This window comes from Lycorma delicatula, chromosome 2 (genome assembly GCF_047948215.1).
Source record: "Lycorma delicatula isolate Av1 chromosome 2, ASM4794821v1, whole genome shotgun sequence".
In the NCBI taxonomy this organism is placed as follows: Eukaryota; Metazoa; Arthropoda; class Insecta; order Hemiptera; family Fulgoridae; genus Lycorma; species Lycorma delicatula.
Window position 1 is genome coordinate 36,490,987 of NC_134456.1, and position 60,052 is coordinate 36,551,038.

Here is a 60,052-nt window from a genome sequence, read left to right on the forward strand (position 1 = left end):
ATTGTAAATAAAAAGTTTTTCTGAACCAGCCTCATTACTTTATTTACAGACCTCATACTTTTATTAAACACAACTTTTAATAATAAACAAGTAGTCTGCTAATGAGGCACTACTAAATTAAAAAGTCAGTAATTACACTTTAGATTTTCTAACAGCTCATCTTTTACATTTAACTGAAAAATTATGGTGCCGTATTAAACCAAACAAATAGTAATATGAAAGATTAGTATGCATACTACTAATAAAAGAATATTTGAAATAATATTAAAAATGTAAGAAGTAACATAAAAAATTTAGGTATTAGATAAATTACCATGAAAACAGATGTTTCTGCAGTTGTCTGTCACTACACATTTTTATTAAAAAAATTATCATGTTAGCATTTTTTGGTTTCAGTCCTTCTACTCTCCAAAAGAATTTGGCCTGCTTTGAAGAAAACTCTTCTGGACGGTAAGAGGTCCCAGGAATATGTAAATATTTTGTAACTAATATCAGCAACTGTGGAACGTCACTTTATATTTCTTTCAAAATGCTGTACAACTTAAGTGCCTGTCCTTATTCAGTTTATCAAAATATTGTCTCAGAGTAATTAAAGAGTTGCTGGAAGATTTCACACTTTTTGTAATTTCTTGAACTTTACAAATATTCTGTAAAAACGATGTCTTTTGCTGTTCTTCATTTGGTTTTAATAACAAATACAATTCATTTGTACAAATCTATCATATTTTAAGTTGCTGTCATTCCCAAAAGCAGATTTTTTGAACCGTGGATCTTGAATTGTAGATAATTTTATTTTTTTCCACATTTCCACTAAATGTGGAAATGTGGAAAAACACATTTAGTGTTTGCTAATCCCAGAAACTAACCAACCATTTTTTAATTTTTCGCCGGAAGAAGTCAGTTTTCTGATTAACTGTATGCACAATTTCTCTAACAAGGGAAATAATTGTTGATAAGGTGTAATAATTTTTAGCAGATATCTCTGTTGTAATAAGGTCAAATGGTTTAAGTAAATTTACACATTCAATTAAAATATCCAATTCAACATTTTTTATAGATTGTAGACTTTTCAGGAATGCTGCACTGCAGCTGACAGGGGTTCCTTCAGTTCTATTAACCTTTCAAACATCAGAAGTGTTGAATTTTATCTTTTAATTTTAATTCTTTTTTCCCCCCATTTGTGACTGTACTAGTTTTAATTTTATCAGCTGCAACTACACTGTGCCTGAAATGCGATACAATATTTCTACACATTTTAATGTGGTAGCCTATCACACTGTGAAATTGCATCATTTACTACTATATTAAGCATATGAGCTACACATGGAATGTTAGGGAGACCTAAAAGTTTTACGGCACATTTCATATTAGCACCCCTGTCTGAAATTACTGCCACAATTTTATTTCTAATATTCCAATTGTGGAGACCCTCTTCATTTTTTGGCCAAATACTGTTCTGTATGATTTTCTTGTAATTGTGTTGTACATAAAACGAAGGACATTAACTCACCCCAATCTAATTCAAAAGAAACCATATTTCTTGATGTCTAAACGTCTGTTGTTATAGAGAAATAAGAAATGTTGTCTAATATGTTTTTAATCATTGAGCTTGCATTTTTATAAATGTTTGGCATAATAAAATTCATTAATTTTTTCCTGCTCAGCAAGGTATAGCACGGCTCGAGTTCTTGTAACAATTTTTTAAACCCCTCATCTTCTACAACAGACAGGAGCTGTAATTCTATGAAAATCATTTCTACCACTAAATTATCAATTTTATTAACTTTCTTTACAGATAAATCTTTAGATCTATATACTAGAAATGACTGGGTTAAATGTTTAGAAAATATGGAAGATGACATACAACATAAGTTTGTGTGGATGCCACGGACTGATTATCCTCACTGTTTGCAATCTTTGAGCATTCTTTTGAACAGCTCGGCTTTCCCATGGAATCGAAACAGTCAGTGATTTCAAAATCAGCTTGGATATGTGATGCTACAAGCCCAGTTTTATAAACTCCTGTGTTTTTGCTTCTTATGTTCTCTTAAATTTGAGGTGTTATTGGATCTTTTGAGTTCTTCTTTTACATACTTTATATATTGCTGTTGGAGAATTGTTCTAAAAAAAATTCTAAACACCGAATCGTTTATTCATCCTTAAAAAAAAAATGTAATGGGACAGCCAGCAACTCGTAAACAACTATAACGGGGCAGACCAACTAACTTATAATTACAAAAAAATTATTTTACTTATGTGCCAGACCTAGTAAACTACATCGAAAGATAATTATAAAATAAGAATGAATTCAGTTTTTTAAATAATTACAGACTGTTATTACCGTCCAGTAAATATAAAGATCATAAATTAGAATTAAACACACCATTTAGTATAAGATACGTTGCCCTAAATTTTTATGTGGATAAATTAGAAACTATGATGGAATATTAATAATGGGAGGGAATGATTTACTAGTAATTAATTGCACAATGACAAAAAAAGCCGACATCATCTGAGTGCGCCTTATTTAGTACTATTTACTTTTCCCAGTTAACAACTAATATTAGTCTAAGAACTAAGTCTTCAACTAACTCAACTCCATACGACTACTTCGACTAATATTAGTTGAAGCAGTCAATTATAGAAATTAGTTGATGGTCCCATGCCTACATGAAAGGGCCTACTAATTGGTTGTCAATCATACCACATCAAGTGTTCACCAAAAATCATCGTGCTGGAAATTTAATTCAACTACAGCATGTAGGTTTTCTTTAGACCACTGATGTGAATTCCTTGTGTTGTTTATGCCACTATGGGTGGCAAAAATAGCTTTGTCCAAAAAAGTATCAATGGAATTAAGTGATAATTATTGTTAACCCACTGATAAAACTGCTGCAATCATCTGGGATGGTCACAAAGCTGGAGGAATTGAACTTTTGAACATGAAAAGGATGCAGTTTGTGAGCATGTAATGTCTGTCCTTCATACTGTACTTTATGGAGTGTTGAATTGTGTAGAAATACTTCACATGCTCGTTGTAGGAATTAAGCTGTACTACCTGAAGAATGTTTTACCTTTCATAACCTTGTATCAGTTGATGTTAAATGAAACACGAGCACTGGGTATTGTACTACTATTCTCATGAAGATTATTAAAAATTCTACAAAATACTCTATAGTTTGGAACTACTTAACCAAGATACCTACGTCAGTATTCTTGCACTGCAGCTGAAGCACTTCCATCGCAAAAGTCATAAACAAAAATCATATCAGCTTAATCTGCATAATTGATGCAGCATTTTTCAAAAAAATGAATTCATCACAGAATTTCACTTTAAATTTAGATTCAATTGGAAAAATGTCGGTACAGTTTAGGGTAAACACATTCTCTTTTTTCTATTTAGTCTCTGGAACCACCGTAATGTATTACTTCAGAGGATTACATGTATGAATGTAAATGAAGTGGTCTAGTCTTGTACAGTCTAAGGTTGACCATTCCTGAGATGTGTGGTTAATTGAAACCCAATCACCAATGAACCATGGTATCCATGATCTAGTATTAAAATCCATATAAAAGTGACTGCCATTAATAGGATTTGAACCTTAGAACCCTCGTCTTCGAAATCAGCTTTTTTGCAATGATGAGTTCACCACTACACCAACTTGGTGGGTTATAACAAACTACATAATTTGATTCTCAAAAATAATTAAACAATCAAAATTATGTCAAAAACAACTAAACTGCTTAATGTTTATTATTAACATGTAACCACAATTTTACATTAGCGATGAGTAATACTCAAATTTACTTTGAAGTATGCAGTTAGTGTTGCCACACTAATTTTTTAAAGGTTTAAATTTCTTGTACTAAAAACAGCTGTTTTTCATTTTTACAAATTCATAACATTTTTCTGTTAAGTTTCGTTCTGTTTTGTTTAATAATTAGGTATTTACTTTATTTATTTTTCATAACTTTTATTAAATCAATTTTAAAGTTTTGTTATTAAAATTTATGCACTTATTACTAAAAAAAAAAAAAAACAAAAAAAAAAAAAAACATTTTTCATCACCAAATTGTTGTCACTGAATTTTTCATTTTCTGTTGGTTATCATGAAAACTACAGGAGATACAGTTCTGGATCTGTTTTATTAACTTTTCAATTCAAAAAACATAAGAAGTTTACCCCTTATATAAGCCTTAAAAATTTTAGCATGCTCTCATTTCACCAGGGGAACTGAAATCCAGGGGAACTGAAATCCAGGAGAAATTTTTCACCAGCCGTAAATTCTGGAAAATGTTTTTCCAGAACTACATGTGTATGAATGCTTTTTCTTATTTCACACTTTAGGATCAGTTCGCACATTATTTCCCTTTCCTCCTGAATCATCCTGTATGTATGTATGTATATGTAAAAATATACATATATATCATAAGCCAAAACACAGTAGTGATAATGTTTCTTTATTGATCACAGAAGTCAGTAAAGTTTTAGTAAAACTAATTATTAAATTTTGATTTAGTTTACACCTTTAATTGAAATAAAAATTGTTTACTTGTACAATTTGAATCAACTGTTTTTCCCCGAATTTCTTAGAATTTACAAATGTTATTTATAAGTAAGTATATTTCACTAGATTTATTCGACAAACATATTTTTAATTTAATAAAATAAACTGGAATGCTATAAATTAAGACTGGAATTGTTTTTTAAGCAATAAAAGCAAAATGTATTTATTTTTCACAAAAATTATACTGCTTCAAGGGGATAAAATTCAGTTAAATTCAGAAGAATGAAGCACAGGTGCAGGGGCCTTTATACAAAAATAAAGTATTCAAGAAATATGGTGACAAAGTAATTTGGCTGTAATCAGTTCCTTTCTGCTGTATACTTTATCTTGAATCACCACAAAAATATCTATACAACAAAATGAGCAAACTTCCAGCATACATTGTTGATCAATTACTGACCTACCTTGGTATTAGGAACAATACATATGTTTAAAATGTCTAAACTTGATTGTTTTTATAAAATCTCTTGATTTATCAAATAAACTACAAAATATATTTACTTAGATTGTGATTATGAGTAAGCACTCTTTTCTCTTAGTAATGACTATTGCTGGCATATTCCAACCATAGTTCTGTGGTATTATGTAACATTTTACATAACATCAAATACTAATACGTGCAGTTATGTTTTAGTTAAAAACAAACTAAACTATTTCTAATATGGGCTTGCAGTACATATAATTTTAATCAGACTGAATTAAAGATTGTTTAAAGTATTAAACAATACTTTATAAAGTGAGAGATAAAAACAATCACTGAAAAACACAGCCTACAGTAAAATACATTTATTTAGTTTAAACAACAGCTTCTTAAATGAATTTTTACAAAGTTTCCATTAACCCCATTCATAAAGTTCAACATTCACAACATCATAAAAATTCATAGGACGAAGTGAGGCAGGTAAATCAGCTGAATTAGGCGGATATAATGGTTGTACAATTGATACGTCAGATAAACACTTCTTATTATGTTTTTCAAGCCATGAATCTACTGTCGGCAACTCTGGTAACTTACTTTTACTTCTTCGCATTTCTTCTTCCACTATTAAACATACAATTAATTTTTTGTCAATATACATAACCACAGCCAATAAGATATGATAGAATAAAAAAATATGAAAATTGTTTAAGAAACTTTATGGCATTTACTTAATTCTACAGTACTAAATTAAAAGCATTATCACACCAAATAATCAATTTAAAAAAGAAATATTTTCTAATAAGCAAGTTCTTTTTATTATGAAATGTTCATTTTATCTAATCTAAAACCTACTATAATTACTAATATAAACAAAAATAGTCAATATACGTGTGTTAAATTCACAAGTGTTTTTTTTTTGTATAAATACAGTTTTAAAAATAAACATAGTAAAAAATTTTTTAAATAAATCAGTTTTTACATACTCAGCTTTATCCAATTTTAAGAATTAAAATCTAGTCACTTAATTAGATGAAAACTGTAATTTTCTTTAGCTTTTAATACAAAAAAATTACTTTCTGAATAGTTTTAACAAATTGCCATAATGTGTTCTTAATACAACACAAATGTAATTTTGCAACTTTGTAACAAAAATATATTTTATTTTCTGGTTTTTCTTAATATTAGAGTATATACAGTACCCTACAATCCTTTCCTTCAGTATTCTCATCTCTTTCATCTGAAAAATTTCTCTAATTCACAAATGTACTGTACTGGAACTGTAACATATCTATTCAAATGATCATTAAGTAGATTTAATAATAATTCTCTAAGAAAATGCTTTTTATCCCCTTTTTTTACTCACACTTGCTACTGATAAATAATATGATATGCTACAAGAGACTGCACAGACTTGTACGGGCCGAATTAGTACTGGCATTGGGAAAATTACTATCATTAAATTTCTGTTCCTGTGTTGATGTCCTTAGCTATCTTCAATCGGGTTAATCTCTTGTATAAAAGAGAATGTCCTGACTGATTCACTGACTCATAATCAACGTACAACCAAAACTATTATAGGTAGAGACTTGAAATTATCAGGGTACCTTCGTATCTTTAAGTAGGCATGCACTAAGAAAGGATTTTGTGAAATTTTGATTTTAAGGGGTTCAAATCGATAAAAAATTAAATTTTGTGTTAATAAGCTTATATCAGCGCTATCTGTTGGACGTAAAATCAACATACGCTATACTAAATATTTTACGATTCCATTGCAATGTTTCCAATATGTATGTCTGCTATAGACTAAAAAACTACTGCACTGATTTATGCACGGGGAAGAAGGGAGAAAAGGAAAATAGGGAAAAATCAAAAAAAGAAAAAAGGGGAAAAGGGAATTAAAAGAGGAAGAAGATTAAATAAATTTAATTAAAATTAAATAACATTAAATTAAATTTAAAATAAATAAATAATTAAATTAAAATGGAATTAAAAAATTAGAATATGTAAAACAAAGAATTGAAGATGTCAAATGCAAAAAAATTGGTTGAGATTAAAAGTGTAGGTAAAGCATGAAAATGAAGTAATTAATTACATCTGTCAAATAAGTAGTATTAATACATCATATGCGCCCGCAGAACGACAAAATAGTGTGTGAGTGATCCAGAAGAATGCCGTTAAATTTTACAGCTGTAATCTCTTGTTTAAAATAATGAAAACAGTTCATAATAAACATGTGTCCGGAAAAGGCTTTGTTTTTAAATTAAGAACAACAAAGAATTTTACCATGATTTCTGCTTAGCAGCAAAATAAACCTATACCAAAATTCATCGAAAACCAGGGAAGAAGAAGGGAGAAAGGGAAAATCAGAAAAGGTAAAAGGGAAAATGGAAAGAAAAAAGAGGAAGGGGAAAGGAAAAGAGAAACGGAAAGGGAAACTGGAGAAAACAGGAAGGGAGAGCGAAGCAAGCTATGACCCTCTGATTGTGACGGGAAGCGCAAGTAACCATAGAGCATGGACAAAGCCGCAATGGGGATGCTAGATTTAGGATTGTAATAAATTTTTTGTTAATTTTTACTGGACTTTTATATTGAACTATTTTAATTCATTCATAGAATAGATTGGTCTAACAAATATTATTCAATTTTCTTATCTTCCTTTTTTGTTTTCCTTTATTTAAGTTTTGGGCAACAATTCATTGTTTATCGTATATTCCTTCAGTATTTATCATAAAAATTTTTATTTAATGTTCTCTAAATATAATATTGTTGATTAAATATTTTTTATTTCTAAAAAAGTAAGTTGCTATTAAAATAGCATTTGCGAGTGAAGAAGCTACATCTATATTGTGGGTGAAGTCGTGACAGAGTACGCTAGTTATTGTATAAATATTTTATAAAACTGCAATACATTACTTTAACTTCAATGAGATTGTTCCTCTTAGAGAACATAATGTTATTTTACATGAGAAATGACAAGTAATATAATGAAAAGCGATTTTATGCACTGAGAAATGCAAACAGAGCTGCAGAAAGAGAATTCAGATAAAGAGAATCAAATAATTGCTGATTGTGCAAGGATGAATTATAAATTTTCAAGCTAATAATTTTTACTGAACTGAAGAAAGGAAAATCATTATAAAGTTTATGATTTCAATGATTATCAAGTTAACGAACACCTTTCATAGGTTATAACTGAAGTTTGATTCAAAGGACTACCCAGGAATAAAACAAATGATTCATCTGAAAACAGTGACAAATTGTGTAGTAAATATACTAGGCCTCTAATAAGTTGGTGGAATATTTTTGTGTTTATGGAAATGTCCCTTCGTTCTTAAACATTCTGTAGATCAAAAACCTTATTTTAAGAACAGTGACAAGACCAATGTTTGTTTTGATGCAACACATAATTGTACTTTTAAATCAAGAGATACTAATTAAATAAAAATCAAAAACCTGACCAGAAACTTATGCCTACTTAATCCTCACAAAGAAAATATCAAAAACTAAAAATCATCTGCTTTTTGGTATGAAAACAGATATGCGAAAGCATAAAAAAAAATTACGGATGACCGCTGAAATGATAAACAACTGGATCCTGGTTATTTGTGATATGTATACAAGAGCTCATAACATGCTAATCATCAGTGCATTCAAAATATTATTCATCTGAGCTGATAAAAATATCTATCAAAAATTGGCATGTGGTATAACCATTACAAAATTATTAAGAACAAAAATGTAAAGCTTGGTTGTTTTCTTTTACCTTTCCCAGACACAAACAGGTAATATTAATAGGTATATAAACAAAACTGATGATACACCACTAAATAAAATCTTAAACAATATTAATGTAGTTTATATTTTACATTATGTAATGAACATACTGTTCGAGGTGTTTTTTATTTTTAAAATTTAATTCATACTTTTTAAAAAAAACGATACATTTTTAATATGTACGTATAAAAGTATTATTATTAAAGTTAGCCATAACTAATATTAAACCAATAAAGGTTTATTTCACATCAATAATAAATTATTAAAAAATACATGGGGATTGATTTAAAATAATAAAATGTTATTCCTGTACTACAACAACTAAATAAATAATTGGAGAGAGATAAATTCTATTCCTATCCCTTAAAATTGTTTTACAAGAATTCCAAAGGCTTAGATTTATATTTAGAAGATTAGGTGGCCTACAGTTAACCCAATAGGCAGCTCACCTACTTCCTTTGTGAAATCCCTGTATAGGAAATTAAATCTCTCTAAATAAATTCATGGGAATAATGAGGTGTTATAGCTGTCCCAATTTCAATGAAATCTGTCCAGAAACCTATTTGTGATAAGATGAGGAAGGGATGAATTAAGTAAGGGACAATAGGATTTCTACCTGTAGGTGAAGAAATGGATCGATTTCTGAACAGGAACAATTATTTGATGTTAAAAAGGAAATGGAAGTTCTGGGTTCAATCCCCACTAGCCTTGATATTTTTTCACATATTAGAATAATTTCTATTGCATTTCCAAACAGAAACTGAGCTTTAGTAAATAAAACAATGGTCTATAAATAATGTTTTAACAATAATACCTTGTCTTCTAAATTCATTTAATTCTAACTGTGAGTAATGTGTATAATTGCAGTGGTCACCAAACTGGCATTGTCCTGTTTGTAAAAATCGTCTGCATTCTGTTTTAGCTGATTCGTCTTCAACAACAGTTTTTAAATCTGCAATAATAAAACAACACCATTATTAAATGTTTTCATCTATTTTTGGCAAAACATTTACCATAAATCTGTAATTTCACTAAAAATTTGGACTTTTTCAGAATTACCAACCCCCACACCAAAAAAAACGAGTTTTTTAAGCAATTGGTCAAAAATTGATGTATTTTTAATATCCAATTAAGAATTAGGTGGAAATATGCATGTTTCAGAATAGCAAGAAATATTGATATTAACAATAACCAGGTTAGAGAAATAACCCAATAACACACTAACATACTCTTTTACACTGATCATTTTAAACATTCTCCATATTAACATATTTTACATAGATATAAATTATAATTATAATCAACCAAACTTAATCTATGCTCACTTCGATTGCTAACCTTGGTTAACTTTAAACTCGACTGATTATTTAAATAATTACTGAATTTATTATTTAAATATTCAAAACGTTACTGTTAATTAGTAAAGTTAGTGAGCGCAGGTTAAGTTTCATTAGATTATATTTATAAAATAAATAAATAAGAATGGTAATATAAATGGTTATTGGGTTATTTTTCCAACCTGGTTATTGTTAATATTAATATTTCTTGCTACTTTGCTATCTTCAGGTGAAAAACTTGCAAACATTTGAGGGAGGAGAAACGAAAAAGTAACAATTTTTATTTTTTATTTTGAAACATGCATATTCCCACCTAATTCTTATTGAATATTAAAAATACATAAAATTTTGGCTGACTGATTAAAAAATTAAGTCCTTTTTTTAGGGAGAATTCCAAAAAAAAAAATTTAATACATTTCTTAACCAATTTTATACAATATTAAACAATTGATAAATTATTGAATACAAAGGCCAAAGTGAATTTTTACACCTGATTTTTCTACTGGTTAAATGTTAAATAAATCAATGTTTTACTCTGTTAGGTATGTAATAATACATTATACAGATCACATCACAGAAGTACAAATATAAAAAAATAAATTATAAGATAAAAACTGGATAGAAATACAAGTCCAAATTAATTACTTAAATAAAAGCATTAAGTAATATTAAAGGTAAATACAATAAATATAAAAAGTTATTATAAAATAACTCAATTCAGGAGGTGCCAAGGAAGATTATTTTGAGGACATGATGAATGTGATTTTTTTTTTTAATTTTTATGTAATTAGTATTAATTAAAAATAAAAACTCAACAAAGTAATATTGTTTCCATAAAATAAAATCCCTGACTGTATTTTAAATAAATTTGTTTTAAGATTTTTCAAATGATTCATTAATTTAATAAAAATGGTAAAAGAAACATAATCATCTTAAAATTTTCTAAGGGTGCTTCAAATCAAAACATTATGGTTTGGCTGTTACATATTAAAACAATTTGGTCATCTAAGGTGAACTTACCATTGAATAAAACGCCCAGGAATTTTGCTTTCTGGCCAACAGAAATATTAATGTTATCAATAATGGAATTTTATTCATTTGATCAGCAATGCTGTTCAACAATCTTACTGTTGCTTATGCAATAGATTATGAAACATTATATAGCTACTAAAGGAAATTATTCTGACAAAATAAATTATAAATAAATATACCTTCAAAATTAGGAACCTTTACGGTTCCCAAGAATCATAACATAGTCATACTACTTGTAGCAGTCTGACAACGAAACTCAGGACTTTTCAAGAAATGAAAAGTTATGATAATTTATTTACAACTAGATTACACAACTACAGTTGCATGGACTAATAAAATGTTGTTTATTCATCGCATTACTTTTGAGTAGTTAAGGAGAATAACAATTTTTGTGAAGTCATTCAAATGAACTAATTAATTTTATATATAATACTGGTCAATTAACTAATTGTAACAAACCCCTATATTGTCTGTAATGCAATTTCCTGTTTCTCGAATGAAGAGTTCCTTGAATGTGTTTCTTACGAGCTTCTAAATCATCGATGAACGAACGATCACAATAATCACAGTAGTATCGTCTACCCATAATTAATAAGAATTATACGAGTCCTAATTTAATTTAATGTTAGCATAAAAAAAAAAAATACATTTATTTATATTGCAACTGTAACTAACACAACTTAACCTTAAATTAAAAAAAAGACTTCTTTTCTTAATGCACATTTAACGTTAACAGTATACACACAAAACAAATTTCACATGGCGGCGTAACGTCAAAAGCTTCGCAGCTGATTGTATTAAATGCACATCGAAGTAAAAAGTGATACATTATTTATATTATAATTACTTCATTTAATCATTTATATTATATTAAAACTAAATAAAATCTTGTTATTCTTCTTTCCAGACTTTGTTAAATATTGACGACCTCTCTGATTTATTAATCTGAACGTTGGCAATTGTACTTTATAACCTCATCTACTGTTGAGTGTTTATGGTTGAACTTTAGTGATACAGCATAATTTTTTAAATAATTTGTAAAAAATGGCTGTGGAACCCGCTAGAGAAAAAGCCCTTCAGGATTATAGGAAAAAATTATTGGAACATAAAGAGGTTGAAGGTAGACTAAAAGAAAGTGAGTTCTGCGGTATAGTTCATAACTTTTATTTAACTTTATGGATTGTTGACAGTTGTACATGGAAATTCTGAAAAACTTATCTTTTTTGCGAGAAATATATAGCATCATTTAACTTTATATACTTGATTTACGTTTTGTTTGCCCTAAAATAGTGACACTAAATCTCTGTTAATCTTAAATGTTCATATGTGTGCTTTAATACATCTTTTTATAGTTCCTTATCAATTTTTGGTAGTTTATAATTTACTTTTACTTTCGATTTTGAGTAAATGAGAGATCCTTAAAATTTAGGTTTACGTGGTACTGTCTTTGTATGTTAATAAAATATAACAATTTACCTGCAAGCTATTTAAATATATAACCTATAACATATAAATATATATATATATATATAATATGTGACAAGTTATATAAATATATCTTATCATACTGTCAAGTTAACGAAATTCATATTTTACAAACCAATTTGTTAAAAGGTTAGGAACATTTTGATGAGTTGTATTTCAATTTATGGAGTAAACTTTAACTTTACTGTTCTGTTTATAATATGACAAATAATGCCCATCATATTGTAGGTTACCAAATAACCTACAAGTTAATGCTAAATAAAAATTAAATTATTAGCTAATATTAATTTAATTTTTTTCATACAATAACATTTTTTTTTTTTTTTTTTTTGTTTAGTGCGAGAACAACTTAAAGACCTAACAAAGAAGTATGACAAGTCAGAAAATGATCTAAAAGCTCTTCAAAGTGTTGGCCAGGTAAGAACTTAATAACTTTATTAAAATTAAACAAATGTTCTTTACATTTTGGGTTGGGTTTGTTTGTTGGCTAAAGGATTTTAATGGTTAACAGCAGATGTTCTGGAATATTGGGTCTGTATATCTCTATTAATGACATCAGTGAATCCAGATTGTGATGTAGAATTTGTTAAATCATTGTCAGTTCTAGAATGTTTTTGTGAATGTGTTCCAAAAGCTTACATTAAGATGTTCTTGTTAATGAATATCATATAATATAAGCATGTAACTAGTTTCAACAATCATTACCATAATTCAGTTTTATTTAAAAAGGTGTTTAATATTAGCTTTTGTAACATTTGTAACTTCTCTTAGCACAAGTGCAATCGGTTTAATAATGACCCTAAGCCAGAGAATAACATTCTCACAATAGATATAACACAATAACACAGTAGATATTTGTGTTGTACTCATTAATTTGCAGGAAAACGTTATGACAATGGGCAAATTGTTAATTACCCTGATGGGTTGATAGTCCTTTTCTTTGTTCCTTCTTCCTTATTATCCCGTGATTACAGAGATGACTACTAGTTTTCCACTAGGAATAGGAATAGGATTCCACTAGGAATAACAAGGATGCTGGGATCCCCTGTTATTTGGTAACAACTTCCTGTGTTCCAACTCAGAGTTTTTTCTGTCTGGTTTGTGGAGCACAAGACTAATACCTGAACTATCTTTCAGGTAAAGCTGGGTCTCTAATTTCCAAAAATGAAAGGACAAAAATCAACCATTCTGAATCTCAAGATTAAATATTGTAATCTTTGGTTCAGTATGTAAGCTCCTCTAATTAAGTTTGTGGCCTTCTATTACATCACTGTAAATTTAGTTGTTGAATAAAGTGTTTCTTAAATTGTATTTCTTGCATACACACGCACCTTCATGACAGTATTGTATTTGTGTGCATTAAAAATGAAAGAGGCTTTAATAAAGTATTTTTCATTTCTGGAATAGGATTGAAAATAGCTTTAAAAAATGCCAATTGTATATATTGGCAAATACATCTGAAGTACAAATCATTTAAACATAAACTTCTATTATAAGATAAGTGTATATATCTCCAATTTTTGACATCAACAAAAGTTATGCAGCTACTAGAAAATTAATTTTTTTCACGTAGTCTGTAGTAGCCTGCTTGATAGTATCTCCATCTTCTCACGGTGAAGGGGCTTTCAGGCCTGCAGGATCCTGAGAGCTATACCAGCAGAAGCTTATGCTCCTAGTAGGGCAACCCTTGCTGGGCAGATGAGAGTGGTAGGCCAGAAAAAGAGAGATACCCAGGTTCTACAGGTTGGGGTTTGAGCATTGGGCCACTTTTAAAAAAATAAGTATGTTATGTATCGCCATCAAATTATCTCAAAAGAGGATGGAAACTTACAAACAGTAAATCGGATATGACAGAAACATTTGAGATTGGGAACATGGAACACTTGAAGTCTAGCAATAGATGTCCTGTCAGATGAACTTGAAAAGCAAAACATGTATATAGTGGTTCTGCAGAAAAAAAGATGGCCTTGGGCTGGTAAGATAAATACCAAAGAGTATGTGATATATTATTGTGGATGTGAAGACAGTAAGTATGGAGGAGTAGGCTTTGCTGATAGGAAAAGGTGGGTTTCAGCAGTTATGACCTGAAAGGCACATAATAGAGATTGCCCAGGATTAAGAAATATTTTATTAATTGGCATATATGCCCTTATGGGGAAGTGAAATTCCTCCTCATAAGATTAGTTTGAAACCGAAAGATTAGTTTTATGAATATCTAGAACAATTAGTTGATAAGTTATCAAAATGTGATTTAAGAATTATCATAGGGGATTCAAATGTATAAGTAAGAAAAGAAGAGATATGGAAGTCAGTAGCAAGTAAAGAACACTTACATGTTACAACAATGACAGTGGATCAAGACTGCTAAATTTTTATGAGTCTGCAAAATTGAAAGTGATTAGTACAATAAGAAGATCTATAAAGAAATATGAGCAGCACCAAGTAGTGCATTAAAGAACTAAACCGACCACATGTTTGTAGACGACAGATACATAACAAGCATACTGGATGTACTCAGTTTAAGAGGAGCAGATTATGGATCAGACCACCACTTTGTGCTAGTAAAGTCAGGCAGAGGATAGCTGTAGTGAAGAAATGGGATATGGGATATGAAACCCCATGTAAGAAATGCAGTGAAAAAGTTGAAAACTGCATTGGTCGCAGACCAATTTAGAATGGAACTGAAAAATTGTTTTCAGATACTAAATGTTAGTGTGATAAACCAAGCAAAACTTGGCCATAAACAAAAAATGGAACTCGTTAAAAAATGATGCTGGTGTTGACAAGGAAGGTTTGTGGCAAAAGTAAAAAGATGCAGGGGAAACCAAGGTTTGTTGAAGAATTTGAAGAAAAGATAAAAGAAAGAAGACTGTCAAAAGAAGAGTGGTTGAAGGAATATTCTAAAGAAAGTAGAAAAGAATATAACCAGTTGAGCAGAGAGGTAACCAAAGTCCTCAGGAAGGAAAAGGCAATATATAGATTGTCTGCTAAAAAGAGCAGAAGCAGACCATGCGGAACCCCAAAAGTGTTCTAAAAAAGTGTGTTTTTTTAGAAAATTCACACCTAGCACATTTGGTAAAAGAAAATGGGCAGATTGTTACACAGAAATCTCATGTTCTGGAAGTATGGAGAAATTACTTTCAGCAGCTGTTGAATGGAGAATCTGATGCTGTAGCAGAACAAGATGCTCAGGTGTACCAGAATGTCCAACCAGAAGTGGAAGAATCAATTTTAGTAGCAGAAGAAGTAATCAAACACATGAAAAGTAACAGACTTCAGGAGAGGATGGCATCACTGCAGAAATTCTAAAGGCCAGATGGAAAGAGTTATCAACACAAATACATATGTCTGGGAAAAGGAGTAGACACCAAGAAATGGAAATAGACCATAGTTGTATCTCTGCTCAAAAAAAGGAGACAAGCAGAATTCTAACAACTATCAGGGGGATATCACTTCTGAACAAAACATATAAAAGTTTTTGTCAAGAATAATTCAAAGAAGACTTGTAATCTGTACAGCAAACATCATAGAAGATCATCAAGCTGGATTTCAAAAAGGCAAATCTACAACAGACCAATATTCATTCTGAAAGAAGCCGTAACTAAGTATTGGGAATCTAACAAAGGGTTGTAGGCTATGTTTGTCAATTTCTGTTAAGCTTATGACAGCCTCCAAGAGATAGACCAACTCCACCGGGTTGGTCTAGTGGTTAACGCGTCTTCCCAAATCAGCTGATTTGGAAGTCGAGAGTTACAGCGTTCAAGTCCTAGTAAAGCCAGTTATTTTTACACGGATTTGAATACTAGATCGTGGATACCGGTGTTCTTTGGTGGTTGGGTTTCAATTAACCACACATCTCAGGAACGGTCGAACTGAGAATGTACAAGAGTACACTTCATTTACACTCATACATATCATCCTCATTCATCCTCTGAAGAATTATCTAAACGGTAGTTACCGGAGGCTAAACAGGAAAAAGAAAGAAAGCCTCCAAGAGATAGGTGTGGGAAGAAATAGACAGTTTTGGAATACCAAGAAGGCTTATCAGAATAGCAGCTTTATTTAAGTGTGAGTGATGCCAAGTGTAAAGTAAAAGTGGAAAATGAATGTTCACCGTCGTTTGAAGTATTGAAGTAAGCAAGGGAGTAAGACTGCTTTTCAACATTGCACCGGAGGGAGCTCTTAAAGAAATTCAAAAGACTAATTTTGGAATAAAAATGAGTTCCAAAATAGTTGTATTGGCTTTTGCAGATGATGTATTGATATTTGCAGAAGTACTGATAAGAGAAACACAGTCATTGGGCTGAAAATTAATGATAAGACAGAATTGTCCTTTTTAGTTGTTTGAATAATGAATTTCAGTACCTCACAGTTGTAGACCACAAATTTGAGCTAGTGAGAATATTCAAATAATTGGGGATGGTAATCGGGTCACAGAAGTCTGACGAAAATGAAATCCAGAATCAACTAAAAGCAGCAAACAGAAGCCTGTATGCCACTAACAAAATGAGGTCATCAAGATTGCTTTCACATGAGGCAAAACCGAAAACATATAGAATACTTATCAGATGAGTTATATGGACTCAAAACATGGATTTTAAATAAAAGTGTGGAGAAAAAGCTCATAACATTGAGAACAAGATTCTGAAAATGAACCTGGAGAAGGAACTTGGAGGATTTTGTACAACCAAGAAATAAGAGAACTTTATGATGCATCAGACATAGTGACAGAGGCGAGGAGTAGAAGGTTAAGGTGGGCTGTTCACATAATAAGATGACAAGAGGATGTCCTGATAAAACAGATGTGGAAGGAAAACTAAAAAGGGAAGAAACACCAAGGAAGACCCAAAAAGCAATGGAGGGACTGGATAAAGCAGAACATGAACAGGGTGAGGGCAGCTGAAGAAGATGCTCAGGATCGGACAAAGTGGAAGTGGTTCATTGGTGAGGCCAAATACCATTTTGGATATAAATAGCCATGGAAATAGTAGTATTTCATAATTGTGTGCGCTAAAATATTAAACCATTTCCTATGGCCAAATCGTTATTTCTGCTGCCTTTCATCCATAATATTCTGGGTTAGACTTGGCATTTTTCAAGCTTGAAAAATTAGCTTTTATTCTTATCCAAAGAAAAAATGTAATCATAATTGGATTCAATGCGATTAATTAAACAGAACAAAAAATTTTTTGTAATTAGTTTTAAGAAAAATATGTGATTCTGATAGTATTTTTTCTCCTGAATTCAAATACGATATTGGTTTTCCCCATCGCAAGGTTTCTGAGAGACAGGCATTTATAATTTCAAACATTTTAATTCTTCCTGCATTCTTAACTGCACAATATTCAAATGTTTGACTTGCATAGAAAGTACGAAGTGACAATTATTTGCTATATTTCACCTGTGGAGCATTGCTCTTGATGGTCAAATAATAATTGACCACCATATTAGGGTTTCCATTTGTCTTGATATCTCTTTTCCTTAGCTGAAATCTCCTGACAAAAGTGTTCCCCATGCTCATCGCTCACTGTGCCAAGATTTTCTGGGAAGAAATCTAGGTGCGAGTGCGGGAAGTGTACTTTTAAGGACATATTACAACCCAAATTTTTATATGATATAAGATTGTTGAAAATGTCACAATAATTTTCTGCCTTTCAATTTCCCAAAAAACTCAGAGTAACATTTTTGAATGTTTGCGCCAGGCTGATTTCTCCAGTGGATTTAATAGTGTCTCAGACTTTTCATCATTCATTATGGATTGTATTTGTGGACCCACAAATATTCCTTCTTTAATTTTTCCATCACTAATTTTAGGAAACTTCTGTTTTAAGTACATGAAACCAGGAGTATTATCCATGGCCTTGACAAAATTCTTCATTAATCCTATTTTGATATGTAACAGAGGTAGATACACACTTTTAGGATTACACAATGGGTCATGTTTCACATTTTCCTGTTCAGAAATGAGTGATTCGCATTTAGGCCATTCTTTTCTAATGAAATGTTTTTTTCTGCCCCTAGTATCCCATTCACACAAAAAAGGACAGTACTTTTTGTAACAAAGCTGCAGACCAAGAATAAATACAATTAACTTCAAATCACCACAAATATTCCATTCATACACTGCATATTGAAGCTTATCCAATATAAATCTTTCATATATTGCTTTCATACTAGCAGAGTGAGCCACAGGTACTGATAGGAATTTATTGTCATTATGCAGAAACACCATGAACAAACACCATGTTCACCATGTTCATTACAGTGTCTCCATAAGAGAAGAAATGTCATTATAAAACACTAAACCATTTTCTTCAGAAAAATAGTCTATACATTCAGAATGATGATTACGATAAGTACATATCTTTGTATTCTTTTGAAGAAGATTTCCATCCTTTTAGCCAGGAAGCAAGTATTTCAGACTGTTTTTTGGATAACTTTAACTGAGATAACTTTGGATAACTTTCATAAGAGATTGATAAAATTTTCTTGAGTCAGTAAATGAAGCTTGGATAAACTGCTTTGTTCAAAAGTTGTATCACCAGAATCTGTTTTCTTTTTCTTCCTTACTTCCATCAAATTCTGAGCTCTCTTCATCTAATGTCATATGTTCTGGAGGCTTTGGTATGGGCAATTCTTCATAGTGCAGACTGATCTCATTGCAGATTGGAAGTTAGAGTACACCACTGTGTTTTGATTTTTTTGTAATCTCTTTAATGTTGTTAAGCAGAAATAACAGTCAAAAGAGTGATCTTTGGGTTCCCTCAAAATCATAGGGATAGCAAACGGAATATAGTGTGTGCCATTTTTCCATGCAGTGAACACAATGCAGCCTAGAACATGATAAACAACAAAAATCTGGGGCCCAGGACCTTGTTTGGTCCCCGACTTTACACCCTAAATAAACTTCATAACACTTTTTTACTAATGGATTAAGGTTTCACCTTTGAACTTGAGCGTCACTTCACCACATACATAACAAAAATTGTTTGGATGATTTAAACAAACTCTAGGCATTTTGTAACTAAAGACTAATTAAAAGAAATAAAGTTGTAAATATGTAATACACAATAATTCAGACACACAAAGCACTCACAATGACGTGTTTACTGGTTCACTCCTATCTTACAACTGGCATTGTTCTGATGAATGTGTTTTACACTAGATCTCATTTGTACATGTCTGAACCTGCACAACAGCAGCAACGCTAGCCTTTGAGTTAGCTCATTTGATTCCATCGTACTTACAATGCTCTAGGAGCGTTTACTTGACAATGGGACAAATGGACAAAAAAACATTTTTAAATATTTAAAAAAATTAAAATAACAAAAAACTGTTGGTGATGGAAGATTTCTGAATACATATTTGAAAACAGGATAAAAACTGCATTAAGTAACATCTATTGGTACTTATTATTTAAGTGATTAAATGTAAGTCACTTATAATTCAGAAGGTGGCTCTTACAATTACTTTACCATTTTTATATTAAAACTTTATATGTATTATTTTTCAGATTGTTGGTGAAGTCTTGAAACAGTTAACTGAAGAAAAGTGTAAGTTTTAATTAAACATTTTTGTGTGTAAATATTGATAAGAAAACATTTGTAGAGAAATGATACATTTATGGCATTGGGTCTTTGCATTTACAAAAAGTGTACATTTAATAAAACATTTTTGAAAAATAAATATACATTTTTTATAGCAATGTCAGTTTGTGTATACAGTTGTGTTATCAAAACTGCAGTTGGATCTACAAACACCGGTCCATCTTAAAATCTCTAAACTGAAACCAAGTGTATATAGTAATGTTATTTTACTAAAACTTTCCCAAATTGTTTCTAAGACATCTGTTGTGCTATGATAAACTAACATCCATTTATATAATTTAATTAGTATATCTAACAACATAGCTATGTATTGATACATTTACTGGTATTATGTCATTTTGATATAAACTAACTTCAGCTTTGTGACAACATTTAGGTCTATACATACTGTTGAGCCAAACTATCTATGCGTGTAACCATTTTGTTACTGGCCTAAACAAAAACATCATGCTCGCTTCTTTTGGCTGACACTTGTAGTATGACCTACATGATTTGCTAAACTAACATTCATCAAAATTAAACTATTTGATAATATACCTCATTAATATGTAATTTAGAAATTATTATTATGAATTTTTTTAATGTATTTAGTTTGAATTTATAATATTGAAATCAAAATATGATCTTATTATATGGTACTTTATCTATAGCATAAACTGCACATATTATTTTAATCCCAATTTATGAACAAAATGTAAAATTATTTAATAAAATATGATGACAAAGTATGTTATTATAATAGCACTATAAAATAATTAGACTGTGTCATAATTAAAAGCATATTTTCTGCCAATTAATTTCCACTATTATGAACTATTTCATAAATTTTATTATAATAATTATAAAAAGCGATATTTTATTGTACTTAACCTACAATGAAACGGTTAAAAAAAATGTATGGTTTTATTTATCACTTATCACTTTACTATTAGCACTACATTAACAATCAAGGCATAATTAAGAATTAAGGCATATTTTAAACAAATCGACAAAAAAAACATCATTAGTTTCTTTTTTAAGTACCTTCACTTTTTCACTCAGTTGTCTCAAACCTGCTCATGTCATCTGAGTCATCATCACTGCTCTTGGAGTGAGAAATCGCTCTCCAATGAAATGACAATGATTCAATGAGGTTGTCGACCTCACTTTCTTTTGTGAAGTAGTCACCTTCAATTTTTTTACGTGTGCGTTTCCTTACCCAGTCTTCTTGGCCCATGCTAGCCATCTTCTTTTCAGTTAGCGTTTGAACTTCAGGAAAACTACAAGATTTATTTTTATTAGCAACGTAGCTTTTAACATCAGCTCATATGAGTTCAATTGAGTTGAGGTCCTGATGATGTGGCAGCAGTGTTAAGATATCATGACCCTTCTCTTGAACAACTTCATCTAGGATATAGCGGCAAAATCTAGATATGTGCAATTTTATCAGTTTGTATAGCTCTGGCACATACATAGCATCAGTAAAAGGAATGTTGTGTTTCACAAGCCAATCTTTCATATCTTGTTTTCTGCTCTTTGAGTTCAGGGCTTTTTCAATTTGAACATTATGGTAAGGAGCGTTGCCTAATACCAAACAATCCTTGGCTCCAAATTTGGCAGCAATTTTTCTTTCATCCATTTCATAAACATATCATTGTTTACATTATTGTGATACTCCCCAGTCAGTCTGATTTGTTACTTTGCACATTGTCAAGGCATTAGAGACAAAATCTTTTTCACTGTCAGCATGAATAATTATTAATCTTTAGAGATTGGACGTCATTGTTGGAATTGTCTGACTATGATTCATTTTTAAGGTGACTGCTAAGTATGTATGATCCATCAAGATAAATTATGGGCTCTCCTTGATTTCTCAAACACTTCATTGCCCTCAGATAAGAAATTCTTGGATAAATATTAGTCTAAATACAATGTCATAATCATAATACAATAGACATAATAATTAATTGTCATGAGTCATTGCTTTTATGATTCAAAAGGGATACTGTGAATGTGTTGTACTGACAAACAGGCAACACAATTCCTTTGAACGAGACCCCCTCTCACTGCCCAACCATCAGTCAGTCAGCCAGCCTGGCTGTGCATGCAGATAGTTTGGCACAACTGTACATATTCTCATCCCATTTCACCTATTGTTATATTTAGTCTCATCATTTCATCTCCACCTATTGCCAGACATATTCTTGTTTCTCCACTTAACTACTTATTCCCTAACTCTCGTTTTATATCTTATCTTTAGATATCCTCTGGGTCTAATTTCCTATAATTAGTTCAGAAATATTCTGGATAGTTAGAAAAGGTTGACTATCTATGGTCTAATGTTTTATAATCGTGTAGATTTCCTAATGAAAAACTGATGTATTTATTAAAAGAGATGCATAGTGAAGTCCTGACAAGTTTCACTGTTGCATATACATTCATACAAAATTAGATTAAGAGATTTGTTATTATCTTGTTATACATATTCCTGGCTTTATAACTACAGTTTCTATAAATAACTTTTTTAATAGGATATTCTATCTGTGTACTAGATTAGTAGTTCTTCTAACATTGCTTTATTGGTAATGTCAATCAATTAAAATTATTATTAAATCAATGCATACACATTTTTTTTATTTTTCAGTTATTGTCAAAGCTACAAATGGTCCTCGATATGTTGTTGGTTGTCGCAGACAGCTAGATAAAAGCAAATTAAAGTCAGGAACTAGAGTTGCTCTTGACATGACTACATTGACTATTATGCGCTACTTGCCTCGTGAAGTAGATCCACTTGTTTATAATATGTCTCATGAAGATCCAGGAGATGTTACTTATTCAGCAATTGGTGGTCTTGCAGAGCAGATTAGAGAGTTAAGAGAGGTATAGATGTATTATTATTATTTTCATTAGCTTAATGTTTGAATAAAAACAACTTTATACCTTAATTATTATTATTATTATTATATATATATTGTATGTTATATTATATGTATATTGAATGAAATTTAAACCACCAAAACACAGTGAATTATTAAGTTAATTTTAAAATTTCAAGAATCAATTTTCTATTAATAATTTGTTTTTGTACTTGTGAATTTTGAATTTAATGAAATTGTTACAGTTTTTACATTTTTTTACACAAATTCTGCAAATACAGCAGAATTCCATTATTGGAATAAATATATTTTTTTAGTTTTTTTGAAAATTGAAATAATTCATTAACTTATTGAATACTGTGCTAATAGAATTTAATATTAAATGAAATTTAAACCACCAAAACATAGTAGACTAGTTACTATGGACTAGTTTACCTCTAGAATATTTTACCAAGGAAGATGCCACCATCTTTGTTACATGAAGTTGCAGAGCTACATTTTCTTGGAAAAGAAAACAGCTCTAGTTTTCCATTGCTTTCAGCTGCACAGTACTCAGAAGATTGAGTGATGTTGATATGGTCATTCAGGTCCTCCTGACCTAAGCCCTTAACAACTACTGAAAGAGAGAACTCTTTCAGGAATCATTCCTTGGTCTGGCTTTCAACAGATACCTCTCCAATATGGTTGCACCTTTGGTCCAGCTATTCTGTATCACTGATCACTCAAGCCCCTTCACCTTCTGAGTACTACGCCGCTGAAAGCAATGGAAAACTTCCATTGGATAGGCAAGATTACTGCGCAGTGAAGGTGAGGAGCAGTAGAAGATTATACAAACTGGTGCGTAACATTTACAAAAAAGGGGAACATTATCAGATTTCAAAAAGAGTGTTATTGTCATGATACCAAAAAAGCAAGAGCAGATAAATGTGAAGAATACAGAACAATTAGCTTAACTACTCGTGCATCAAAAATCTAGTTTTCTGTACAGAAGAATTGAGAGGAGAGTGGAAGAAGTGTTAGGAGAAGACCAATTTGGTTTCAGGAAAAGTATAGGGACAAGGGAAGCAATTTTAGGCCTCAGATTAATAGTAGAAGGAAGATTAAGAAAAACAAACAACATACTTGGCGTTTATAGACCTAGAAAAGGCATTCGATAACATAGACTGGAATAAAATGTTCAGCATTTTAAAAAAATTAGGGTTCAAGTATAGAAGTAGAAGAACAGTTGGTAACATTTACAGTAACCAAACTGCAACAGTAATAATTGAAGAGCATAAGAAAGTAGCCATAATAAAAAAGGGAGTCCAACATGGATGTTCTCTATCTCTGTTATGTTTTAATCCTTACATTGTGTTAGCAGTTAATGATGTTAAAGAACAGTTTAGATCCGGAGTAACAGTGCAATGTAAAAAGATAAAGGTGTTATGATTTGCTGATAATATAATAATTCTAGCTGTGAGTAAAATGATTTAGGAGAAACAATGATTGACATGATGAAGTTCTGCACAAAAAACTACCACATGAAAGTAAACAAAGACATAACAAAAGTAATGAAATGTAGTAGAAATAATGTAAGTAGACCATTAAAAATAAAAATAGGATGAGAAGAGATTATGGCGGTAGACAAATTTTGTTTGTGAAATAGAATTACTAAAGATGGTTGAAGCAGGAGCAGTATAAAATGCCAAATAGCACAGGTGAAATGAGATTACGGTCAGAAATATAATTTGCTTACATCAAAAATTAATTTAAACTTCAGGAAAACATTTTTGAAAGTAGATGTTTGGAGCATAGATTTATATGGGAGTGAAACTTGGACGATTGGAGTACCTGAGAAGAGAAGGTTAAATGCTTTTGAAATGTGGTGCTATAGGAGAATGTTAAAAATCAGATGGGTGGATAAAGTGATAAATGAAGAGGTGTTGCAGGAAATTGAAGAAGATAAAAGCATTTGGAAAAATATGGTTGAAAGAAGAGACAGATTTATAGGCAACGTCTTACAATATCCTGGAATAGTCGCTTTGATATTGGAGGGACTGGTAGATGGGAAAAATTGTGCAGGCAGGCAATGTTTGGATATGTAAAACAAGTTGTTAGGGATGTAGGATGTAGGGGATATACCGAAATGAAATGACACACAATAGATAGGGAATCTTGGAGAGCTGCATCAAACCAGTCAAATGACTGAAAAAATATATATTTAAATTTATATTACATCATTTTATATTTTTTAAGCTTTGTTATGTAAATATATTTTCTGAAAATGTGGATGTAAATGTATTACAGGTTATTGAATTACCTCTTTTGAATCCAGAATTATTTCAAAGAGTAGGAATCACACCACCTAAAGGTTGTCTTCTGTATGGTCCCCCAGGAACAGGGAAAACATTGTTGGCTCGTGCTGTTGCAAGCCAGTTAGATGCAAATTTTCTTAAGGTACTGTATTAATTGTAATTTGTGTTTATCTCTAATTAAATGTTTGTATTTAATTTTTAAATTAGTTTTAATAAAAGTACTTGTTGATAAAATAGATTAAAAGAGTGAATACAACATACAGAATTATTCATCTGTTGTTAAAATTGACTGATACTGTGATATTTATGCATTTAGGAAGGATTTATTACAATGTTATTAATTAAAAATGACAAAATTTAGCTTCAATATTTATTCTAAAGTGCAGTTATAAGCTCCATAAGTATGAAGAATTAAGGAGTTTTTTAAAGCCAATTCACATATATAATTTATTGCAGAGATGTTTATTATCATTTTTAACATCAGTGTATGTTTATTTTATTGGTGATTTAATTTGAGATGCTTCCAGTATTCAGTATTCTGAACACTTTACTAGTTTTAACCCTAACTTTTCTTACTTCAGAACATATTAAAAAAAAATTGTTATGAATTTGAAGTAATCATTCTTTTGTTGTTAGTGAGAGAACAATATTTATAAAATGCATTAATATTACATTACTTTTATTTTATTGGTTAGCATTCAGTTTTATTTAATATATTAAATGCAAAGTCCTTTACTTTCAGTATCTATTTTGTTGTCATTTTTAGTTCATGTGCCTTTGTTTGGTTTTTTTGTGATTTTTAGTTTTGTTTTTGTGCTGCAGGTTGTCTCTAGTGCTATTGTGGATAAGTATATTGGTGAGAGTGCTCGGTTAATCAGAGAAATGTTTAATTATGCACGTGATCATCAGCCATGCATTATTTTTATGGATGAAATTGATGCTATCGGAGGTCGTAGATTTTCTGAAGGTACATCGGCTGATAGAGAAATTCAAAGAACACTGATGGAACTATTAAATCAAATGGATGGCTTTGATTCACTGGGGCAGGTAGATAATATACTATAATTTGTTTAATGTTCTGGTATGCTAGTTGACACTTTCAATGCCATAGCAGGCTAGAAATAGATCATCTACATTCTAGACAAAATTATCTGTCTTGAAGGATAGATTTCTCTAACTTTGATTTAAAGTAGTAAAATTACTGTTATGACTAATACCCTAAAATTAATATTTTATAAAATTAGTAGCTAAATTATTATATTTTTTCATGATTCATTATGGGTTGTTTATCCTTGTAAGTAAGCATCAAAACATATTCTTAGTTATAGAATCAGCAGGTACTTCAGTGTTGTAGTCTTTAAATGAAGTTAAATGTAACCTTACTATATAAGTGTTGTAAAAAATCAGATGCTATTTGTATTGAACATAGTTTAACAAAAACTTTGAAAAACAATATTTCAGGCTATTTTGAAAGACATCATAAGAAAAAAAATTAAAATTAATTAACACTCCTCAAAAAATAATTAGTGAGTTACAAACAAAGGTAAAAATTCACATCATTCATGTATAAATGAAATGAAATAATAATTTGTTTATTGTTTATGTTAACATAAACAATCATATCATGTCAGAACATAATGTTCTGAATATGTTTGTCAGAACATGATGTTTGAGTATACAGTAGTTTATGCAACAAGTTATTTTAAAATAATGGGAATTTCTAAATTCCCATTTATGAATTGTACCTTTTCAGCAGTAAATTATCTATCAATTTAGGATTGAAGTCAAGTTAGTAGATTTATAAAATAAATAGAAATAATTTTCTAAAACTTGTATAAATTGGGAGGATAAGCCCATGGTCACAATAAAAATATTTATAGAAGCTAAATCTGAAGGTTAATTTACTCTGCAGAAATTAATAAAACTTATTTCAGGTTTGCTAGCTTAAGTGACAAGTCACAGTTTACATCATAGCAATTATGAGGATTGTTACTTTTTAATCTTTGATCAGTATTTGTACATTATTTTTTTCACTAATATGTACATCATAAAATAACATATATAATTTTAAGTTTGTTTTAACTAGTTTGCTTGTGATGTTTTCAGTGCTACAATCTGTTATGAATGATTTTTTTTATTTAAAAAATGGGTTGTTTTAACTCAATAAAAATGTGATTATTGTAGAACAGTTTTTAGCATACTATGAGTTCTGGCATTTCCATGTGTTCATATTAATGAATATGTAATCTTCACTAAGAAAAAATGTAGTCATTTATTTCTGTAATATTGCAATATTTATTTGTATTAAACTAAACAGCAGGACTATTTTCATGTTACATTAAATTTCAATTTATACAAACAGTTCGTGATTCATTCAGAGACTAACTTGTTTTTATAAATAATTCTGTTCTAATTTATACTGTATTTGCAGTTACATATGATATATATATATATATATATTTTATATTATAAATTAAATTTGGATGCTGGTTATAAAACGGTTAAGTGGACTGAATAATAAAATTATACAGTTTGAATGTAACTAAAAATTATGACATCTTTATTGTATTAGATTGATACTGATCGTAATTGAATACCGGTACACTAAAAAAAAAAAAAACTTGTGATAAAAAACATAACTGACCAACGTCATGCCCACTTCACCAACCCCTAACTGAGCGAGCAACACACATGAACAAGGAAGTGGGAGAACTCCCAACTACACCATACACACACCATACACATGCGCATAAAAAAAATCCAGCATGCCCTCCACATTGAAGGAACACCTTCAAAAAATAAAATTAATAAAAATATAGACAGTCAAAAAAAATTAATTACATAAATGTCAATAATATATGAGACTACATTCACGTTTTAAATACAGGGTGATCATAAAAGAATGGTGCGGTTTTGAACATGGTTTAAATTAAAACAGAATTACTTACAGTTTATGTTTTTTATTTTTCAAATTTGTCGTCTCAAACATTTTTTTATATAATTAATAAATTTCAATATGTGCCTTAGTCACTCAACAAATGTCCAAACGATACTCAACTTCTCTCCAAACATTAGTTAACATTTCTTCGTTAATGGTTGTCATTGCATCATTAATCCTGTTTTTTAAGCGGTTTAGGTCGCGAATTTTTTGTGTATAAACAACGCTTTTGATGTACCCCCACAGGAAAAAATCGCAAGGTGTCAGGTCTGGACTCCTTGGAGGCCAAAGTATGGGTCCTTGCCGGCCTATCCATCGATCTCCAAATTTTTCGTTCAAAGCGTCCGTGACCAACGCATTGAAGTGCGGGGGAGCACATCTTGTTGGAAATAAAGTTGATGAATGTTTTCGAGTTCATCCGGCTGAGGAAAGCAGTAATCAGTTAACATGTCAAGATACAAAACTCCATTAATTGTTTTTTCAGCAAAGAAGAAAGACCCTATTACACGATTTTTCATCACACCACACCAAACATTAACTTTAGGCAAATCGCGTTGTTTCTCAATAATTGCGTGTGGGTTTTCAGAGCCCCATATTCATGAAATGCGTCTGTTAACACATCCATTCACATGGAATGTAGCTTCGTCTGTAAAAATTATATGATCTAAAAATGATTCATTTTCACTTATTCTGTCCGACATTTCAACAGCGAAATTGTAACGTTTTACACCATCATCAGGTTTCAATTCCTGCAGTATCTGGATTTTATAAGCGTGTAATTTCAGTTTTTTATGTAAAACTTTGTGAACTGTTGATTTTGGAATACCTAATTCGACGCTTCGACGGAGGATGGACTTCCCAGGACTTCTAATTGCCGATTGTCTAATTAGTTCAACCGTTTCATCTGGTACACTTGGTCTGTCAGTTGATTTCTGTTTCTTTACCGATCCGGTTTCTTCGAATTGTTTGAACCAACATGTTATGTTATTTTTGCATGGTGGATCTCTTCCGAATTCACGTCAAAACGCACGTTGAACTAAAATTACGGATTTTAATTCAGCCATCAATAAAACACACTTTGCTTTGTCTTTATTCGAGAACATAGTAACTCGCTAAACTCACCACAACAACAATTCAAGAACTGACGTTGTGGTTACAACTGCTGATAAACAAACTTTTGGGTTGGAGGCTTTCAGAGATACCAATATAACATCTAGAAATTTCCCTATAATGTTCCTATGAATTACTGAAACCGCACCATTCTTTTATGATAACCCTGTATATAAAATTAAAATAAACAAAGATATGCATATAATACACAAGAAAATCATAATGTAACAATGAACTTATTTTTTTGGTAATGGACATATTTTTGAAATTGGTCTTTTAATGCTCCGGTTGAAGTTTTAAGTGTCACCACATGCACTTTTCTATCGTTCCAGGATGTATATTGATGACACGAGCCATTTTCCATTGGAGTGGAGGTAGGCTGTCCTTGATGATGACCAAATTGTTTTCTTGCAGATCTGGAGTAGAGTTTTCCTATTTTGATCATTGCTGAAGATTTTTCAGGTACTCATTGGCTCAACGAGAGCAGAAGTGCTGCATTTGTTGCTGAATCTGTTGCCAGTGATTAAGTCTATTTACTGGAAAGGGTTGCAAATTTGGTTCTGGAAGGCTGCAGATTTTTGGCATGGATTTGTCAGGTTATCAGATCAGTCAAGATGTGATTCTTTGGTAAAATGATGGGGTTCCTTTGGTCAGAATGGAGGCTGGAATTCTGTAAACGACCTCCAACTCTTAGTTTATGTTTATTATTAATTACTAATTAAACTCTTAGTTTAATTATTAACATCCTAAAAATTTCAGTAGAACATTTCACCGGGGCAGCTGAAATCCAAGTGAAATCTTTCACTAGCCGTGCAACAAAGCACTAACTTGCAAACCAAGCATTTTAGGACACATGCTTGTATGAATTTTTCTATTATTTTCACCAGTAGAGTAGGTTACGAAAGTCCTGGGAGAACTTCATGATAACACCCCCTGTACAATATAACTTAAATATTTATTCAAATACTTATCAATTATATACCTTAAATATTATATTTTATTCTACCAGTTTTATCTGTTCATCATCTTATTATATCACTTATACACAAATGGTTAACATCTTTTAGATTGCATAATTTATTACAAATAGAAACAGAAACATAATAAGATCCTTTTCAAAGGCTGTAAATTGACACATTATTATGTAACATGAAAATATTTCTGCTGTTTGATATAAATATATTTCATGTAGTTATTATTTTTATGTATTAATATGGACTGTAAACAATCCTGTTCATTTTGTTTTGGTAACACTACTTTGATCAGTTATTTCATTATTTTCCTTGATCTTTCCAAGCAAATGTTTAAGTAGTTATTCAGCTCATCTTCATTCTTCCTGGTGCAATCTATTCATGTGTTGTGATCTGGAAAAAGTATTTATTTATTTCCAATTTTTGCTAGTTTTTCTTTCTTTACTTTAACTTATAACTGCGATATAAATTTTCTGTGGCATTTGTATCAATTTCTGTTTATATGATTTAGCCTTCACTTAATAAATTTTTTGTAACTTGCAAATCTGATCATGTACGTAAACATGTGTTTCTGTATTAAGCCAGTTCTTACTTAAATACATTAGAAAAAACATTTTTTTCAATTTTTTTCAGGTTAAAATGATAATGGCAACAAATAGACCTGATACATTAGATCCTGCATTGCTGAGACCTGGTCGTCTTGATCGTAAAATTGAGATACCCCTACCGAATGAGCAAGCACGTCTTGAAATCTTGAAAATACATGCAGGACCTATTGCCAAGCACGGTGAAATAGGTCAGTTTGAACGGTTTGAAAACAGTAAATCTCAATATTGTGTGTTATTAAAAAGGATATATTTAATATTCATTTGTTGCTGACGAATCTTTTTTTTTAGTGTAGGTGTAATAATTACATCTTGGACATGCATTTATTTTAATGAGTGATGGAATCAATGAATGGATAGATGAAAAATACCAGGTCATTGCTGGTGTAGAACTCAAGTTCTAGCTAAGCTCAAGTTGACAGCTGCTAAAGCAACCACTGTTTTTAATTAGTCAACTGATAATTTTGTAATGAAAATATGCTGCATATTCACCAATTTATTAATGTTGAATATAAATCATTCATTGCTATTATAACTACAGATATTATAAAATAATTTTATGTACTTTATGTTGTTTTTAGCTTCAGTTCTAAAATTATTAGTGTTTATTTTTTTTCTATTTAAAAAAACAAGATAAATACTATATTAATGTACTCAGGTCTTTGATATCAAAATTTATCATTATCCAAGTTTCTAAAGTAGCAATATTTAAAATATGTGATCTAAATCATTTCTTCTACTTGGAGCCAAACTACTTTTATAGTCCCAATACTTAACGACTTAAACCATATTTTTAAATTAGGGAACAAATGCTTAAAGAAATAAGATATTCTATATATAAATTTATGTTATAAGCATCTATATACATTCTACAATTCATCATTCAAAATGTAATCAAAATTGTAAGAAAGATTTGCCAACCTTCTCTCACAGATCTGTACTTTCTACGTTGTTTTATTTATATATATTTTTATAGGCTCCTTCTTTTACCCACTTCTATGCTGAAATCTTACCCACATTTTAGCTTGGTGGGTATCAGTTGACACCTTCAACAGTTACTGCAAAGGCTGCTATAGTGTTTAAGAGAACATTCTTTTGCCAGGCCTACTGAAAGTAATCCTCTCACTGTGATACAATGTTATTTTCACAAGAGTGCTAAATTATTAAAAATATAAATCTCATTCCTAGTTAGAAAATGGACAAGTATCACATTAAAGAAGAAACTCTTCCTCTTTAACTTCCTTATTCCTCCAGCTCTTTTCTTAGTGCTGTTTATAACAGTGAAGATAATAAGCATTTAAGTAACACCTTCAAATTTGCAGAAAGTAAGTAACTCTGTTAGACATTTCTGATGTTGCAGAACTGACAGGTTTTAAGAGTTAGATTTCTTAATTTGATCAGGACCATTAATTTATTATAATTGCAGATATTAATTTATGAACTGGTACTTCGACAGTGTATGTAGGGAATGAGTTGTTCACAGATTATTAAATTATATTTAACATTAATGCTCAGGAGTTTACTTACATTTCAATCTACTTATCAAAAATTTGATTAAAAAAAGTAATTTATCTGCAATCTATATGCATTAAACAGCCATCAGTTGTGCTAAAGAAATACAGTTGTATGCAAAGCGCTCATATCTCCTCTTCATAAATAAAAATATAAATCCTTTTGCATTGAAATGAAAGTAAAATCCACAATTGTGAAAGAGACTAAATCACATTACCTTCATGAAGGAACAGCATGTAACTGTATTTTACCATAAATTCAGCTGACCAAGATGTGTTATAATTAAAATCCAACAGAAAATTGTTGCAGGAAACTAAACCGAGAATGAATTAATTTATTAGTATGAATTGGGAAGCTTGTCTTTACTTAATACAAAACTCAGTTCCAAGTCATGCTTTTTAACAACCACCAGATAGATAGAAACCTATCAAACTGCATAAATGCAAAATGGAAAGATTCACTTCTGCACATTCTTAGCTTAAATCTAGAGGGCTACTTATAAACATAATTAGTTTGTTACATCTCTCTGTTAATGAACTGGGTATAAATAACAATAGAGGGAAGGACCAAATGATCACCTGGATTTAGGTAGGCTTGACTTGTGTAATACTAGTATATTCAGCTGTTGAAGACATTTCTGAACCCCTAAGGGAAGACACCTTCTAACCACCCCCTTTGTACCTAGCCCTGATGGGCTTTACCAAAGTTCATCTTTTAAACCTTGGCACATGTCATCCCTCGGTTACCTCGGCTCAGGATGCCACAAGCAAAATTCCCATTGATCTAACTATTGCTAAAAATAACAAAACACATCTCTAGTCTCAAGCAAGTCTGAAAACTATAGTTGTCAAAGGAACTGAATTGCCTACCTACATGAAAGGTGAAGTGAGTTGACATGCAACACAAATGCCGAAAAACACTGAAACAAAAACACAAAAATAAAACTAATAACAAAACAACGAAAACGATATAACACTAACAAAACAAAAACAACGCTAACAAGAAATCGTAACAAAACAAAGTATGCAGGAATGATACCAAGCAGCACCCTAGATTCCCTCCGCAATCTGTTTCCTAACCAAATAATGCAGAAATTCTGCAACCACTGACCATTCAGCCTGGTTCTTTCAGTTTTGACTGATGTCAAGCGTTGCTCCGACTGTATCCAGTCAATAAATTACTGTGGTGTGCTCCAGATCGTATTTGGTGCACTTATACAACACATGGAATGCCAATGCGTTCCATGTGTAGGGTGCAGGACAATTACTGCACCCTACACTGCAATCACAGATCTAAATCCACCAGGCCAAACCCAGCCAGTCTACCCCTGAAGGCCCTGTGGCCGGTAAGAAACTGAATTACGTACTTGTTAGGGGAAACCCATGAACCCCACAAGTTTCTAATGTGTGGGGAGAGATCATGTATATATTGCCCATCAATATTCTCATCCCATCTAGCCTGCCATATATCATTACCATGTTGCTTGATATCCTGAATCTTTTCGGAAGTTAACTCACCCAACTTCGTAGCAACATAATGCCCTTGTCTCTCAAAAGTTAGAATATCAACCAGTTTCACTCTCGCAATCACTAAGACCGCCTCCCATGAAACCATACAGTAAAACTACCCATAACCATCAACAGTAAAGTCGTTGGGCCCTCAATAATATATCCCTATAACTACAAAATCTCATCCCTTGTACAGATTGTTTAAGAGTCCTAAAATTGAGACCCCAATCCAGATTGACCACATCAGATCCCAAAAAAGACACTACAGGCCTTTATGCGATGTATTGAAGGTGCCTCTTGAACTGAAATTTCTCAAGATACACCCTGAGGTATTTTTGACCTGAGTGTACTTTATTCGATGGCCTGACATTGATACTTGAACTTACTGATTCTCTGCCAAACGGACTTTGAGGAGTATCATCGTGGTCCTCCCTGGGCTGAAAGTCATCTTGTGTTGATGAGCCTGCAGCTCAAGCACTCTGCATGCACGAGTGGCCCTGAGTTCAACGTCCCTCTGCAAGCATCCTTCAACCTGCAGGAGCACTTCATCCACATAGGCCACAATAAGACACCCACTGGGCAACCTCAGCTGCAGAAAAGAGTCAAACTCCACCACCTACAAGGAGGACCCAACACACTGCCTTGCCTGTGGACAACCCTTAGACAGTGTCTTCTCTACTTCATGGCTGCTCTCATGGAGCAATACATTCCGATGACTGAAATAACTTCACAACACCTGCAGTTCATTTTCAGTGCATCCTCACCTCTGTAATTGGAAAATGGCAGAGGGCTACCACAAATTGTTAAATGCACCAGAAATGTCCAGAAGTTCCCAAAGACATTCTGCTTCACTGGCTGACACCACACTTATCACACAAAGTATGGCATCCTCATTGCCTTTTCTGTGGCAAAACCCATTCTGGTTTTCCATCAGCAACCTCCATGAGGCCAACCTTTCATTTATACGAAGATACACCTTCTCAAAGACCGTGCTAGTAGTAACCTCAGGACATTACTACTGAACAATAATTTATTAAATACACATGTGATAATTCTCAAGTTAACTCCAACTGAGTGAAAAAGAAGCTCAGCCACCACCTTACCTCTACCAGGACTACAAATAGCCTGATGTACCTCGGCCTCAGCAATTTCCACAGATAATGCATCCCTGCGAAATAAAGCCACCTCATGCTGTACCCGAAGATGGTATGTGGTCTCTCCAGCTTCGCTATCATCAGACAGAAGATTGTCAAGTAGTCTGCGTAAGATTCTGGAGATATCTGAAACCACGCCCTGCTGGATTGGCAGAGCGGGCAGAAGAACGTCCTTTCTATGATTATGTCCTAGAATCCTAAGTGAAAGCCACTTCTTATTTGCCCTTTGCTTATTATGGTTTTATCTTTGTTGTCGGGGAATGCGACTTTCAATAAATTTTATTTTAAGTCATAACCATTCCTTTACTGTTATTAGCAGATAATGTTCATGGTAAGTTTTCATGCTACGTTTGTATGTTATACGAGGTGGTATTAGCAAGTTTCCCTAGAATAAGCCTTAAAAAATTACTTTACATACCTTTTTAACAAATGCTCACCATCCTTCAAAATAGCCACCTTGGAAATGTATACATTGTTTACAGTCGCTTTCATCCTTCAAATTCATCAGCAAAATCTGGTTATTGGAAGCCATCCAGCACTGCCTGCAGCGACTTTTTTTTTTCTTCATTGCAGTATCAAAGCAACGGCTTTTCAACTTCAATTTTTATTTAGGAAATAAAGCAGTCATAGGAGGTGGCACATTCAGAGGATGTGCAACAGGTACAAAGTTCTTCAAAAACTACATAATTTTGAGGAAGGTGGGTGTGTTTTAGTTATTGTCATGGTGTTATAGTAAGTTTTATTTTTCCCATTCTGGACTTTTTACCCACATTTTCCTCAAATACCTCAACACATCACAGTAAAACTCAGAATTCACTAATACAATGAATTACACCAGAAGGAACAAATTTTCAATTAACATTGCCTTTTATGTTGAAGAACACAATGAGCATGTATCTTGTGCTTGACCTGCTATGCTTCTTGGTCTCTGTAACTCCAGGCTCTTTCACTATGTCTTCCTAGTCATAGCAAACCAAAAATTTACTTTTGTTAATGACACTATAAATGAAAGTATATCAGCCATGTTGTAAAACTCTCAACATACATCAGCGCATTGTTGCGTTAGATGATAAGAACCAAATGACAAAGTTTGCAGTAACGTGATAAATGTTTAAATTTTCAGTTTAAATTTATTGGAAGATACCATGCAAAATTTCAAACAGGTCACAAAATGGTTTGATTGACGACAATCCTCATGGATAGAACATTCTCCACATATTTTTGTTGTTTTGCTTATGGAAGAATGATTATCCAACCTGAGCGACAGTCGATCAAGCTGATTTTCTTTAAACATCTCATAAAACATTATGAAAAGTTTCAACAGTCGATTTACTGACTTTCAACCACAATTTTATGTTGGCCTTTCAAATTTATCGTTGATGAGCAATATCACAAGGTATTGTACCCGTAGACTGAGCACATGCACACAACACCACCTGGCAACCTTACAGAATAGACATGTTATTTACCTCCAGTGCCATGTACAATAATGTTACTGTGTACATTTGCTGTGAACATAGTCTGAGAATGTTCTGATATCACCTTGTATTATTACTTTTCCGAAATAGAACATATATTTTATTAAAATTATCTTTTTTAACTGCATAAATCTGAATTTTTCAAAATTCCAAAATCAGTATACTCTCCATTATTTTGGAAAACCAGGAAGTATGACTTTTGTAAACACCTCTAACCATTATTATATTCAATATTACTTGTAATGTTTTTATTGTTGCAGATTACGAAGCTGTAGTTAAACTTTCTGATGGCTTTAATGGTGCTGATCTCCGTAACATTTGTACTGAGGCTGGATTATTTGCTATTAGAGCTGAAAGAGAATATGTTATTCAAGAAGATTTTATGAAAGCCGTTAGGAAAGTGGCTGATCATAAAAATCTAGAATCAAAATTGGATTACAAACCTGTTTAAATAATATGCATTTACAAACAGTTTTATACATATACTATTTTTGAAATGTTTACTTAACATTTTTCTAAAATGTATTATTTATTTAAATAAATGATATTAATGAAATTTTTTGTTATTTAAATTTATTTTTAAATAAGTGTTTTTTTTTAGGTACTGCCCAGTTTTACTCATGATGCATAGATCAGACTTTCTTTGGACCTTTCTGTTTCTTCGGTTATACAGTATACTAACTGAAAGTAAACATAATGTGTCATAAAACCCTGATTTTATCAGATAGTAGTAGAACTCTTCCTCTGGAATTTAATTTTATACTCCTTCAGATGACTATATTCTGAAATATTTGGATTTTAGTAGTGTAATTCAGCAAGGTTATAATCTGTATTATTTTCACTATACTCCCTAGTCACCTTTGGTTGATCCTTTAAATAATTTCATGCATTATACTTTTAATCCCTATCATTTTAATTTAAGAAACTGTCTTGTACAGTATCTACTATAAAAACACTGCAAACTATGCACATTTTTATCTCACACATTCATAAGAGACCATAGTTTGATGTAAAGGAATGTACATTCCTTTACATCAATGTGCTAAGAGTTTGTTAATTTATTGAAAAATACTTGCAAGTACATTTATCCTTTGTAAATATAGTGGTAATGTTTTACTATGCCTACTGTTGTCAGTACATTCTGTCTGAGAATATGGTGTAGGTTGAGAAAAAAGTTTTAAAGATGTAAATGCTTATTTGAATAATAACTCAGTTTAGATTTTATTGAATCATTTTGATAATTTTAAAAGTTTCCATTGTTGCATTTGTTAGAACTTCTGTACTGGTTTTAATCAAAATTTATTCTGGTAAAAGAATTATCAAACTAAACAAAAATATTTATAAAAAATATACAACATTCGCTTTAAAGGCTATACACTGAGTTTTCAACTTAAAAGTAGGACTGATATTTCAATTATAATTATTTGTCTCCATTTTACATTCACAATACTTCTATTGTACAATACTTCTATTGGACTGGCAAAATGATAGCTAATGTGAGGGGTATGTTGCTTACATAAGAGGGCTATTCAGAAAGTAACTTCTGGTCCTCAGTATTGCGCAAAGAGGTGGGGGTAGTAATTCTATCTTTGTACAGTCAAATTACCCTGGTTCAGTGCAGTTCTATTAGGGTTATTGCAAATCTTTCACTTGTTTGTTCCTATAAAACTCTTGCTTGAAATAGCTGCTGTCATAGATAATCTTGCTGACTGTGAAGTGCATGTCATCAGTTGTTTCCTTCACGCAAAAAACTTGTCAGCTGCTGAATTTCATTGTGAACTTTGTGTGGTATATGGACGGAATATCATGAGTGACAGTACAGTAAGACAGTGGTGCTGTGTGTTTTTCATAAAAATAAAAGATTTGATTGATTCTCAATTGTCACGATGAACTTGTCAAGTGTCGATTAGAGTAAGACAGTGGTGCTGTGTGTTTTTCATAAAAATAAAATAATTGATTGATTCTCAATTGTCACGGATGAACTTGTCAAGTGTCGATGTGAGAAAATTGTCGATTCACAATAACAGAATTTTTTCACATTATGTTGAAGAAATTGAGAAAGGCCATACAAAACAAACAACACTGCATGTCAAGTTCAGAAATTGTTTTTCTTCATGACAATGCTTCTCCATATACTACAGTATGCACTCAACGCCAAATCGACAGTTTCAAATGGGAATTGTTTAACCTTCCTCCATACAGCCCTGATTTGGCTCCTAGTAATTATCACCTTTGCCCAAAAATGAAGAAATGTTTAGCAACACAGCGTTCTGAAAATGACAAGGAGTTCAAAAACGGTTACTTGTTACTACCTGTCTTAATTCACAGGCAGCAGAGTTTTATGATGAGGGTATTCAGAAGTTGGTTTATAGTTTAAAACATGTATTTGTTGTAAAAAAATTTATAGAACAAATTCTAATATTCTCAACAAAGATTTAACAAAAAACCTTTGTATGAAAAAAAACATAGAATATAAACAGATTCAGTCTTTTGTAAGAATTGCCTGAGAAATTAGTTTTATTGAAAGAAGTAGAAATTACAAAGTTTTTGAAAAGATTTAGCTGACAAAGGAATATGTAAGTTTAGACTATACCACTTTGTGGAGGATACTGAAATTCTACCCGTATGATGAATTGCAGTTTTCTGTAAGCAAAAATTGCTGATGCTTTAAAATCTTGTCTAGTATTGGTAATGCCACTTAGTTAACTACAGTTGCCACAATCCATTTTATATCTAGTGTTTTTAGAGGCAAATCCTTACCATTGTCATCAGTCATAATTACCTGGTATACTGAAAACTTGCATAATATTTCTTAATCTACTCTGTATACATAAAAACAAAGTAAAGCATTAATCAGACCCCAGTCTCTTAAACTTATTTATTTAAATGCTTCAGCATTCAGTTAACAATGAAAACAGTCTACTTTTAAGTTGAACAGTTTGCAGATAATTAAGAAATTAGGCAGTGAAACTTAAAATTATTTATTCATATAGGCCAGTGTTTCTCAACTAATAAAATTCACATTTACATTGATATAATACATTTATAAATCAGACTGTATCAGCACTGCACAATGTATTTAATAATTATTAGTGACTCCCTTGAGCCTGTCTTGCAGAGCAACGTTTTTCAAAGGAAGGTTTAATATTAGAAATAGACACAGAGTTATTTTTCTGTATTTAGCTGAGATCTTTATTTTGTCTTCAAAGCAGTCACCGCAGAAATTCTGGTTTTGCAAAAATAGGATTTTGAAAGTGGTAATAGTATACAAAATGCTACAGTTTTCAGTGCAGAAAACTCATCATCCACCCCTGCTCGAAATTCAAAGAGTGATTTATTTACTGTCTTTTGATTTTTCCACTTGCCATGAAGTCTATGAAGATTTCTTTTTTTGTAGTTGAGAGCTCTTTGGGAGTATTTTGAAGATTAAAAATATTTAATTTCTTGAATATATCGACAAAGTAGCTCAATTCCATCCAAATAAACAATCTCGAAACTTCTCGGCTTCCAGTCAGTTTTCCTCTTCTAGAAAAATGGTGATTTCAATTCATCTCTTAATTCATAAACACGATGAAAAAATTTTTCCCATGTGACAACCATCTTGGCTTGCAATAAAATAGTAACACTGAATGTACTGCATGCATGTCTTTACAAAGTGTAGAAAAAATTCTTGATTTTAGGGGATAAATCAATTCTTAATTTTTATATAATTTATTACAGTTACAACCGTCGTTAGCACAATATTCAGACTAGAGTCCTCCCAGCGTTATAAGAGCAATCTGACCACGTGTTCAGGACGGCCAAAAAGCCCTTTGGCGGGGAGGCTACCCTTCCTGTCTGACCTACTTGGCTACAGGCATGCGCTTACACAGCCTTGCACCCTCAGTCCACCCTTGAGGGTCCTACATGCCATCATTGGACACACCCCGACTCCCTGCTCTTGCATGCAGGCGAGCAGGGCGGCCTAGGCAAGAGGGCTATGTCCCGTCACTATACGTGCCATGCTTCGAGACTCCCTTATATACATAAAAACTACCCCTTAGAGTTTGCTTAATACAGCTTTAATTTTCATTTTTACAGACTTTTAAGAAGACCATTGGCGTGTAAATAAGCAACTATTCTTTCTTCATTTCCATTTTCCAAATCAGCAGCAATATCATTTCTTAGCCGGAACCTCTTTCTGAGGTCTTCATATATGGTACACTCTTCCATTAGATGCTTAGTTGTAAGTGTGTTTATTATAAACACCGCACATTGGTCTCTCTTTGTCGGTTGACAAATATGAATTTGTTATTCGCGTGTGTCTGATTCTAAGTCTGGTCACAGCCACTTGTTCTTGGCGAGTCAACTTCACGTCGCTTTTCCATTTATACAGAGAAGTTTTGACCGAGTTTAATTTTGTATTTAAACTTCTCCAATCAGTATTCCACTTGTTTCTTATTATGTTAGTTGAACAGTTTTTAACATCTGTCAACCTTATATGAATTGCATTCAAAACATCGCAGACTGTTGCCTTTCTGGCAGCTTTCATTACCTGCAATACCAAGCATGCCCTGGAGTCCATACAAATACGCATCGCAGTCCTCGTTGATTTAGAACGTACAAAATGGACAGGATGTTTGATTAGGACATCCTTAATGTTCTTGTTCCGAATTGAAACAAGTGCACTTAGAGAACCGGAACATATTAGCACTCTCTCTTCTCAATAATGTTTGGTGTACCGAAGAGCTTGCTGTTTGACAGTAAGTTCTGTCGCATAGACACTGGCCACGTCTGGCAGTTTCCAAAAGTGGGCTTCTCCATTTACATATATGGAGCATCCAACACCATGTTCGGTTTTAGAACGTCAGTATATATTCTAATACGTTCATCGTAATTACTGACAGTTGATAAAAATTCCTGTTGGATGATCACTGCTTGCTTCTTTTTTATTTCTTCCTGAGAGAGATCCAACCTTATATTTACTGCTGGCAAAAGCCTAGGCGATATTTCTCTCGTAGAAATTGCTAATGTCTCTGGAATAGCAATTTCTTATTTTCTTATCAATTGGGATATCGTATTCCGGCTGGTATGAATAGGTAGCACGATGTTCATATAATGCAGCCAAAGGATGATTGTTAAAAAGTTTGTTATTTGTATGAGCAGGAAAAGCCCATATGTTTGCAAAAGGATCTATCTCGCTTCTATAATGTAGTGGCATTATTCCGTCTTCGGACATTAGACTAGTCGCCGGACTTGTTCGGAAAGCGCCTGTCGCATTCTTAAATGTGACTTCCTAGCGGATGAATATACAATACATCCGTAGTCTAGTTTCGATTGAACCAATGCCTTACACGGTCTCAATAATATTTCTTTATCTGAACCCCAATTGATGTTCCATAATCATTTTATAATGTTTAGGGCTTTTTTGCATTTATCACTCAAGTCCTGTATATATAATCCCCATGTAAGGGATTTATCCAATACCAGTCCTAAAAAACTCACATTATCCTTATATTGTATTGGATGGTTGACGATTGTCAAAATAAGACTTTGGTGAGGAATTATCTTCCTACACAGCACATTTTTTCTGGTGAAAATTGGAATCTATTATTCCTCGCAACTTCATTTAGGGCGTTAATCGCTTGTTGTAATTTGTATTTCACCATAGCTATCTTGTTACTGGCGTACACAATTGCTAAATCATCAACATGACGCTTTTGCTGATTTCTACTGGAATAGCTAATATCAATTTATTAACGGCGATCGTAAACAAGGTACCGCTCAACGCGAACCTTGTGGTATGCCATTTTCCAAGATTCTTACAGATGAATATTCATTGTTGACGCGTATTTGGAAAGTACGGTCAATCACATAGTTGCTGAGTAGAACTGGCAGATTGCCACGAATGCCCCATTCATGTATCTGGAGCATTATTCCATGTCGCCAGGCATATCGAAAGCCTTCTGAAGATCAAAGAAGACTCCGACACAATTTTTCCTTGTAATAAAGCTATTGTATGTAATGTTCTCGAAGTTGATCATTTGATCTGTGGTAGAATGGTATTTTCGAAAACCTGCTTGATGTGATGATATCAGGTTTTCTTTTTTCTAAAAGCCAAACGAGTCGATTATTTATCATTTTTTCAAGTATTTTTCCCATAGCGCACGTCAAAGAAATAGGTAGATATTGGGATCTGTCAAATGTTTATCTTTCATTGGTACTGAAACAATATGTGTTTTTTTCACTGCTGCGGGTACATTCCATCCCGCCATATCTGATTATATAGTTCTAGTAATCTGCGTTTTGCAGTGGTATTCAGCTCCCTGATCATGTTATAATGGATTTCATCCGGACCAGCCGCTGATGCCTGCTTTCTCCAACGCTTTCACGAATTCTTCCATTTTAAAGGGTACAATGTATGAGTAATAATAATACGCAGTTCAAGTTCTGATTTTTCGTCCGAAAATCTTCATCGTAGTTAGCCGTTTTGCTGGCCTTCTCAAAATGATTGGATAATAACTCTGCAATTTCGTTTGGAGTGTCCTTATTTTCATCTTCATCTTGAAGGCTAGTTATGTGAGCAAAGTTTTTACGCCCGCAAATCGCCTTCACTTTCCTTCAAACGTCTGATGCAATACTAGTTCTGTCAATGGGTGACACGTATTGCTGCCAGGATCGTTTCTTTGAATCTATCATAAGTCGTTTTGCATACGCCTTGTATTTTTTAAAGGCAATTAGAATATCTATAGTGGGACGTTTCTTAAAGGCGCTATACGCTCTTTTCTTTCTTTTTATAGCTTCACTTATTTCATCGTTCCACCACGGAACGGTTCGCTTCGTGAGTTTCCCAGGTGTTTTGGGTAAATATCTCGATGCCGAGTTAAGTATCGCATTAGTTATAGCGTCGACATCGGTTCCGATAACTCCAGTTGTTTCGGGAAGTATCGTCCTAGCTGTGAAGCTCGTCCAATCTGCCTTATCAAACAGCCATCTCTTAGAGATGGGATATGTTTTTCTTGTAACATCAGTTACAATTTGCACCGGGAATGATCGCTTCCGTGTAGATCCTCTAAAACATGGAAGGTGTACCTCGGTGCTATCGATCAACTTATAAGTGCTAGATCTATACAGGACGACGATCCATCTCTGGCATTGAAAAAGGTCCCTGATCCATCGTTTAAAAGAATAAGATCGGAATTCATCAGGAACGTTTCCAGTTCTCTTCCGCGGGGATCAACTCGATCCGATCCCCAAAGAAAATTATGAACATTAAAATCACCCACCAGTAATACAGGTGGAGGAAGCTGAGTAAATTAATCTTGCTATGTCATCCTTCTTCCAATCAAAATTCGGCGAATATATGCTGAAGACAATGACCTGAAGCGGACGCTTCATTTTAATGGCGACCGCTTGTATGTTTGTATTTAGATCAACAGCTTCGGCGGTAGCTCTAGTCGATGTTAATATGACTACTCCACCTCTAACTCTTATATTTAGCGGTTGATCTCGTCGAAATATATCATATCCTCTTAATTCCTCTTATCCTCTTAATTGAAAATTTTCATTTCTGCAGAAATGTGTTTCTTGCAGACATATACAAATTGGGTCTACATCATGTACCAAGCGTTGGAGCTCATGGATGTTTGAAAAACATCCATTAATGTTCCACTGTACAATCGACTCGCTAATTTTAAATTAAGTAATGTCCTTGGTTTACCTATTGGCCACCCTTTTTCCTTTTTTTCTCCATATTACGAACAGCTTCGTGTTCGCGGAGAACGTCATTGCTCGTGTAGCTCCCGGCCTCCGAATCGGAGACCACCGAAGCCGCAGACGACGATGGACTTGGGTCGGCGCCGATTGAGAGGCGGAAACCTGGCCGACCCCCGACACGGGAGTCGCACCAGTCACTGCCCCTGGAAGGGGGGACACTTGGCCCCCTGTGTGGTTTAGAGGCCACCTCAGTTGCAGGAGGCTTGGAGCCTCCATAACTGACTTTCTTCCGATCATCATCTAATATCTTTCTAAGACGGTCATGGCCTTCTGGCTTGGCGTCCGTTGTCTTCTATTCAAGAGCAATTTTCGGTTTCGAAGATGTATCTTCAGGAGGCTGTACTAATATCTTTGGCTTGACATGTTCTTTACTACTGAACATAAGTTGTTGCTCTAGGTTGCGGGCGTTTACTATCTTTTTAGATTCAAGGTAGCTGACTTTCTGCAGGGTTTTTACTTCCTGCACTGCTACTTCGTCTTTGTAGACAGGAAAGTTTCTAGATCTACATGAATGCTGTCCTTTGCAATTGACATATGGAGGAGGCTCCTTACATGGCTCTCCTTCATGCACCTCATCACCGCACACGCGTATTTGCGGTCTTTCGCATCTAAGAGCGGTGTGGCCAAAGCGTTGGCACTTGAAGCATCTCATAGGCTGTGGGAAAAATGCCACATCCAATCGATGAATTCCTGCTCTTACCTTCTCCGGCAAATTTGGTCGGTTAAAAGTGAGGACATGAGAGGCTGAAGGTAGGACCTCGCCGTTCCTTCTCATGTTCAATCTGCAACACTCTATTACTCCCTGAGGTGCCATTTCTTCAACAATTTCTTGCTCCGTACAATATAGGAGATCCCGACAGACCACAACACCCCTTGAGGTGTTGAGCGTGCCGTGGGTATCGACGCGTACAACAAATTCTCCAATCTTTTTGAGCCCTAGGATCTTCTGGGACTGAGCATCATTTATAGTCTCCACATGAAGTCCAGTAAAGGTTTTCCTTATTTCCTTAACTGGTTCTAAACGAGGGTGTTTACGTGAACTTTCTGCCACGTTTGTTGTTTGTTCAATCTGCATGTCTTTTAATCCCTTCTGTAGTAAGGCTAGCCGCCGGGGTACACCTCCACTCCAGGGCTACTAACCCTGGAGGTCCGTTCAGGTACTCCGGTGGAAACAGCATATGTCTTGGCAGAGAGCGGATGCGCAGTCTCTGTACTGACTCCAGGCCCCTGCACACCGAGGTTTTCAGGGCTCCCATGCGCCAAAATACATGGGCATCTTAACTACATGCTTGTTATCGCGGGTGGCATGTGGACAGCGATAGGTCTCTGTTACACCTGCAATCACTTCGACCGTGGCCGCCACACCGCCAGTTCTGAAGGTGGTATCAATCCATGTCCTTAATCGTTAAAATTTTCGTATCTGCAGGTGACCGCAAAATCCAGTCCTTAAGTACGTCTATAGATGTAATTCGGCCGAAAAATAGCATCTCCAAGAAGAACACTCGGAACCCCGTTAGCCAGCTGCATGTATTGTACGTAAGTATAGCTGTTGCCGCCCTGAATGTGAACGTAGGCGTTGTGTTCCGGACGTGGGGATTATCTACCTCAGGGCATATGATAATCCTGAGACTATCTTAGTCTCAGGTGAGGAGAGTGACTGCGGTTCTGTGGGGTCACTAACTGACTTGTACTGCTACTACTACGAAAAGAAGAAGGATGGTCAAAGGTAAGCCACGCTTATAAAATAAATGGAAAATATAATACAATGGAATATTAACGGTTGTGTCTCACACCTACCTGAGTTTCAACTACTTATAAATGAGCACAGCCCTGCATGCGTTTGTCTTCAAGAAACGCACTTTAAGCCAGAACATGATTTCCATATACGTGGATATGATGTAATACGTGCAGATGTATTTGATCGACGAGCAAGCGGTGGTGTTGCCACTCTTGTACGTTTGCATCTGTCTTTTCGACGAATACAACTAAATACTACGTTACAAGCTGTCGCTGTACGTTTATCATCTCCAGTTGAAGTCTCCGTCTGTAACATATATCTGTCGGACGGCAACTGGAACGTTGATGATCTGCTGAACTTATATGGTCAACTTCCAGGACCGATAACTCTGGTAGGGAATTTCAATGCGCATAACCCACTTTGGGGTTCACAACGATTGGAACGCAAGGGGCGCAACGTCGAAGAATTTATATCGAACACCGAGCTAATCCTGTTATCAAAGGTACAGGAACATTTTTCAACATACGAATCGGTGAAACTTCGGCGATAGATTTGTCATTTTAGAGTCCAGTATTGTCTCTTTCCTTAGATTGGAACGTTGACCAACAATTTCATAGAAGTGACCAGTTTCCGATTATAATTACAACAAACATACGGCGGAAGGCACCAAAGTTTACTCAGCGGTGGTGGCTTAACCGTGCCGATTGGATTGGCTATATAGACAAAGTCGTTATGCCAAGTTGTGCTGGAAACATCGATGAAGATATAACAGAGGCAACGCGGGCAATTTTAAATTCAGCAAAGGAAACAAAATTCCTAAAACCACCGCAACTTCGACGAAACCCGGTGTACCGTGGTAGGGAGTCGAAGTAAATACAGCAATTAGTAAGAAAAGGAAAACTTTAAATCTATTCAAGAAACGTCCTACCCTGGAGAATCTAACATCTTTTAAAAAAACATTGTGCCTACGCCAGACGCATCATATTATCTGCGAAAAAACCATCCTGGGAGGCATATGTATCTTCAATCGATAGCAACACATCTGCTATGCAAGTATGGAAGAAGTTAAAGCCATAGCTGGCCGGTCCAACAGCCGTTCATTAAACGCGCTCAAACAAGCCGATGTCGTCATAATCGATCAACAGGCTATAGTTGAATTGTTGGCCGATCAGTTTGAAACTGTGAGTAGCAATTAAAATCATCACATCGATTTCATTCGCATTTCAAGAGAGCAAGCATTACTGAACTTTGTAACGGACAATGACCTTTTTTATAACGTACCATTTTCATTCGTCGAATTCAATCATGTTCCACAAAACTCCAGTGATACTTCACCTGGATATGATGATGTTCCATATGCATTCGTCAAAAAGCTTAACGACGATAATAAAGCGTGGATATTACACTTACTTAATAGAATATGGACCTCGGCTTCATATCCACAAATGTGGAAAGAAGCAGTGAACATACCGCTTTTGAAACAAGGAAAAGATCCTTTAGACACTAAGAGTTACAGACCAATATCTCTAACATCGTGTATCGGAAAACTCTTAGATAAAATGATAAATGCTCGTTTAGTATGGTTATTAGAAAGGAAGCAACTTCTTTCGCCGTATCAAACCGGATATAGACAGCGTCGTTCTACGACTGATAACATGATACTTCTTGAAAACGCTATACAGAATGCTTTTATTAACAAGAAGCACTTCGTAGGCGTATTTTTCGACCTTGAAAAAGCATTTACTTGACGTGGAGGTATGGAATTTTAAAACAAATGTATGAGTGGGGACTACGTGGAAATCTCCCCATGATTATCACTAGCTACTTATCTCAGCGAACTATAAAAGTACGCCTTGGCAACACCTATTCGACAAGTAGGCGATTACAAAATGGAGTTCCGCAGGGATCACCCCTTAGCGGTACCCTGTTTATAATTGCTGTCAATAGGGTTCTACAGGCAATACCACTAGGAACTGGTAAATGTATATATATCGACGATCTGGAGATTTTCTATGCCAGCACGGAAACTGCAATGGTCCGCTACAAGTTACAGCGAGCAATCGATGATATTATTGTTGATGCAACTGAAAAGTCTGGCTTCAGATTTTCAACCGAAAAGTCATACGCCGTACATTTCTGTCACTTTAGAGGAGCACACCCTAGTCCACGACTTACAATAAGGGGTGTTGGAGTACCATATAAAGAAAAAGTCAAGTTTTTGGGACTGGTCTTCGATAAAGATCTTACTTGGCATCCTCATGTACGACGGTTAGCAGCTAAATGCAAACGAACGTTAAACATATTCAAAGGTATGTCGGATATCAATTGGAGATCGGATCGAGAGGTTCTTCTACGTCTGTATACTTCATTGATACAATCAAGAATCGATTATGGCTGTGTTGTCAATTCCTCCGCTTGAAAAAGCTGTCTGAAAGCCTAGGACGTCGAACGAAACGCCGGAATTCGATATGCGACTGGAGCGTTTCGCACCAGTCCCATCGACAGCCTTGTATGTAAATCAGGATTGTCTCCACTACGTTTTCGAAGAGACATCCTGTTACTGCGCTATGAGGTCAACGTCACATCATCACCGCACCATGTAAATACACCAGCGTTCATTAGACATCCTTCCAATAAGCTTACAACCGGCGTCAGACCTACACCAGGCCGGCTGGAATCAGAGCTCGAGAATTGATGGGCAAGTACAAGATTGTGTTTCCAAGAGTTGTTAAATCAACGGTGTGTGAATCACCATTGTGGCTGCTTCCATCGACCTTTTTCCAAATGGATCTAGCACGTTTTAAGCGATGCAATTCTCAGGAAATAATTCATCGATTTCATGAGCTTGTGAGCGAACACGAACAGGAACTAGTTTCCTGCACGGATGGCTCTAAGACGGCGCACGGCAGTGCCTTCCATTGTGCTGGAGTTAGTCATTCGTGGTCCTTGCCGGCAGTTGCATCAGTTTATACAGCTGAGTTGTATGCCATTTGGCAAGCTCTAAGGTGTTGTGAACACTATCATGTACCATCCTTTTTAATTTGCAGCGACTCAATGAGTAGTATTCAAGCACTGCAAGATGCGTGCTCAACGGACGGAGTTACTCACTTTCATCCTTAATGAAGGATGAAATTGAGTAACATTTTTCTACTCTTAGGTTTAATCTTAAGTTAACACAAATGTTAAAATAGCTGTTCAAAAAAACTCCTAAATGTGCTAATTTTTCCTAATGCTCTTAATTACTCACTAGAATAATGTAAGTAGTTTTCATGTCAGAGTTCCACTGGACTGCTCAATATGATGTTATATGTGCTAATTGCAACTGTATTTTGGCTTATACTCAAAGATGATGAAAATTTTTGTGTCAGTTTCTTTAGGTCCCCAATTCCAGCTTTGACCTGTTACAAGGCCAAAATAATATGGCTAATTACAAGGCCAGTAATATGCAGCTTATCATGAAATAGTTGAATAATTGAAATATCAGCTTTTAGACAAAATATTAAATATATGCTCAGAATCATTAGTAAGTAAATAAAGAAATCAGAAGAAGTTTTTTTATAGAAATTACATAACATTTACATTATCCATATTGTGGGTCACAGCTGGTTATAATAACAATAATATATATTCCTGCTTTAATGTGGGTAATGTTATCCTAGCGTTTTGGAAGAATCTTACTGTAAATGCTTTGTATCGATCTTAATAATTATTCTTGTTTTTTGAAGGCTTTCAAAATTTTGTATTTTAATTAACAAACATGTTAAAATATTTCATTTTTCGGCTAGCTGAACAATTATCAAGGTTTCGGTTTATTGAAATTGTAATTGTGGAAAAACAATTAAAAAAAGTAGCTATAGAAAATTAATGTAAATGAACCATATCCTTTATTTTCAAATGAACAAGTCCAAAAGGGAATCTCAGCTTCTCCCAATTGCTCTCAAAGTGATCAAGTTACAGTCACATTTGTTAGAGAAGATTTATATTTAAGTGACTTTGAAAATACTTCAGAGGATGAAGATTATGTACCATCTTCAGATGTAAGTTCTGAATCATAGAATGAAACACATTAACCTAATTGAAAGGTATAAGTAAAACAGTTATTGAACACCAAGGTCGAAAATGACAGAGAAACATTGAACAGAGACTTATAATATTAGCAAACAGAAGTACTTATCTGGTGAAAGCAATCAAATAAAAAGGGCAAAGAAGTGGCTGCAAAAGAAATTAAGCTTCCATATATGTGTAAAATGAACTGTTACCAAAAAATTACTGAATTACAACTGAATGACATTTTTAAGGCTTACTGGGATTCAAGTAAGGTCACAATTTAAAAACACAGTTCATTACAACCCTACATTGAAGTAACATTATAAGAAAGATACAGAGGTACGGATGGTACAAAACCAAAAGAAAATTCTTTTCATTATAGTTTAAACATAAATGATGTAAAAATAAGGGTATGTAAAGTTATGTTTTTAAACATATCTAATATAGTCATAGTTATAACAATTAAAAAACAAGAACCTGGAGGAATCGTAGAAATAGACAAAAGAAGATGGCATGCACCTGGTATGAAACACCTGAGGAGATAATTCAAGATGTTATTCAACACATAAATGTTATTCCAAAATATGAGTCGTTATTCACACTTGAAAACTAAGAAACCATTTTTAAGTCCTGATTTAAATTTAGAGAAGTTGTATTTATTTTATCAACAATTCTGTGCTGAAAATAAAATAGGTAAACAAAAAGTATAAAAAAGTGGCTTTACATAGCCATATACCTGTGGTTCATATCTAGCAAAATTAAAGGGTGAATTAACTTCAGATGGTAAAATATTTATTTAAAGTAATTATGAATTGCACCTTAAGGAATCATAGAAGTGGTATGACCAAACAGTAAAGATACTCAAGATGCAAAGAACAGTAAATGTGTTGACAGCTTATTTACAAAAATGTTTACCAACACAACTATTAACAAACATCTAAAAGTTTCTACTGCAGAAAGTTGCAGACATTAATTTCACAATTTATGACATGGTGGTAATGAAATATCTTCTTGGATTCTAAGATAGGCTGAACAAAACATTACCAATTAAAAAAACTGAAGAAATAGTGTTATGGTCAGACAATTGCTATGCCCAGAACAAAAATTTGGATATGTGTTTTATCTATGTTTTACACCAATATCCACAGATAAAGTGTATTAGTCATAAATTTTTGTTAAAAGGCCACACGCATATAGAAGCAGTAAATGTACACTGATAGAATGAAACAAAAAGAAATAATTGTCAAGAAGAAAAAAAGAAAAAGAAAATGTTTTTTCATAAACCATCAATAGAAGGTTTTGTCACAGACAAGAAGAAAAGGAAGCTTGCATTATTTCCAGCAAGAGGACATCACTTAACCAGAAAAGTATAGGCAAAGCAGCATCACAGCAGATTAACCATACTCAACACCTTTTTATGGGTGAGTAAATTTACACTTCACATACAGATAGCAGTTTGGGGTCAATACGCCTAATCAAGTTCTATTTGTCAGCCCAGTCCAATCCAAACCAGTCCAGGTGGGTCAAGTCCGATGAGTCACTTCCGGTAGGTCACTTCCGGTATCTGTATGCCTGATTTGGTCTTCTAACTCCTATCGAGTGGGTCGCATCCTCTCCAAAACACAATACCCTCTGAAAATAAAACATGAAAGGTAAGTATTCCATTATCAGTTTGTATAAAAAGTTAATCTTAATTTATATTTCATATTATGTAAGTTAAAATAAACGTTGCAGTTTTTTTGATGGTATTTTAATATTTCATATTGCTTATGTATTAGATTTAATAACGTATATATAAAAAAAATTATGGAAAATACATGTAATTGTTAATTTATTATGTACGTCCCCGATACATTTAATAAAATATTATATGAACTTGGTTTGATAAAATTTAATTGTAATTGATTGGATTTATGGGAACAAACATAAGTTAATAACATTACCAGTTCTCGGGCGAACCTAGTCGGTATAAAAATAGAGATTTTTCTTTACGTTCATACCGTTATTAAATAGTCAGTGTATTATCAAAGAAATTGATAATTCTATTATTAGTTGAAGAAATATGTCTTTTGTTTAAACAAAAGATGTCTTTTGTTTAATTGATCATCAGTTATACAGCTTTCATCTGCAAAAAAATTTAAAAAACACATTAAAATAATACAGATTATTTTATAACTGTAATTAAAATTACAATTATATAAAAGACAAATAAATATTATCTAGATACATTTTTTACAATATAGACAAAATTAAAATATTTTAAAATGTTAGATATGCAATTTATTATTCAGTTGCCTTTTTTTTTTAAATAGGACTAAATAGTATATGTTTCATAGTTGTAAGAGCCCTTACTACTATGTACGAGCGCTGGGATGTCGGTATAGCAGATCAGATAGTACCTGACTCCCCAGCTCAGGTTTAATCTGTAGGAGGCAGCTGACTCGGGGAACTCAGGTAGGATCAATGATCCTGGGCATATCCAACCGCCTTTTCACCCACACCTTGAGACATACTGAATGGTGTCACTTTATTCATGGAAATTTTAATTTTCACGATTTCTGTGGCAGATAATCCACATAAAAATGTCCATCTATGAGTGCCTTTGGCTTCGCAAGCGAAGCGAAGGAGCGTTGAGTCTGATGATATAATATTTGGTGATAAAGAGGAAAGAAGAAGATTCTAAAATCTGAATCACAGAAGCTGCAGGAGGACCTGTTAAAGAGACAAAGAATTTTGCTATGGGGCTGTTCATTGAAACCGTTAACGACCTACAATCATCACCATTACTCAAGGCTTTGAGTTTTACAAAAAAGAAAAAAAACATTTAACATATAAAAGAGCACAGATATAATTTCAAAATTATTACAGAAACATTTAATTTTACTAAAAATTAATATTATTACAAAGTATCCTAATACTTTAATAATTTGGTAGAAACCCCTGAGTTCTTTTTTTCCATATTCCTGATCAGATACTTGGAGTACACAAGAAATATTTTCGGTTTTGATGGTCAGAGACATTTATAAAATAAATAAAACTAAAAATTATTAGAGAAATAAAATATATACATAAATTATTTCTAATAAATTACATGAAATTTATTTTCATTTACAAATTTAGGTTATTTTCCCAATATAAATATGAATGAAAGATTTCAAAATATAATATTATTTTGAACTATTATAATATAATATAAAATATAATAATATTTAAAATATAATAATATAAAATAATATATAATTATAATTTTGAAAGATTTCAAAATATAATTATATTTTGAAATCTTTCAGTTTAAAATATTATTAGGTACACTTCTGTTACATTTTTTGTAACAATATGACTGTCCAAATGTTGACAAAATATAGCAGATTTTAAATATGTTTCATTATAATTGGAAGAATGAATTAAAAACATCTTTAAACCGTAGGTATAAATAACTAAATTTAAAGGAGAGTAAAAAACATGAATAAAAAGTCAGATATTAGGTGAAAAATGTTAAGGTTTCCTTAATACCTTTCATTTTTATAATAAAACAGCTATTACTCCAGTTTCTGAGTTCAAATCCTGGTTAAGCTAGACATTATTTATAAGCATAAAAAATTAATTTCTCATTATGAGGAAGTAGTTACGTAGCTCTGTAAATAGGTATAAACTAATGAAGTAAAAAGATTCTACTTTTCTAATTTATATGAGGTCTGTAAATAAAGTAATGAGACTGATTCAGCAAAATTTTTTATTTACAATTCAATTGTACATAGACTAGCACCTTCGAAATAGTTTCCTTGGGAAGCCACACAACACTTCAAACGGTTTTCCCGCTCTTCATAGCAATGTTAGAACTCAGAAACCGAGTTTCCTTCAGATGGTCGGTTACATTTTTTTTCTCCACAGTTCCAAAATGGTGTCCTTTGAGATCTTTTTTAAAGTTGGTAACAGAAAAAGGTCACAGGGACAAGTCAGGTGAGTAAGGTGGTTGAGGAACTAAGGAAAGTTTTTCTGATTTGGAGGACAGGCATCGATTGGTTAATTTTTTGTGGATGTGTATGTGAAATTGTGTGAGTTTTGGACATCGGGCAATTTTTTATTAAGGTTTTTTCAAGATCAGCTTTATTGCCTACTGCAATAATGTTGGGAAATTAAACAACTGTTGTTGTTACAAGTTTTTGCCGGACACACAACCTAATGAAAACAAGGACTTGGAAAATTTTTCAATATTTCTACAGAAGTGAGTATTTAATTTATAAGTCCTCAATTATATTACAAGGGAATCCTTTTTCCTTTATTTCTCCTCAACTCTTCACTCTATCCCCAATCCTTCCTGGTTCTATCCAAACCGAGACCTTTCCCATCTATTGACCCCCTCTCCTCCCCAAATTTTGAACCCTTATTTGGGGGATATATTTGGACCCCCAAAAATAGTAGTGTGGGGTAACAATAGATATGGCATCTGGCCCACGTCAAAACAGATTGAAAATGCAGAAGCACAGATCAGTACCAGCAGAAGGTACATCTGGTAAGCCGGGTACTTCAAAAGTGGTATATCAAGTGTACCTCCCACGAAACCGGGATAAAAGGCAAGAAGCATGTCAAGCCGCCAATGTCATCAGAAGAAAAGGATCCTGCTTCTTTAAGTTTGAAGGAATTAACAAACATACTGACTTTGGCAATACATGTTGAGGCAACATCTAGGACAGGGACTGCAGAGATATATAGTCCAGCATGAAAAATACCTGGTAGCAATTAATACTGGTCTTAAGGTACTTGTGGAGCTTTCACCACCAATAGGCGGAATTTTGCAGGTTTCACAAATAGAGGGTCCTAGGGAGTACAGTATGGACAAAATCCTTTCAACAGATGTGTGTGATGAAGAATTACTTGGTCTGATTCCTTACAGGTGGCCGGTAGAAATCATGCAGAGGGTTAATCTGATTAAGGATGTATCTAAAGAAACAGGTGGTAGATGTTACTTTCAAGACCTATCTCAGTTGCTGCAGGCCCCGCAAGAAGGCGCACTTCAAGAGACAATGATTAAGCATGGCGATGTTTGGCATGTTTCCGATATCATGGGTAAGGACCCAGTTGTTGTTCAGAAGAGCCGTTACATAATTTATTATGACTAATAATGATGACCGTAATTCACAGACTGTAACATTACGGGCAGTCAGGAAAGTTCTGGAAAGCTCAAAATTTCCGGTATTTGTTCTACCAGCAGGAGATATTAATATCTCGATCAGGAAAATGTTAATCTACTTTCTGCGTGATTGTGAAGAGATGGTCAAAATAGCGATTCTCAACCAGAAGTGTTAGAACCGATAACGACCTTGGGATCGTCCGGCGAAAGGAGATTTACTTCACCTGTCAGTAATAGCAGAACAGTTGTTATAAAAGGTGTGGGAAAATCTTATGCTGACCTGTTGCTAAAGATGAAGGCAGCGGTTTCCCGAGAAAAAGCTGGTGAAGTCCTTTCCCTAAGGATCAGCAGCAGTGATGAACTGCATATTCGCTTCAAGGGCTCTCAGAATGCTGAAAACATCAGTTTTACAGTTTTAAGAAGTAAAGTCGCAGATCTACAGATAGACATTAAGTCTCGAAGTGAAAGAAGGGCTGTAGTACATATTTGAAATGTGAACATTGACATCAGTAAACAGAAGGTGAGAGATGCCAATGCCTACACTTTAGGTAGTGCTGACTAGTTTCGCATTACTTCCTTCAGACCAGCCTTTGGGGAGATGCGCAATGTCACGGTAATTACTACCTACCGGGCTGCAAAAAAACTCGTTGAGGAGAATATAAGGATAGGATAGTTCTTGTGAAGGGCCTATATCAGAGGATAAAACCCATTGCTTTAGATGCTGGGGTTTGGGACACAGAAGTGTTGAGTGTAACGGAACAAACAGAAGTAACCTCTGCTACAATTGCGGCAGTAAAGACAATAAGGCTAATGGCTGTAATGAGCCTACTAAATGTTTAGACTGTGGTAGTGGAGAACACCGAACGGGAGGTGCAGCGTGCAAAAATCCTCGTAATGATTAAGCTGATCAATGCAAACAGGAGTTCTCTCTCCCATGACCTGGTTGAAGAAATTGCAAACAAGTACGGTGTTGATATTCTTGTTACGACTGAGTCTAACCGGATTTTGGCAGCTATAAATGGCTTGAGTAAGGATAGAAAGGGTGACGTAGTGATTCAAAGCGTCAGTCACAGACACAGTTGGCAGTTTTTAGCCAGGGAGAATGCAGTCATGGCAAATTTTGTACTGGTGGGTGCTTATATTTCTCCTAATTGCAAACTGCAAGACTGAGAGGGGTAGGCTAGAGGATGTTATTAACAGAGCAGCCAAGAAAGTAATATTAATAGGTGATTTCAACTGTAAATCCATCGAGACAGGGAACCCATACACTAACCGGAGAGGAGAGATTCTGACAGAGATGATGAACTTGTTAAGCTTATACTATATCAATGATGACACCCAAAAGTATGATGCGAGAGGCCGTAGTTCTGTGTTGGACCTCACTATACTGGATTGTGGTTGGCGTCAAGATCTGTGTACATGGAGAGTGTTAAACGATGAACCAGGCAGTGAGCATTTGGCAACACTACTTATTAAGATCCATGATCCTGCTTTTCTTGTGAGGGATTGTCAGCAACCTCGTAGGATTTCTTATCGTCAGTTGGATTTGGTGACGACGAAGGTATTCACTAAGGTTAGAGAAGGCCTTAAGCTCACGCCTGAGGTACTCCAACACACTATTATAGATCGCCGCTCTTCCAACTGGGCTAACGGTGTATAAAGCTGCATACTGACGGACGCCATGAATAGTTGAACTCTGAAGGGAGCTCCAGCATTATAGAAGATTAAAGCAACGTCTTCGTCGTAACTTTAGGGAGGGGTACAAGTTTGCTGCACTGCAGTATACAGAGCATAGGAAGATACTGAACTATGAGATAAAGAGGGCCAAAAAACTAAAATGGCAAGAATTGTGTGCGGAAATGGACAATGACCCCTGGGGACAGGCGTTTTGGATAGTTAACAAATGGTTCGGAGGACGCTTGCCTGTCTAGACGCATGAGAGAACCTGGGATGAAGTGGTTCAATTTTTTCCGTGTGACTAGAGGATGCTTTCAAGCACTTGTGACTTTGAGAAGAGACGTTTTACATTAGCTAAGATCACTGCAGCTGTCAGTAAACTAGGTGAGACGGCATACTGGCCCGGGTCCTAAAGGCATTGATGAAACAAATTCCTTGGGATTTGGTTGAAATAGTTAATCTTCCCGTCTTGCTGGAAAAAGGCCGGCTTGGTCCTTCTACCTAAGGCCAGAAGTGAAAATCTGGCTGATAGCTACCGTCCTCTGTGCCTGTTGAATAACGTGTGGTAAGCTGTGGAACGTATGCTGGCAAATCGTATCATTGAAGAACTGAATAGTGGTTTAAATGATAATCAATATGGTTTTTGGAAGGGCCGTTCTACCACCCAGGCAGTTTCAAAAGTATCGGATTGGGCGGCCACGGTAAGAATGGGGACTTGGAGGAAAAGGTAGATGCCAATGTTGATTTTGGTAGATGTCCGTAATGCTTTTGGCACTGTACCATGGGACGTCATTATGGAGGTGTTAGAGGTGAAAGGCATCAGTAAATACCTTTTGAAACAAGTCAGTGAATATCTGCGAGACAGATTTATTACGGCAGAGACGCAGGATGGGCTCAGTGTTGAGGCCCCTCCTCTAGAACATTGTCTTTGACAGTGTTATGAGCGTATGTCTACCTGAACACATAGAACTGATTGCTTATGCGGATGATATTGCCATTTTGGTTATTGGTAAAACGGAAATAGAACTACAGGATCGAGGAAAGGAGGCCTTACAGCCTCCTTTCCTCGATGTTACAGAAGGTAACAACGTAGTCGGCCCCGGTTTACCCCTCTTCAGGGATTTGAGGCAGGTGTTGAGATAAAAGATCCAACCGTGGGGGGGCTGCCTTGCCATGCCAGACTTACTACTGGTAAATGGGGAGGTCCCCTTTGAGTTAAAGGATACTCCCCTAGACTGAGCTTTACTCAACTGTATGTCCAGCCCAGGGGAGTAGGGTGAAAAATGTTTGCACAAACTTTTTTCATGTCCAATTCATTTGTCAAAATTTGATGGACTGTGTTGTGGTTCAAATTCAATTTTTCTTCAGTCATTCTGACAGTTAATCGCCAGTCGTACTGTTTCAACCTTCTGATTTGCTCAACATTGTCATCATGTTTTGTCATTAACGGTGTTCCAGAGCATGTATTGTCCGCAACTGATTCCCAGCTATCAGAAAATGCTTTAAATCACTTAACAACTTAAGCTCGTGACAGAGCATCTCTCTATATGCCCTTTTCAATTTTGAAAAAATTTCAAGTAACATTCTCACTGAGTTTAACACAAAACTTTATTGCACAAAATTGCTTAAAATTAGTACACTCATTTTTGTAACACAACAAAAACTTGTTTCACGAAAAGTTTGTTTACGTCTCATGTGGTAACCAAAAATATTAATAGCTAATATTAATCAGCTGTTCATATAACCATTTGTTTACAGATGTGCCCCATTTTTGTTTTCCAAAGTGTACCTGATTGCTATGGGCATTATATGCTAAAATATGCAGTCAGCAGTAAACTGTTGTCAATGCAAATGTATAGGAAGTGATTCATTTACTATTAGCATTTTCCCTTAATTCATGTTTTCCAGCTTTTTAGGATACTGTTCACTAGATATTCCAGATATTGTGAGACAGATTGAAAAGAATGCAATTTAAATTCTTTCTCATGGACCTAGCGCATTATTTTTTAGCATTATAGTAAATTTAAAAAATTATACATATTGAAGCTTTGATCGGTTTTACGTTTACAACATAAAAATATATTGTGCTTAGAACTAAATGCTTATACCCATTTCGGTTTGTCTATTCTACAGAAAAAATTTTTGTAGTGCGTGAAAATATCTCAAACCTGACTGGATTCAATCCCAGAGCCTTCCAGATGTAAGGCAAATACTATCATCCTGCCACAGAAATCAGTGGTATTGCAATTAATTCCCATCATTTTGTACAAAATAGTATAAAATAACATTTAGTGTGTGCTTAAAATTAGTACTTTCAATTAGTTATTACTATATATCAAACTGTTTATATATTCATTAATAGGAGAAAGAAACTATTGTCTGAAATTGTTGAAAATATCGTTTGAACTATTGGAAATAACTATATATTTCCTAATGCATTGCAATCTGTTCAGTTAGTGAACAATAAGTAAACACCCTACATGGCCCAGTGATATGTAAATGAGGTGTAGTCTTGTACACCCTCAGGCTGGCTGACCATTCCTAATGTGTGGTTAATTGAACCCCAACCACCATGTATTATATGGCAGTGAAATAGTTTGATATAATTATAATACTTGTTGGTTTACTATTTTATATTCAAGTAAAGACATTTTGCGCAAAGGATATATTTATCTAAATTCACATGTATAAAAATTTTACTGTTTGTCAACTCATCCATGTGACTAAATAGGGCTTAATTTTTATATTTTATGGTACATCATTTTTGCTATATTTCATTTTCAGAATATTAATTTTATTTTATTTGAAGATTGTATCAAATAATTTGTGTGATTTAATTTATAATTTCTTATGATAGAACAACTGTGGTTATGTTTCTCTTTATTCTGTTTTATGTTTCTCGTAATATAAAGTTATGATAAATTTAAATTATGTAGTTTTTATAACAATATTAAAACATTTATAAAAAGTAATTTTTAAGTAAATACATATTATAATTGATAGCAATTTGAATATCACTACCAATAAATATTAATATTCAGTGATAAATATTAAA

At 33.6% G+C, this 60,052-nt stretch overlaps 2 protein-coding genes across 2 annotated transcripts; one reads left to right on the forward strand and one right to left on the reverse strand.

The window, feature by feature from the left end:
• Positions 1–5,339: 5,339 nt before the first annotated feature.
• LOC142320651 (zinc finger matrin-type protein 5) lies at positions 5,340–11,910 on the reverse strand. The gene is made up of 3 exons (XM_075358691.1): positions 11,592–11,910; positions 9,578–9,715; positions 5,340–5,610 (listed from the first exon to the last, which is right to left on the reverse strand). Exons 1-3 carry the CDS (start codon positions 11,716–11,718, stop codon positions 5,405–5,407), a joined length of 471 nt encoding a protein of 156 aa, XP_075214806.1. The 5' UTR covers positions 11,719–11,910; the 3' UTR covers positions 5,340–5,404.
• A 182-nt stretch (positions 11,911–12,092) lies between these two features.
• Rpt4 (Regulatory particle triple-A ATPase 4) lies at positions 12,093–37,205 on the forward strand. The gene is made up of 8 exons (XM_075358690.1): positions 12,093–12,267; positions 12,955–13,034; positions 20,131–20,170; positions 22,848–23,083; positions 25,366–25,515; positions 26,196–26,420; positions 31,026–31,188; positions 36,910–37,205. Exons 1-8 carry the CDS (start codon positions 12,177–12,179, stop codon positions 37,098–37,100), a joined length of 1,176 nt encoding a protein of 391 aa, XP_075214805.1. The 5' UTR covers positions 12,093–12,176; the 3' UTR covers positions 37,101–37,205.
• The last annotated feature ends 22,847 nt before the right edge of the window (positions 37,206–60,052 follow it).

What these genes read in the sequence shown, in the direction of transcription:
- LOC142320651 (XM_075358691.1), bottom strand. Translation starts at nt 11,718, where the DNA reads ATGGGTAGACGATACTACTGTGATTATTGTGATCGTTCGTTCATCGAT. An exon ending in GCATTACAGACAATATAGGG is followed by an intron (nt 9,716 to 11,591) that starts GTTTGTTACAAT and finishes TTATTATTGCAG; the next exon opens with ATTTAAAAACTGTTGTTGAA. An exon ending in AAATGAATTTAGAAGACAAG is followed by an intron (nt 5,611 to 9,577) that starts GTATTATTGTTA and finishes TATGTTTAATAG; the next exon opens with TGGAAGAAGAAATGCGAAGA.
- Rpt4 (XM_075358690.1), top strand. Translation starts at nt 12,177, where the DNA reads ATGGCTGTGGAACCCGCTAGAGAAAAAGCCCTTCAGGATTATAGGAAA. An exon ending in CTCTTCAAAGTGTTGGCCAG is followed by an intron (nt 13,035 to 20,130) that starts GTAAGAACTTAA and finishes ATTATTTTTCAG; the next exon opens with ATTGTTGGTGAAGTCTTGAA. An exon ending in TGCCAAGCACGGTGAAATAG is followed by an intron (nt 31,189 to 36,909) that starts GTCAGTTTGAAC and finishes TTATTGTTGCAG; the next exon opens with ATTACGAAGCTGTAGTTAAA.